Source organism: Protomyctophum bolini (assembly GCF_963924005.1).
Source record: "Protomyctophum bolini genome assembly, chromosome: 8".
NCBI classification, from domain to species: Eukaryota; Metazoa; Chordata; class Actinopteri; order Myctophiformes; family Myctophidae; genus Protomyctophum; species Protomyctophum bolini.
Genome location: NC_137869.1, coordinates 49097883 through 49169971, shown reverse-complemented (window position 1 = coordinate 49169971; position 72089 = coordinate 49097883).

The following is a 72089-nucleotide window of genomic DNA, read 5'->3' as shown; positions in this document are numbered from 1 at the left end:
ATTGAGCAATGCAGGGCCTCGCACCCCATATAGGTCAGCAGAAGCTGGCTAATAGTACTATTACCATCGCTTTTCGTGTTGCTTTGCTTTGTGACACTTGAGTTCATTGTTCATCATCCAGCAGCTAGCTAACATGCTAACAGATACTACATGTCCATAACTAAGCCAAAAATGGACAGAAATGTTCCAAATTAAAATCGATCCCTTATTGGCCCCTGGAGAAAGCCCTGCTGCCTTTAAATATTTTCCAAACACCTTGTACGATTTAATAAAAAAATATCAAATATCCACACATAATATTAAGAACCCATCATCATCATCATCATCCAGCAGCTAGCTAACATGCTAAACAGATACTACATGTCCATAACTAAGCCAAAAATGGACAGAAATGTTCCAAATTAAAATCGATCCCTTATTGGCCCCTGGAGAAAGCCCCGCTGCCTTTAAATATTTTCCAAACACCTTGTACGATTTATTAAAATTATGAATACGTCCATCCACCGCACACTGTAACAAGATGGCCGCCGCCGTGCTGTTTTGGAATTACTGAGAGGTAGGGGCGGGACCATGCCCCCATTGGCTCCTGGGTTGGAACCCCAGGTGGAACCCCAGGTGGAACCAGCCAATGGTAGCCTGCACGATCCGGGCACCGGCCAATCGGTGGCCCGGAAGTTGGAACAATGTTGGAACACTTGGAACAAAAAAAGGACGAAGATGGAACTCGACCAAGCGCATAGAGGATCCGGAACAATCCTCTCCGTTTTACCCCTGCCCTTATTGGCCGCCCAAAAGCATGCAGGCTCCCATTGGCCCGTGAGTTCCAACCTCTCGGCCAACGGGAGATTGCCCCTGTGTTCCAATGGCGTTGCCACGTCTGCTCGTATCAAGCCTGGCTTCGTCCACTGAAAACGTTTTTATTTCGGGAACATTTTTCTGATTTTATTTGACTTGATTATGTTGTTCTTATTTGCTTGTTGTACTGTCACTGTTTTAATTATGATTGATTTTATTGTGTCACTGTACAGCACTTTGTAACATTGTTAAGAAAGGTGCTTTATAAATAAAATGTACTTACTTACTTACACAAGGCAGGTCTCTGGTTTCCATGGCAAAACATGGCAACGACCCAGTGCGTCTCACAATGTTGTGATTTCTCTGCATGCATGCAATTAAAATGAATGACCATTAGGTGTCGTCAATGCACAGCGTCTGATCAATAGTTGAAATGTCAATTTTGATTGATTGATTGAAATATTTATTAACAGTTTGCAGAATTACAGTAGGCCTACATTTCAAGCACAAACTCAATACAAAGACTGTTAACTGTGAGTGGACGACCCAATTAAGCTTTACACTTGTTTACCAAAAGGGCATTGTTCAATTCATCAAAACATTTAGAGACAAACAAATAGACACTTAAATCAAATGTAAAATTCTACAGTGTAAAGACACCAATTTAAATATAAATGTCAATATAGTTGAATATTGTTTTGTATTGCTATTTTTATTTGCTAATTGTAGATTGACCTACTTTTTGTTTCTGGCATTCCGCTGCTTGTTATTTTTTATTTTATTTTCATGTGAAGTACTTTGAGTTGCATTTTATGTATGAAATGTGCTATATAAATAAAGTTTAATATGTGAAGTACTTTGAGTTGTCAAGGATGCAGACAGAGTTGAACCCAGGAGCAAAGTCACAACAAACTAGAGTATAATATTTAACAGGCAGGACATCTGTGATACAGGTTATGAACTGACAATGAGTGTTTGTACTGAGTCCAGTTTTATAGTGAGCAGGTTGATTGGAGAAGTGTTCACTGCTGGGCTGACGAGGTAGTTGACAGGTGTGTAAATGGAACTGGGTGTGCTGGAATGGGATATGGGAGGCCAGTGTGGAGTCACAGACTGAGGGAGAGACAGAATGTGACAGAGTTACATTTTATGTATGAAATGTGCTATATAAATAAAGTTTACACCACTGACTGTCCCTCCATATAAAATAAAGGCGAAAGTCACCATAAAAAATGGATCAGTTACAATTCCAGACTATGAAGAATCATTTAATAAAGGAAGACTTCCAGATTCAGTTAGATTAGCTACAATAATTGTGATGTTAAAAGTTAAATCAAGTAAACCTTCAACTGAATGCTCGTCATATGACATAACAGAGAGGAATGGGCCGGACCCTAAGCGCAAGGGGACAATTTACAATTTAGGCATTTAGCAGACGCTCTTAATCCAGAGCGATTTACATTTTAAATTGATATTGTAATCACAGACTATCTTCTTGGTGTCTTTGAACTATAATTTGACATTTGATTTAAACATACAAAAGGACAAAAGTGTCATCAAAGCAGGTTATTGAGCAATGCAGGGCCTCGCACCCCATATAGGTCAGCAGAAGCTGGCTAATAGTACTATTACCATCGCTTTTCGTGTTGCTTTGCTTTGTGACACTTGAGTTCATTGTTCATCATCCAGCAGCTAGCTAACATGCTAACAGATACTACATGTCCATAACTAAGCCAAAAATGGACAGAAATGTTCCAAATTAAAATCGTTCCCTTATTGGCCCCTGGAGAAAGCCCTGCCGCCTTTAAATATTTTCCAAACGCCTTGTACGATTTAATAAAAAAATATCAAATATTCACACATAATATTAAGAACCCATCATCATCATCATCATCCAGCAGCTAGCTAACATGCTAACAGATACTACATGTCCATAACTAAGCCAAAAATGGACAGAAATGTTCCAAATTAAAATCGATCCCTTATTGGCCCCTGGAGAAAGCCCCGCTGCCTTTAAATATTTTCCAAACACCTTGTACGATTTATTAAAATTATGAATACGTCCATCCACCGCACACTGTAACAAGATGGCCGCCGCCGTGCTGTTTTGGAATTACTGAGAGGTAGGGGCGGGACCATGCCCCCATTGGCTCCTGGGGTGGAACCCCAGGTGGAACCAGCCAATGGTAGCCTGCACGATCCGGGCACCGGCCAATCGGTGGCCCGGAAGTTGAAACAATGTTGGAACACTTGGAAGCGCATAGAGGATCCGGAACAATCCTCTCCGTTTTACCCCTGCCCTTATTGGCCGCCCAAAAGCATGCAGGCTCCCATTGGCCCGTGAGTTCCAACCTCTCGGCCAACGGGAGATTGCCCCTGTGTTCCAATGGCGTTGCCACGTCTGCTCGTATCAAGCCTGGCTTCGTCCACTGAAAACGTTTTTATTTCGGGAACATTTTTCTGATTTTATTTGACTTGATTATGTTGTTCTTATTTGCTTGTTGTACTGTCACTGTTTTAATTATGATTGATTTTATTGTGTCACTGTACAGCACTTTGTAACATTGTTAAGAAAGGTGCTTTATAAATAAAATGTACTTACTTACTTACACAAGGCAGGTCTCTGGTTTCCATGGCAAAACATGGCAACGACCCAGTGCGTCTCACAATGTTGTGATTTCTCTGCATGCATGCAATTAAAATGAATGACCATTAGGTGTCGTCAATGCACAGCGTCTGATCAATAGTTGAAATGTCAATTTTGATTGATTGATTGAAATATTTATTAACAGTTTGCAGAATTACAGTAGGCCTACATTTCAAGCACAAACTCAATACAAAGACTGTTAACTGTGAGTGGACGACCCAATTAAGCTTTACACTTGTTTACCAAAAGGGCATTGTTCAATTCATCAAAACATTTAGAGACAAACAAATAGACACTTAAATCAAATGTAAAATTCTACAGTGTAAAGACACCAATTTAAATATAAATGTCAATATAGTTGAATATTGTTTTGTATTGCTATTTTTATTTGCTAATTGTAGATTGACCTACTTTTTGTTTCTGGCATTCCGCTGCTTGTTATTTTTTATTTTATTTTCATGTGAAGTACTTTGAGTTGCATTTTATGTATGAAATGTGCTATATAAATAAAGTTTAATATGTGAAGTACTTTGAGTTGTCAAGGATGCAGACAGAGTTGAACCCAGGAGCAAAGTCACAACAAACTAGAGTATAATATTTAACAGGCAGGACATCTGTGATACAGGTTATGAACTGACAATGAGTGTTTGTACTGAGTCCAGTTTTATAGTGAGCAGGTTGATTGGAGAAGTGTTCACTGCTGGGCTGACGAGGTAGTTGACAGGTGTGTAAATGGAACTGGGTGTGCTGGAATGGGATATGGGAGGCCAGTGTGGAGTCACAGACTGAGGGAGAGACAGAATGTGACAGAGTTACATTTTATGTATGAAATGTGCTATATAAATAAAGTTTACACCACTGACTGTCCCTCCATATAAAATAAAGGCGAAAGTCACCATAAAAAATGGATCAGTTACAATTCCAGACTATGAAGAATCATTTAATAAAGGAAGACTTCCAGATTCAGTTAGATTAGCTACAATAATTGTGATGTTAAAAGTTAAATCAAGTAAACCTTCAACTGAATGCTCGTCATATGACATAACAGAGAGGAATGGGCCGGACCCTGCTTAGAGGATCCGGAACAATCCTCTCTGTTTTACCCCTGCCCTTATTGGCCGCCCAAAAGCATGCAAGCTCCCATTGGACCGTGAGTTCCAACTTCTCGGCCAACGGGAGATTGCCCCTGTGTTTCGATGGCGTTGCCACGTCTGCTCGTATCAAGCCTGGCTTCGTCCACTGAAAACGTTTTTATTTCGGGAACATTTTTCTGATTTTATTTGACTTGATTATGTTGTTCTTATTTGCTTGTTGTACTGTCACTGTTTTAATTATGATTGATTTGATTGTGTCACTGTACAGCACTTTGTAACATTGTTAAGAAAGGTGCTTTATAAATAAAATTTACTTACTTACTTACACAAGGCAGGTCGCTGGTTTCCGTGGCAAAACATGGCAACGACCCAGTGCGTCTCACAATGTTGTGATTTCTCTGCATGCATGCAATTAAAATGAATGACCTGTAGGTGTCGTCAATGCACAGCGTCTGATCAATAGTTGAAATGTCAATTTTGATTGATTTAAATATTTATTAACAGTTTGCAGAATTACAGTAGGCCTACATTTCAAAAACAAACTCAATACAAAGACTGTTAACTGTGAGTGGACGACCCAATTAAGCCTTACACTTGTTTACCAAAAGGGCATTGTTCAATTCATCAAAACATTTAGAGACAAACAAATAGACACTTAAATCAAATGTAAAATTCTACAGTGTAAAGACACCAATTTAATTATAAATGTCAATAAAGTTGAATATCTAAGAATATCAATTTAAAATGTATTATCCAATACAAATTTCCTTACCATTTTTAATGTTTTTAGTTTTGTATTGCTATTTTTATTTGCTAATTGTAGATTGACCTACTTTTTGTTTCTGGCATTCCGCTGCTTGTTATTTTTTATTTTATTTTCATGTGAAGTACTTTGAGTTGCATTTTATGTATGAAATGTGCTATATAAATAAAGTTTACACCACTGACTGTCCCTCCATATAAAATAAAGGCGAAAGTCACAAAAGAAAATTGATCAGTTACAATTCCAGACTATGAAGAATCATTTAATAATGGAATACTTCCAGATTCAGTTAAAGATTAGCTACAATAATTGTGATATTAAAAGTTAAATGCTCGTAATATGACATAACAGAGAGGAATGGGCCGGACCCTGCGCGCAGGATCCGGAACAATCCTCTCTGTTTTACCCCTGCCCTTATTGGCCGCCCAAAAGCATGCAAGCTCCCATTGGACCGTGCGTTCCAACTTCTCGGCCAACGGGAGATTGCCCCTGTGTTTCGATGGCGTTGCCACGTCTGCTCGTATCAAGCCTGGCTTCGTCCACTGAAAACGTTTTTATTTCGGGAACATTTTTCTGATTTTATTTGACTTGATTATGTTGTTCTTATTTGCTTGTTGTACTGTCACTGTTTTAATTATGATTGATTTGATTGTGTCACTGTACAGCACTTTGTAACATTGTTAAGAAAGGTGCTTTATAAATAAAATTTACTTACTTACTTACACAAGGCAGGTCGCTGGTTTCCGTGGCAAAACATGGCAACGACCCAGTGCGTCTCACAATGTTGTGATTTCTCTGCATGCATGCAATTAAAATGAATGACCTGTAGGTGTCGTCAATGCACAGCGTCTGATCAATAGTTGAAATGTCAATTTTGATTGATTTAAATATTTATTAACAGTTTGCAGAATTACAGTAGGCCTACATTTCAAAAACAAACTCAATACAAAGACTGTTAACTGTGAGTGGACGACCCAATTAAGCCTTACACTTGTTTACCAAAAGGGCATTGTTCAATTCATCAAAACATTTAGAGACAAACAAATAGACACTTAAATCAAATGTAAAATTCTACAGTGTAAAGACACCAATTTAATTATAAATGTCAATAAAGTTGAATATCTAAGAATATCAATTTAAAATGTATTATCCAATACAAATTTCCTTACCATTTTTAATGTTTTTAGTTTTGTATTGCTATTTTTATTTGCTAATTGTAGATTGACCTACTTTTTGTTTCTGGCATTCCGCTGCTTGTTATTTTTTATTTTATTTTCATGTGAAGTACTTTGAGTTGCATTTTATGTATGAAATGTGCTATATAAATAAAGTTTACACCACTGACTGTCCCTCCATATAAAATAAAGGCGAAAGTCACAAAAGAAAATTGATCAGTTACAATTCCAGACTATGAAGAATCATTTAATAATGGAATACTTCCAGATTCAGTTAAAGATTAGCTACAATAATTGTGATATTAAAAGTTAAATGCTCGTAATATGACATAACAGAGAGGAATGGGCCGGACCCTAAGCGCAAGGGGACAATTTACAATTTAGGCATTTAGCAGACGCTCTTAATCCAGAGCGATTTACATTTTAAATTGATATTGTAATCACAGACTATCTTCTTGGTGTCTTTGAACTATAATTTGACATTTGATTTAAACATACAAAAGGACAAAAGTGTCATCAAAGCAGGTTATTGAGCAATGCAGGGCCTCGCACCCCATATAGGTCAGCAGAAGCTGGCTAATAGTACTATTACCATCGCTTTTCGTGTTGCTTTGCTTTGTGACACTTGAGTTCATTGTTCATCATCCAGCAGCTAGCTAACATGCTAACAGATACTACATGTCCATAACTAAGCCAAAAATGGACAGAAATGTTCCAAATTAAAATCGATCCCTTATTGGCCCCTGGAGAAAGCCCTGCTGCCTTTAAATATTTTCCAAACACCTTGTACGATTTAATAAAAAAATATCAAATATCCACACATAATATTAAGAACCCATCATCATCATCATCATCCAGCAGCTAGCTAACATGCTAAACAGATACTACATGTCCATAACTAAGCCAAAAATGGACAGAAATGTTCCAAATTAAAATCGATCCCTTATTGGCCCCTGGAGAAAGCCCCGCTGCCTTTAAATATTTTCCAAACACCTTGTACGATTTATTAAAATTATGAATACGTCCATCCACCGCACACTGTAACAAGATGGCCGCCGCCGTGCTGTTTTGGAATTACTGAGAGGTAGGGGCGGGACCATGCCCCCATTGGCTCCTGGGTTGGAACCCCAGGTGGAACCCCAGGTGGAACCAGCCAATGGTAGCCTGCACGATCCGGGCACCGGCCAATCGGTGGCCCGGAAGTTGGAACAATGTTGGAACACTTGGAACAAAAAAAGGACGAAGATGGAACTCGACCAAGCGCATAGAGGATCCGGAACAATCCTCTCCGTTTTACCCCTGCCCTTATTGGCCGCCCAAAAGCATGCAGGCTCCCATTGGCCCGTGAGTTCCAACCTCTCGGCCAACGGGAGATTGCCCCTGTGTTCCAATGGCGTTGCCACGTCTGCTCGTATCAAGCCTGGCTTCGTCCACTGAAAACGTTTTTATTTCGGGAACATTTTTCTGATTTTATTTGACTTGATTATGTTGTTCTTATTTGCTTGTTGTACTGTCACTGTTTTAATTATGATTGATTTTATTGTGTCACTGTACAGCACTTTGTAACATTGTTAAGAAAGGTGCTTTATAAATAAAATGTACTTACTTACTTACACAAGGCAGGTCTCTGGTTTCCATGGCAAAACATGGCAACGACCCAGTGCGTCTCACAATGTTGTGATTTCTCTGCATGCATGCAATTAAAATGAATGACCATTAGGTGTCGTCAATGCACAGCGTCTGATCAATAGTTGAAATGTCAATTTTGATTGATTGATTGAAATATTTATTAACAGTTTGCAGAATTACAGTAGGCCTACATTTCAAGCACAAACTCAATACAAAGACTGTTAACTGTGAGTGGACGACCCAATTAAGCTTTACACTTGTTTACCAAAAGGGCATTGTTCAATTCATCAAAACATTTAGAGACAAACAAATAGACACTTAAATCAAATGTAAAATTCTACAGTGTAAAGACACCAATTTAAATATAAATGTCAATATAGTTGAATATTGTTTTGTATTGCTATTTTTATTTGCTAATTGTAGATTGACCTACTTTTTGTTTCTGGCATTCCGCTGCTTGTTATTTTTTATTTTATTTTCATGTGAAGTACTTTGAGTTGCATTTTATGTATGAAATGTGCTATATAAATAAAGTTTAATATGTGAAGTACTTTGAGTTGTCAAGGATGCAGACAGAGTTGAACCCAGGAGCAAAGTCACAACAAACTAGAGTATAATATTTAACAGGCAGGACATCTGTGATACAGGTTATGAACTGACAATGAGTGTTTGTACTGAGTCCAGTTTTATAGTGAGCAGGTTGATTGGAGAAGTGTTCACTGCTGGGCTGACGAGGTAGTTGACAGGTGTGTAAATGGAACTGGGTGTGCTGGAATGGGATATGGGAGGCCAGTGTGGAGTCACAGACTGAGGGAGAGACAGAATGTGACAGAGTTACATTTTATGTATGAAATGTGCTATATAAATAAAGTTTACACCACTGACTGTCCCTCCATATAAAATAAAGGCGAAAGTCACCATAAAAAATGGATCAGTTACAATTCCAGACTATGAAGAATCATTTAATAAAGGAAGACTTCCAGATTCAGTTAGATTAGCTACAATAATTGTGATGTTAAAAGTTAAATCAAGTAAACCTTCAACTGAATGCTCGTCATATGACATAACAGAGAGGAATGGGCCGGACCCTAAGCGCAAGGGGACAATTTACAATTTAGGCATTTAGCAGACGCTCTTAATCCAGAGCGATTTACATTTTAAATTGATATTGTAATCACAGACTATCTTCTTGGTGTCTTTGAACTATAATTTGACATTTGATTTAAACATACAAAAGGACAAAAGTGTCATCAAAGCAGGTTATTGAGCAATGCAGGGCCTCGCACCCCATATAGGTCAGCAGAAGCTGGCTAATAGTACTATTACCATCGCTTTTCGTGTTGCTTTGCTTTGTGACACTTGAGTTCATTGTTCATCATCCAGCAGCTAGCTAACATGCTAACAGATACTACATGTCCATAACTAAGCCAAAAATGGACAGAAATGTTCCAAATTAAAATCGTTCCCTTATTGGCCCCTGGAGAAAGCCCTGCCTTCTTTAAATATTTTCCAAACGCCTTGTACGATTTAATAAAAAAATATCAAATATTCACACATAATATTAAGAACCCATCATCATCATCATCATCCAGCAGCTAGCTAACATGCTAACAGATACTACATGTCCATAACTAAGCCAAAAATGGACAGAAATGTTCCAAATTAAAATCGATCCCTTATTGGCCCCTGGAGAAAGCCCCGCTGCCTTTAAATATTTTCCAAACACCTTGTACGATTTATTAAAATTATGAATACGTCCATCCACCGCACACTGTAACAAGATGGCCGCCGCCGTGCTGTTTTGGAATTACTGAGAGGTAGGGGCGGGACCATGCCCCCATTGGCTCCTGGGGTGGAACCCCAGGTGGAACCAGCCAATGGTAGCCTGCACGATCCGGGCACCGGCCAATCGGTGGCCCGGAAGTTGAAACAATGTTGGAACACTTGGAACAAAAAAAGGACGAAGATGGAACTCGACCAAGCTTAGCTTCCGAGATCGGACGAGATCGGGCGTGTTCAGGGTGGTATGGCCGTAAGCAACAGAAGTAGGGCCCGTCGGTATTTTATAGCTGACAGCGGCCCCGCGCCGCGCACACAAGGAAGGGAGAATTACAATGCCCTGCTGTGGTGTTTATTCTAGTTGGGCTAGCCTGCTAAAGGTTAGAAGTGGCATTTGTCAGCAGTACCCAAGTTAGTGCTGCACCTATTAACATTGTAAAAAAATAAAAAAATAAAAAACACACTTTTGTATTGAAATGCATTGATTGATTGATTTATTTAATAATGTAACTTATGTGGATATATGTAATTCTGCATGAATTGTAAACCTAAAAAGCAAAGGAAAAAGCTTACAGCACCTGGTATTCCCAGGCGGTCTCCAATCCAAGTACTAACCAGGCCCGACCCTGCTTAGCTTCCGAGATCGGACGAGATCGGGCGTGTTCAGGGTGGTATGGCCGTAAGCAACAGAAGTAGGGCCCGTCGGTCTTTTATAGCTGACAGCGGCCCCGCGCCGCGCACACAAGGAAGGGAGAATTACAATGCCCTGCTGTGGTGTTTATTCTAGTTGGGCTAGACTGCTAAAGGTTAGAAGTGGCATTTGTCAGCAGTACCCAAGTTAGTGCTGCACACGATCTAGTAATATTGTATCATGGCCAAAAATGGCAGTTTCTCATTTAGTGTGGCAAAGGAAAAAGCTTACAGCACCTGGTATTCCCAGGCGGTCTCCCATCCAAGTACTAACCAGGCCCGACCCTGCTTAGCTTCCGAGATCGGACGAGATCGGGCGTGTTCAGGGTGGTATGGCCGTAAGCAACAGAAGTAGGGTCCGTCGGTCTTTTATAGCTGACAGCGGCCTCGCGCCGCGCACACAAGGAAGGGAGAATTACAATGCCCTGCTGTGGTGTTTATTCTAGTTGGGCTAGCCTGCTAAAGGTTAGAAGTGGCATTTGTCAGCAGTACCCAAGTTAGTGCTGCACCTATTAACATTGTAAAAAAATAAAAAAATAAAAAACACACTTTTGTATTGAAATGCATTGATTGATTGATTTATTTAATAATGTAACTTATGTGGATATATGTAATTCTGCATGAATTGTAAACCTAAAAAGCAAAGGAAAAAGCTTACAGCACCTGGTATTCCCAGGCGGTCTCCCATCCAAGTACTAACCAGGCCCGACCCTGCTTAGCTTCCGAGATCGGACGAGATCGGGCGTGTTCAGGGTGGTATGGCCGTAAGCAACAGAAGTAGGGCCCGTCGGTCTTTTATAGCTGACAGCGGCCCCGCGCCGCGCACAAGGAAGGGAGAATTACAATGCCCTGCTGTGGTGTTTATTCTAGTTGGGCTAGCCTGCTAAAGGTTAGAAGTGGCATTTGTCAGCAGTACCCAAGTTAGTGCTGCACACGATCTAGTAATATTGTATCATGGCCAAAAATGGCAGTTTCTCATTTAGTGTGGCAAAGGAAAAAGCTTACAGCACCTGGTATTCCCAGGCGGTCTCCCATCCAAGTACTAACCAGGCCCGACCCTGCTTAGCTTCCGAGATCGGGCGTGTTCAGGGTGGTATGGCCGTAAGCAACAGAAGTAGGGCCCGTCGGTCTTTTATAGCTGACAGCGGCCTCGCGCCGCGCACACAAGGAAGGGAGAATTACAATGCCCTGCTGTGGTGTTTATTCTAGTTGGGCTAGCCTGCTAAAGGTTAGAAGTGGCATTTGTCAGCAGTACCCAAGTTAGTGCTGCACCTATTAACATTGTAAAAAAATAAAAAAATAAAAAACACACTTTTGTATTGAAATGCATTGATTGATTGATTTATTTAATAATGTAACTTATGTGGATATATGTAATTCTGCATGAATTGTAAACCTAAAAAGCAAAGGAAAAAGCTTACAGCACCTGGTATTCCCAGGCGGTCTCCCATCCAAGTACTAACCAGGCCCGACCCTGCTTAGCTTCCGAGATCGGACGAGATCGGGCGTGTTCAGGGTGGTATGGCCGTAAGCAACAGAAGTAGGGCCCGTCGGTCTTTTATAGCTGACAGCGGCCCCGCGCCGCGCACACAAGGAAGGGAGAATTACAATGCCCTGCTGTGGTGTTTTTTCTAGTTGGGCTAGACTGCTAAAGGCTAGAAGTGGCATTTGTCAGCAGTACCCAAGTTAGTGCTGCACACGATCTAGTAATATTGTATCATGGCCAAAAATGGCAGTTTCTCATTTAGTGTGGCAAAGGAAAAAGCTTACAGCACCTGGTATTCCCAGGCGGTCTCCCATCCAAGTACTAACCAGGCCCGACCCTGCTTAGCTTCCGAGATCGGACGAGATCGGGCGTGTTCAGGGTGGTATGGCCGTAAGCAACAGAAGTAGGGCCCGTCGGTCTTTTATAGCTGACAGCGGCCCCGCGCCGCGCACACAAGGAAGGGAGAATTACAATGCCCTGCTGTGGTGTTTATTCTAGTTGGGCTAGCCTGCTAAAGGTTAGAAGTGGCATTTGTCAGCAGTACCCAAGTTAGTGCTGCACCTATTAACATTGTAAAAAAATAAAAAAATAAAAAACACACTTTTGTATTGAAATGCATTGATTGATTGATTCATTTAATAATGTAACTTATGTGGATATATGTAATTCTGCATGAATTGTAAACCTAAAAAGCAAAGGAAAAAACTTACAGCACCTGGTATTCCCAGGCGGTCTCCCATCCAAGTACTAACCAGGCCCGACCCTGCTTAGCTTCCGAGATCGGACGAGATCGGGCGTGTTCAGGGTGGTATGGCCGTAAGCAACAGAAGTAGGGCCCGTCGGTCTTTTATAGCTGACAGCGGCCCCGCGCCGCGCACAAGGAAGGGAGAATTACAATGCCCTGCTGTGGTGTTTATTCTAGTTGGGCTAGACTGCTAAAGGCTAGAAGTGGCATTTGTCAGCAGTACCCAAGTTAGTGCTGCACCTATTAACATTGTAAAAAAATAAAAAAATAAAAAACACACTTTTGTATTGAAATGCATTGATTGATTGATTTATTTAATAATGTAACTTATGTGGATATATGTAATTCTGCATGAATTGTAAACCTAAAAAGCAAAGGAAAAAGCTTACAGCACCTGGTATTCCCAGGCGGTCTCCCATCCAAGTACTAACCAGGCCCGACCCTGCTTAGCTTCCGAGATCGGACGAGATCGGGCGTGTTCAGGGTGGTATGGCCGTAAGCAACAGAAGTAGGGCCCGTCGGTCTTTTATAGCTGACAGCGGCCCCGCGCCGCGCACAAGGAAGGGAGAAATACAATGCCCTGCTGTGGTGTTTATTCTAGTTGGGCTAGACTGCTAAAGGCTAGAAGTGGCATTTGTCAGCAGTACCCAAGTTAGTGCTGCACACGATCTAGTAATATTGTATCATGGCCAAAAATGGCAGTTTCTCATTTAGTGTGGCAAAGGAAAAAGCTTACAGCACCTGGTATTCCCAGGCGGTCTCCCATCCAAGTACTAACCAGGCCCGAACCTGCTTAGCTTCCGAGATCGGACGAGATCGGGCGTGTTCAGGGTGGTATGGCCGTAAGCAACAGAAGTAGGGCCCGTCGGTCTTTTATAGCTGACAGCGGCCCCGCGCCGCGCACACAAGGAAGGGAGAATTACAATGCCCTGCTGTGGTGTTTATTCTAGTTGGGCTAGCCTGCTAAAGGTTAGAAGTGGCATTTGTCAGCAGTACCCAAGTTAGTGCTGCACCTATTAACATTGTAAAAAAATAAAAAAAATAAAAAACACACTTTTGTATTGAAATGCATTGATTGATTGATTTATTTAATAATGTAACTTATGTGGATATATGTAATTCTGCATGAATTGTAAACCTAAAAAGCAAAGGAAAAAGCTTACAGCACCTGGTATTCCCAGGCGGTCTCCCATCCAAGTACTAACCAGGCCCGACCCTGCTTAGCTTCCGAGATCGGACGAGATCGGGCGTGTTCAGGGTGGTATGGCCGTAAGCAACAGAAGTAGGGCCCGTCGGTCTTTTATAGCTGACAGCGGCCCCGCGCCGCGCACAAGGAAGGGAGAATTACAATGCCCTGCTGTGGTGTTTATTCTAGTTGGGCTAGCCTGCTAAAGGTTAGAAGTGGCATTTGTCAGCAGTACCCAAGTTAGTGCTGCACACGATCTAGTAATATTGTATCATGGCCACAAATGGCAGTTTCTCATTTAGTGTGGCAAAGGAAAAAGCTTACAGCACCTGGTATTCCCAGGCGGTCTCCCATCCAAGTACTAACCAGGCCCGACCCTGCTTAGCTTCCGAGATCGGACGAGATCGGGCGTGTTCAGGGTGGTATGGCCGTAAGCAACAGAAGTAGGGCCCGTCGGTCTTTTATAGCTGACAGCGGCCCCGCGCCGCGCACACAAGGAAGGGAGAATTACAATGCCCTGCTGTGGTGTTTATTCTAGTTGGGCTAGCCTGCTAAAGGTTAGAAGTGGCATTTGTCAGCAGTACCCAAGTTAGTGCTGCACCTATTAACATTGTAAAAAAATAAAAAAATAAAAAACACACTTTTGTATTGAAATGCATTGATTGATTGATTTATTTAATAATGTAACTTATGTGGATATATGTAATTCTGCATGAATTGTAAACCTAAAAAGCAAAGGAAAAAGCTTACAGCACCTGGTATTCCCAGGCGGTCTCCCATCCAAGTACTAACCAGGCCCGACCCTGCTTAGCTTCCGAGATCGGACGAGATCGGGCGTGTTCAGGGTGGTATGGCCGTAAGCAACAGAAGTAGGGCCCGTCGGTCTTTTATAGCTGACAGCGGCCCCGCGCCGCGCACAAGGAAGGGAGAATTACAATGCCCTGCTGTGGTGTTTATTCTAGTTGGGCTAGACTGCTAAAGGCTAGAAGTGGCATTTGTCAGCAGTACCCAAGTTAGTGCTGCACCTATTAACATTGTAAAAAAATAAAAAAATAAAAAACACACTTTTGTATTGAAATGCATTGATTGATTGATTTATTTAATAATGTAACTTATGTGGATATATGTAATTCTGCATGAATTGTAAACCTAAAAAGCAAAGGAAAAAGCTTACAGCACCTGGTATTCCCAGGCGGTCTCCCATCCAAGTACTAACCAGGCCCGACCCTGCTTAGCTTCCGAGATCGGACGAGATCGGGCGTGTTCAGGGTGGTATGGCCGTAAGCAACAGAAGTAGGGCCCGTCGGTCTTTTATAGCTGACAGCGGCCCCGCGCCGCGCACAAGGAAGGGAGAATTACAATGCCCTGCTGTGGTGTTTATTCTAGTTGGGCTAGACTGCTAAAGGCTAGAAGTGGCATTTGTCAGCAGTACCCAAGTTAGTGCTGCACACGATCTAGTAATATTGTATCATGGCCAAAAATGGCAGTTTCTCATTTAGTGTGGCAAAAGAAAAAGCTTACAGCACCTGGTATTCCCAGGCGGTCTCCCATCCAAGTACTAACCAGGCCCGACCCTGCTTAGCTTCCGAGATCGGACGAGATCGGGCGTGTTCAGGGTGGTATGGCCGTAAGCAACAGAAGTAGGGCCCGTCGGTCTTTTATAGCTGACAGCGGCCCCGCGCCGCGCACACAAGGAAGGGAGAATTACAATGCCCTGCTGTGGTGTTTATTCTAGTTGGGCTAGCCTGCTAAAGGTTAGAAGTGGCATTTGTCAGCAGTACCCAAGTTAGTGCTGCACCTATTAACATTGTAAAAAAATAAAAAAATAAAAAACACACTTTTGTATTGAAATGCATTGATTGATTGATTTATTTAATAATGTAACTTATGTGGATATATGTAATTCTGCATGAATTGTAAACCTAAAAAGCAAAGGAAAAAGCTTACAGCACCTGGTATTCCCAGGCGGTCTCCCATCCAAGTACTAACCAGGCCCGACCCTGCTTAGCTTCCGAGATCGGACGAGATCGGGCGTGTTCAGGGTGGTATGGCCGTAAGCAACAGAAGTAGGGCCCGTCGGTCTTTTATAGCTGACAGCGGCCCCGCGCCGCGCACGGAAGGGAGAATTACAATGCCCTGCTGTGGTGTTTATTCTAGTTGGGCTAGCCTGCTAAAGGTTAGAAGTGGCATTTGTCAGCAGTACCCAAGTTAGTGCTGCACACGATCTAGTAATATTGTATCATGGCCAAAAATGGCAGTTTCTCATTTAGTGTGGCAAAGGAAAAAGCTTACAGCACCTGGTATTCCCAGGCGGTCTCCCATCCAAGTACTAACCAGGCCCGACCCTGCTTAGCTTCCGAGATCGGACGAGATCGGGCGTGTTCAGGGTGGTATGGCCGTAAGCAACAGAAGTAGGGCCCGTCGGTCTTTTATAGCTGACAGCGGCCCCGCGCCGCGCACACAAGGAAGGGAGAATTACAATGCCCTGCTGTGGTGTTTATTCTAGTTGGGCTAGCCTGCTAAAGGTTAGAAGTGGCATTTGTCAGCAGTACCCAAGTTAGTGCTGCACCTATTAACATTGTAAAAAAATAAAAAAATAAAAAACACACTTTTGTATTGAAATGCATTGATTGATTGATTTATTTAATAATGTAACTTATGTGGATATATGTAATTCTGCATGAATTGTAAACCTAAAAAGCAAAGGAAAAAGCTTACAGCACCTGGTATTCCCAGGCTGTCTCCCATCCAAGTACTAACCAGGCCCGACCCTGCTTAGCTTCCGAGATCGGACGAGATCGGGCGTGTTCAGGGTGGTATGGCCGTAAGCAACAGAAGTAGGGCCCGTCGGTCTTTTATAGCTGACAGCGGCCCCGCGCCGCGCACAAGGAAGGGAGAAATACAATGCCCTGCTGTGGTGTTTATTCTAGTTGGGCTAGCCTGCTAAAGGTTAGAAGTGGCATTTGTCAGCAGTACCCAAGTTAGTGCTGCACACGATCTAGTAATATTGTATCATGGCCAAAAATGGCAGTTTCTCATTTAGTGTGGCAAAGGAAAAAGCTTACAGCACCTGGTATTCCCAGGCGGTCTCCCATCCAAGTACTAACCAGGCCCGACCCTGCTTAGCTTCCGAGATCGGACGAGATCGGGCGTGTTCAGGGTGGTATGGCCGTAAGCAACAGAAGTAGGGCCCGTCGGTCTTTTATAGCTGACAGCGGCCCCGCGCCGCGCACACAAGGAAGGGAGAATTACAATGCCCTGCTGTGGTGTTTATTCTAGTTGGGCTAGCCTGCTAAAGGTTAGAAGTGGCATTTGTCAGCAGTACCCAAGTTAGTGCTGCACCTATTAACATTGTAAAAAAATAAAAAAATAAAAAACACACTTTTGTATTGAAATGCATTGATTGATTGATTTATTTAATAATGTAACTTATGTGGATATATGTAATTCTGCATGAATTGTAAACCTAAAAAGCAAAGGAAAAAGCTTACAGCACCTGGTATTCCCAGGCGGTCTCCCATCCAAGTACTAACCAGGCCCGACCCTGCTTAGCTTCCGAGATCGGACGAGATCGGGCGTGTTCAGGGTGGTATGGCCGTAAGCAACAGAAGTAGGGCCCGTCGGTCTTTTATAGCTGACAGCGGCCCCGCGCCGCGCACAAGGAAGGGAGAAATACAATGCCCTGCTGTGGTGTTTATTCTAGTTGGGCTAGCCTGCTAAAGGTTAGAAGTGGCATTTGTCAGCAGTACCCAAGTTAGTGCTGCACACGATCTAGTAATATTGTATCATGGCCAAAAATGGCAGTTTCTCATTTAGTGTGGCAAAGGAAAAAGCTTACAGCACCTGGTATTCCCAGGCGGTCTCCCATCCAAGTACTAACCAGGCCCGACCCTGCTTAGCTTCCGAGATCGGACGAGATCGGGCGTGTTCAGGGTGGTATGGCCGTAAGCAACAGAAGTAGGGCCCGTCGGTCTTTTATAGCTGACAGCGGCCCCGCGTCGCGCACAAGGAAGGGAGAATTACAATGCCCTGCTGTGGTGTTTATTCTAGTTGGGCTAGCCTGCTAAAGGTTAGAAGTGGCATTTGTCAGCAGTACCCAAGTTAGTGCTGCACCTATTAACATTGTAAAAAAAAAAAAAAAAAAAAAAACACACTTTTGTATTGAAATGCATTGATTGATTGATTTATTTATTTAATAATGTAACTTATGTGGATATATGTAATTCTGCATGAATTGTAAACCTAAAAAGCAAAGGAAAAAGCTTACAGCACCTGGTATTCCCAGGCGGTCTCCCATCCAAGTACTAACCAGGCCCGACCCTGCTTAGCTTCCGAGATCGGACGAGATCGGGCGTGTTCAGGGTGGTATGGCCGTAAGCAACAGAAGTAGGGCCCGTCGGTCTTTTATAGCTGACAGCGGCCCCGCGCCGCGCACAAGGAAGGGAGAATTACAATGCCCTGCTGTGGTGTTTATTCTAGTTGGGCTAGCCTGCTAAAGGTTAGAAGTGGCATTTGTCAGCAGTACCCAAGTTAGTGCTGCACCTATTAACATTGTAAAAAAATAAAAAAAATAAAAAACACACTTTTGTATTGAAATGCATTGATTGATTGATTTTTTTAATAATGTAACTTATGTGGATATATGTAATTCTGCATGAATTGTAAACCTAAAAAGCAAAGGAAAAAGCTTACAGCACCTGGTATTCCCAGGCGGTCTCCCATCCAAGTACTAACCAGGCCCGACCCTGCTTAGCTTCCGAGATCGGACGAGATCGGGCGTGTTCAGGGTGGTATGGCCGTAAGCAACAGAAGTAGGGCCCGTCGGTCTTTTATAGCTGACAGCGGCCCCGCGCCGCGCACGGAAGGGAGAATTACAATGCCCTGCTGTGGTGTTTATTCTAGTTGGGCTAGCCTGCTAAAGGTTAGAAGTGGCATTTGTCAGCAGTACCCAAGTTAGTGCTGCACACGATCTAGTAATATTGTATCATGGCCAAAAATGGCAGTTTCTCATTTAGTGTGGCAAAGGAAAAAGCTTACAGCACCTGGTATTCCCAGGCGGTCTCCCATCCAAGTACTAACCAGGCCCGACCCTGCTTAGCTTCCGAGATCGGACGAGATCGGGCGTGTTCAGGGTGGTATGGCCGTAAGCAACAGAAGTAGGGCCCGTCGGTCTTTTATAGCTGACAGCGGCCCCGCGCCGCGCACACAAGGAAGGGAGAATTACAATGCCCTGCTGTGGTGTTTATTCTAGTTGGGCTAGACTGCTAAAGGTTAGAAGTGGCATTTGTCAGCAGTACCCAAGTTAGTGCTGCACCTATTAACATTGTAAAAAAATAAAAAAATAAAAAACACACTTTTGTATTGAAATGCATTGATTGATTGATTCATTTAATAATGTAACTTATGTGGATATATGTAATTCTGCATGAATTGTAAACCTAAAAAGCAAAGGAAAAAGCTTACAGCACCTGGTATTCCCAGGCGGTCTCCCATCCAAGTACTAACCAGGCCCGACCCTGCTTAGCTTCCGAGATCGGACGAGATCGGGCGTGTTCAGGGTGGTATGGCCGTAAGCAACAGAAGTAGGGCCCGTCGGTCTTTTATAGCTGACAGCGGCCCCGCGCCGCGCACACAAGGAAGGGAGAATTACAATGCCCTGCTGTGGTGTTTATTCTAGTTGGGCTAGACTGCTAAAGGTTAGAAGTGGCATTTGTCAGCAGTACCCAAGTTAGTGCTGCACCTATTAACATTGTAAAAAAATAAAAAAATAAAAAACACACTTTTGTATTGAAATGCATTGATTGATTGATTCATTTAATAATGTAACTTATGTGGATATATGTAATTCTGCATGAATTGTAAACCTAAAAAGCAAAGGAAAAAGCTTACAGCACCTGGTATTCCCAGGCGGTCTCCCATCCAAGTACTAACCAGGCCAGACCCTGCTTAGCTTCCGAGATCGGACGAGATCGGGCGTGTTCAGGGTGGTATGGCCGTAAGCAACAGAAGTAGGGCCCGTCGGTCTTTTATAGCTGACAGCGGCCCCGCGCCGCGCACAAGGAAGGGAGAATTACAATGCCCTGCTGTGGTGTTTATTCTAGTTGGGCTAGACTGCTAAAGGCTAGAAGTGGCATTTGTCAGCAGTACCCAAGTTAGTGCTGCACCTATTAACATTGTAAAAAAATAAAAAAATAAAAAACACACTTTTGTATTGAAATGCATTGATTGATTGATTTATTTAATAATGTAACTTATGTGGATATATGTAATTCTGCATGAATTGTAAACCTAAAAAGCAAAGGAAAAAGCTTACAGCACCTGGTATTCCCAGGCGGTCTCCCATCCAAGTACTAACCAGGCCCGACCCTGCTTAGCTTCCGAGATCGGACGAGATCGGGCGTGTTCAGGGTGGTATGGCCGTAAGCAACAGAAGTAGGGCCCGTCGGTCTTTTATAGCTGACAGCGGCCCCGCGCCGCGCACAAGGAAGGGAGAATTACAATGCCCTGCTGTGGTGTTTATTCTAGTTGGGCTAGACTGCTAAAGGCTAGAAGTGGCATTTGTCAGCAGTACCCAAGTTAGTGCTGCACACGATCTAGTAATATTGTATCATGGCCAAAAATGGCAGTTTCTCATTTAGTGTGGCAAAGGAAAAAGCTTACAGCACCTGGTATTCCCAGGCGGTCTCCCATCCAAGTACTAACCAGGCCCGACCCTGCTTAGCTTCCGAGATCGGACGAGATCGGGCGTGTTCAGGGTGGTATGGCCGTAAGCAACAGAAGTAGGGCCCGTCGGTCTTTTATAGCTGACAGCGGCCCCGCGCCGCGCACGGAAGGGAGAATTACAATGCCCTGCTGTGGTGTTTATTCTAGTTGGGCTAGCCTGCTAAAGGTTAGAAGTGGCATTTGTCAGCAGTACCCAAGTTAGTGCTGCACCTATTAACATTGTAAAAAAATAAAAAAATAAAAAACACACTTTTGTATTGAAATGCATTGATTGATTGATTTATTTAATAATGTAACTTATGTGGATATATGTAATTCTGCATGAATTGTAAACCTAAAAAGCAAAGGAAAAAGCTTACAGCACCTGGTATTCCCAGGCGGTCTCCCATCCAAGTACTAACCAGGCCCGACCCTGCTTAGCTTCCGAGATCGGACGAGATCGGGCGTGTTCAGGGTGGTATGGCCGTAAGCAACAGAAGTAGGGCCCGTCGGTCTTTTATAGCTGACAGCGGCCCCGCGCCGCGCACAAGGAAGGGAGAATTACAATGCCCTGCTGTGGTGTTTATTCTAGTTGGGCTAGACTGCTAAAGGCTAGAAGTGGCATTTGTCAGCAGTACCCAAGTTAGTGCTGCACCTATTAACATTGTAAAAAAATAAAAAAATAAAAAACACACTTTTGTATTGAAATGCATTGATTGATTGATTTATTTAATAATGTAACTTATGTGGATATATGTAATTCTGCATGAATTGTAAACCTAAAAAGCAAAGGAAAAAGCTTACAGCACCTGGTATTCCCAGGCGGTCTCCCATCCAAGTACTAACCAGGCCCGACCCTGCTTAGCTTCCGAGATCGGGCGTGTTCAGGGTGGTATGGCCGTAAGCAACAGAAGTAGGGCCCGTCGGTCTTTTATAGCTGACAGCGGCCCCGCGCCGCGCACAAGGAAGGGAGAATTACAATGCCCTGCTGTGGTGTTTATTCTAGTTGGGCTAGACTGCTAAAGGCTAGAAGTGGCATTTGTCAGCAGTACCCAAGTTAGTGCTGCACACGATCTAGTAATATTGTATCATGGCCAAAAATGGCAGTTTCTCATTTAGTGTGGCAAAGGAAAAAGCTTACAGCACCTGGTATTCCCAGGCGGTCTCCCATCCAAGTACTAACCAGGCCCGACCCTGCTTAGCTTCCGAGATCGGACGAGATCGGGCGTGTTCAGGGTGGTATGGCCGTAAGCAACAGAAGTAGGGCCCGTCGGTCTTTTATAGCTGACAGCGGCCCCGCGCCGCGCACAAGGAAGGGAGAATTACAATGCCCTGCTGTGGTGTTTATTCTAGTTGGGCTAGCCTGCTAAAGGTTAGAAGTGGCATTGTCAGCAGTACCCAAGTTAGTGCTGCACCTATTAACATTGTAAAAAAATAAAAAAATAAAAAACACACTTTTGTATTGAAATGCATTGATTGATTGATTCATTTAATAATGTAACTTATGTGGATATATGTAATTCTGCATGAATTGTAAACCTAAAAAGCAAAGGAAAAAGCTTACAGCACCTGGTATTCCCAGGCGGTCTCCCATCCAAGTACTAACCAGGCCCGACCCTGCTTAGCTTCCGAGATCGGACGAGATCGGGCGTGTTCAGGGTGGTATGGCCGTAAGCAACAGAAGTAGGGCCCGTCGGTCTTTTATAGCTGACAGCGGCCCCGCGCCGCGCACACAAGGAAGGGAGAATTACAATGCCCTGCTGTGGTGTTTATTCTAGTTGGGCTAGACTGCTAAAGGTTAGAAGTGGCATTTGTCAGCAGTACCCAAGTTAGTGCTGCACCTATTAACATTGTAAAAAAATAAAAAAATAAAAAACACACTTTTGTATTGAAATGCATTGATTGATTGATTCATTTAATAATGTAACTTATGTGGATATATGTAATTCTGCATGAATTGTAAACCTAAAAAGCAAAGGAAAAAGCTTACAGCACCTGGTATTCCCAGGCGGTCTCCCATCCAAGTACTAACCAGGCCAGACCCTGCTTAGCTTCCGAGATCGGACGAGATCGGGCGTGTTCAGGGTGGTATGGCCGTAAGCAACAGAAGTAGGGCCCGTCGGTCTTTTATAGCTGACAGCGGCCCCGCGCCGCGCACAAGGAAGGGAGAATTACAATGCCCTGCTGTGGTGTTTATTCTAGTTGGGCTAGACTGCTAAAGGCTAGAAGTGGCATTTGTCAGCAGTACCCAAGTTAGTGCTGCACCTATTAACATTGTAAAAAAATAAAAAAATAAAAAACACACTTTTGTATTGAAATGCATTGATTGATTGATTTATTTAATAATGTAACTTATGTGGATATATGTAATTCTGCATGAATTGTAAACCTAAAAAGCAAAGGAAAAAGCTTACAGCACCTGGTATTCCCAGGCGGTCTCCCATCCAAGTACTAACCAGGCCCGACCCTGCTTAGCTTCCGAGATCGGACGAGATCGGGCGTGTTCAGGGTGGTATGGCCGTAAGCAACAGAAGTAGGGCCCGTCGGTCTTTTATAGCTGACAGCGGCCCCGCGCCGCGCACAAGGAAGGGAGAATTACAATGCCCTGCTGTGGTGTTTATTCTAGTTGGGCTAGACTGCTAAAGGCTAGAAGTGGCATTTGTCAGCAGTACCCAAGTTAGTGCTGCACACGATCTAGTAATATTGTATCATGGCCAAAAATGGCAGTTTCTCATTTAGTGTGGCAAAGGAAAAAGCTTACAGCACCTGGTATTCCCAGGCGGTCTCCCATCCAAGTACTAACCAGGCCCGACCCTGCTTAGCTTCCGAGATCGGACGAGATCGGGCGTGTTCAGGGTGGTATGGCCGTAAGCAACAGAAGTAGGGCCCGTCGGTCTTTTATAGCTGACAGCGGCCCCGCGCCGCGCACGGAAGGGAGAATTACAATGCCCTGCTGTGGTGTTTATTCTAGTTGGGCTAGCCTGCTAAAGGTTAGAAGTGGCATTTGTCAGCAGTACCCAAGTTAGTGCTGCACCTATTAACATTGTAAAAAAATAAAAAAATAAAAAACACACTTTTGTATTGAAATGCATTGATTGATTGATTTATTTAATAATGTAACTTATGTGGATATATGTAATTCTGCATGAATTGTAAACCTAAAAAGCAAAGGAAAAAGCTTACAGCACCTGGTATTCCCAGGCGGTCTCCCATCCAAGTACTAACCAGGCCCGACCCTGCTTAGCTTCCGAGATCGGACGAGATCGGGCGTGTTCAGGGTGGTATGGCCGTAAGCAACAGAAGTAGGGCCCGTCGGTCTTTTATAGCTGACAGCGGCCCCGCGCCGCGCACAAGGAAGGGAGAATTACAATGCCCTGCTGTGGTGTTTATTCTAGTTGGGCTAGACTGCTAAAGGCTAGAAGTGGCATTTGTCAGCAGTACCCAAGTTAGTGCTGCACCTATTAACATTGTAAAAAAATAAAAAAATAAAAAACACACTTTTGTATTGAAATGCATTGATTGATTGATTTATTTAATAATGTAACTTATGTGGATATATGTAATTCTGCATGAATTGTAAACCTAAAAAGCAAAGGAAAAAGCTTACAGCACCTGGTATTCCCAGGCGGTCTCCCATCCAAGTACTAACCAGGCCCGACCCTGCTTAGCTTCCGAGATCGGGCGTGTTCAGGGTGGTATGGCCGTAAGCAACAGAAGTAGGGCCCGTCGGTCTTTTATAGCTGACAGCGGCCCCGCGCCGCGCACAAGGAAGGGAGAATTACAATGCCCTGCTGTGGTGTTTATTCTAGTTGGGCTAGACTGCTAAAGGCTAGAAGTGGCATTTGTCAGCAGTACCCAAGTTAGTGCTGCACACGATCTAGTAATATTGTATCATGGCCAAAAATGGCAGTTTCTCATTTAGTGTGGCAAAGGAAAAAGCTTACAGCACCTGGTATTCCCAGGCGGTCTCCCATCCAAGTACTAACCAGGCCCGACCCTGCTTAGCTTCCGAGATCGGACGAGATCGGGCGTGTTCAGGGTGGTATGGCCGTAAGCAACAGAAGTAGGGCCCGTCGGTCTTTTATAGCTGACAGCGGCCCCGCGCCGCGCACAAGGAAGGGAGAATTACAATGCCCTGCTGTGGTGTTTATTCTAGTTGGGCTAGCCTGCTAAAGGTTAGAAGTGGCATTGTCAGCAGTACCCAAGTTAGTGCTGCACCTATTAACATTGTAAAAAAATAAAAAAATAAAAAACACACTTTTGTATTGAAATGCATTGATTGATTGATTTATTTAATAATGTAACTTATGTGGATATATGTAATTCTGCATGAATTGTAAACCTAAAAAGCAAAGGAAAAAGCTTACAGCACCTGGTATTCCCAGGCGGTCTCCCATCCAAGTACTAACCAGGCCCGACCCTGCTTAGCTTCCGAGATCGGACGAGATCGGGCGTGTTCAGGGTGGTATGGCCGTAAGCAACAGAAGTAGGGCCCGTCGGTCTTTTATAGCTGACAGCGGCCCCGCGCCGCGCACAAGGAAGGGAGAATTACAATGCCCTGCTGTGGTGTTTATTCTAGTTGGGCTAGCCTGCTAAAGGTTAGAAGTGGCATTTGTCAGCAGTACCCAAGTTAGTGCTGCACACGATCTAGTAATATTGTATCATGGCCAAAAATGGCAGTTTCTCATTTAGTGTGGCAAAGGAAAAAGCTTACAGCACCTGGTATTCCCAGGCGGTCTCCCATCCAAGTACTAACCAGGCCCGACCCTGCTTAGCTTCCGAGATCGGACGAGATCGGGCGTGTTCAGGGTGGTATGGCCGTAAGCAACAGAAGTAGGGCCCGTCGGTCTTTTATAGCTGACAGCGGCCCCGCGCCGCGCACACAAGGAAGGGAGAATTACAATGCCCTGCTGTGGTGTTTATTCTAGTTGGGCTAGCCTGCTAAAGGTTAGAAGTGGCATTTGTCAGCAGTACCCAAGTTAGTGCTGCACCTATTAACATTGTAAAAAAATAAAAAAATAAAAAACACACTTTTGTATTGAAATGCATTGATTGATTGATTTATTTAATAATGTAACTTATGTGGATATATGTAATTCTGCATGAATTGTAAACCTAAAAAGCAAAGGAAAAAGCTTACAGCACCTGGTATTCCCAGGCGGTCTCCCATCCAAGTACTAACCAGGCCCGACCCTGCTTAGCTTCCGAGATCGGACGAGATCGGGCGTGTTCAGGGTGGTATGGCCGTAAGCAACAGAAGTAGGGCCCGTCGGTCTTTTATAGCTGACAGCGGCCCCGCGCCGCGCACAAGGAAGGGAGAAATACAATGCCCTGCTGTGGTGTTTATTCTAGTTGGGCTAGCCTGCTAAAGGTTAGAAGTGGCATTTGTCAGCAGTACCCAAGTTAGTGCTGCACACGATCTAGTAATATTGTATCATGGCCAAAAATGGCAGTTTCTCATTTAGTGTGGCAAAGGAAAAAGCTTACGGCACCTGGTATTCCCAGGCGGTCTCCCATCCAAGTACTAACCAGGCCCGACCCTGCTTAGCTTCCGAGATCGGACGAGATCGGGCGTGTTCAGGGTGGTATGGCCGTAAGCAACAGAAGTAGGGCCCGTCGGTCTTTTATAGCTGACAGCGGCCCCGCGTCGCGCACACAAGGAAGGGAGAATTACAATGCCCTGCTGTGGTGTTTATTCTAGTTGGGCTAGCCTGCTAAAGGTTAGAAGTGGCATTTGTCAGCAGTACCCAAGTTAGTGCTGCACCTATTAACATTGTAAAAAAATAAAAAAATAAAAAACACACTTTTGTATTGAAATGCATTGATTGATTGATTTATTTAATAATGTAACTTATGTGGATATATGTAATTCTGCATGAATTGTAAACCTAAAAAGCAAAGGAAAAAGCTTACAGCACCTGGTATTCCCAGGCGGTCTCCCATCCAAGTACTAACCAGGCCCGACCCTGCTTAGCTTCCGAGATCGGACGAGATCGGGCGTGTTCAGGGTGGTATGGCCGTAAGCAACAGAAGTAGGGCCCGTCGGTCTTTTATAGCTGACAGCGGCCCCGCGCCGCGCACAAGGAAGGGAGAATTACAATGCCCTGCTGTGGTGTTTATTCTAGTTGGGCTAGACTGCTAAAGGCTAGAAGTGGCATTTGTCAGCAGTACCCAAGTTAGTGCTGCACCTATTAACATTGTAAAAAAATAAAAAAATAAAAAACACACTTTTGTATTGAAATGCATTGATTGATTGATTTATTTAATAATGTAACTTATGTGGATATATGTAATTCTGCATGAATTGTAAACCTAAAAAGCAAAGGAAAAAGCTTACAGCACCTGGTATTCCCAGGCGGTCTCCCATCCAAGTACTAACCAGGCCCGACCCTGCTTAGCTTCCGAGATCGGACGAGATCGGGCGTGTTCAGGGTGGTATGGCCGTAAGCAACAGAAGTAGGGCCCGTCGGTCTTTTATAGCTGACAGCGGCCCCGCGCCGCGCACAAGGAAGGGAGAATTACAATGCCCTGCTGTGGTGTTTATTCTAGTTGGGCTAGACTGCTAAAGGCTAGAAGTGGCATTTGTCAGCAGTACCCAAGTTAGTGCTGCACACGATCTAGTAATATTGTATCATGGCCAAAAATGGCAGTTTCTCATTTAGTGTGGCAAAAGAAAAAGCTTACAGCACCTGGTATTCCCAGGCGGTCTCCCATCCAAGTACTAACCAGGCCCGACCCTGCTTAGCTTCCGAGATCGGACGAGATCGGGCGTGTTCAGGGTGGTATGGCCGTAAGCAACAGAAGTAGGGCCCGTCGGTCTTTTATAGCTGACAGCGGCCCCGCGCCGCGCACACAAGGAAGGGAGAATTACAATGCCCTGCTGTGGTGTTTATTCTAGTTGGGCTAGCCTGCTAAAGGTTAGAAGTGGCATTTGTCAGCAGTACCCAAGTTAGTGCTGCACCTATTAACATTGTAAAAAAATAAAAAAATAAAAAACACACTTTTGTATTGAAATGCATTGATTGATTGATTTATTTAATAATGTAACTTATGTGGATATATGTAATTCTGCATGAATTGTAAACCTAAAAAGCAAAGGAAAAAGCTTACAGCACCTGGTATTCCCAGGCGGTCTCCCATCCAAGTACTAACCAGGCCCGACCCTGCTTAGCTTCCGAGATCGGACGAGATCGGGCGTGTTCAGGGTGGTATGGCCGTAAGCAACAGAAGTAGGGCCCGTCGGTCTTTTATAGCTGACAGCGGCCCCGCGCCGCGCACGGAAGGGAGAATTACAATGCCCTGCTGTGGTGTTTATTCTAGTTGGGCTAGCCTGCTAAAGGTTAGAAGTGGCATTTGTCAGCAGTACCCAAGTTAGTGCTGCACACGATCTAGTAATATTGTATCATGGCCAAAAATGGCAGTTTCTCATTTAGTGTGGCAAAGGAAAAAGCTTACAGCACCTGGTATTCCCAGGCGGTCTCCCATCCAAGTACTAACCAGGCCCGACCCTGCTTAGCTTCCGAGATCGGACGAGATCGGGCGTGTTCAGGGTGGTATGGCCGTAAGCAACAGAAGTAGGGCCCGTCGGTCTTTTATAGCTGACAGCGGCCCCGCGCCGCGCACACAAGGAAGGGAGAATTACAATGCCCTGCTGTGGTGTTTATTCTAGTTGGGCTAGCCTGCTAAAGGTTAGAAGTGGCATTTGTCAGCAGTACCCAAGTTAGTGCTGCACCTATTAACATTGTAAAAAAATAAAAAAATAAAAAACACACTTTTGTATTGAAATGCATTGATTGATTGATTTATTTAATAATGTAACTTATGTGGATATATGTAATTCTGCATGAATTGTAAACCTAAAAAGCAAAAGAAAAAGCTTACAGCACCTGGTATTCCCAGGCGGTCTCCCATCCAAGTACTAACCAGGCCCGACCCTGCTTAGCTTCCGAGATCGGACGAGATCGGGCGTGTTCAGGGTGGTATGGCCGTAAGCAACAGAAGTAGGGCCCGTCGGTCTTTTATAGCTGACAGCGGCCCCGCGCCGCGCACAAGGAAGGGAGAAATACAATGCCCTGCTGTGGTGTTTATTCTAGTTGGGCTAGCCTGCTAAAGGTTAGAAGTGGCATTTGTCAGCAGTACCCAAGTTAGTGCTGCACACGATCTAGTAATATTGTATCATGGCCAAAAATGGCAGTTTCTCATTTAGTGTGGCAAAGGAAAAAGCTTACAGCACCTGGTATTCCCAGGCGGTCTCCCATCCAAGTACTAACCAGGCCCGACCCTGCTTAGCTTCCGAGATCGGACGAGATCGGGCGTGTTCAGGGTGGTATGGCCGTAAGCAACAGAAGTAGGGCCCGTCGGTCTTTTATAGCTGACAGCGGCCCCGCGCCGCGCACACAAGGAAGGGAGAATTACAATGCCCTGCTGTGGTGTTTATTCTAGTTGGGCTAGCCTGCTAAAGGTTAGAAGTGGCATTTGTCAGCAGTACCCAAGTTAGTGCTGCACCTATTAACATTGTAAAAAAATAAAAAAATAAAAAACACACTTTTGTATTGAAATGCATTGATTGATTGATTTATTTAATAATGTAACTTATGTGGATATATGTAATTCTGCATGAATTGTAAACCTAAAAAGCAAAGGAAAAAGCTTACAGCACCTGGTATTCCCAGGCGGTCTCCCATCCAAGTACTAACCAGGCCCGACCCTGCTTAGCTTCCGAGATCGGACGAGATCGGGCGTGTTCAGGGTGGTATGGCCGTAAGCAACAGAAGTAGGGCCCGTCGGTCTTTTATAGCTGACAGCGGCCCCGCGCCGCGCACAAGGAAGGGAGAAATACAATGCCCTGCTGTGGTGTTTATTCTAGTTGGGCTAGCCTGCTAAAGGTTAGAAGTGGCATTTGTCAGCAGTACCCAAGTTAGTGCTGCACACGATCTAGTAATATTGTATCATGGCCAAAAATGGCAGTTTCTCATTTAGTGTGGCAAAGGAAAAAGCTTACAGCACCTGGTATTCCCAGGCGGTCTCCCATCCAAGTACTAACCAGGCCCGACCCTGCTTAGCTTCCGAGATCGGACGAGATCGGGCGTGTTCAGGGTGGTATGGCCGTAAGCAACAGAAGTAGGGCCCGTCGGTCTTTTATAGCTGACAGCGGCCCCGCGTCGCGCACAAGGAAGGGAGAATTACAATGCCCTGCTGTGGTGTTTATTCTAGTTGGGCTAGCCTGCTAAAGGTTAGAAGTGGCATTTGTCAGCAGTACCCAAGTTAGTGCTGCACCTATTAACATTGTAAAAAAAAAATAAAAAAAAAAACACACTTTTGTATTGAAATGCATTGATTGATTGATTTATTTATTTAATAATGTAACTTATGTGGATATATGTAATTCTGCATGAATTGTAAACCTAAAAAGCAAAGGAAAAAGCTTACAGCACCTGGTATTCCCAGGCGGTCTCCCATCCAAGTACTAACCAGGCCCGACCCTGCTTAGCTTCCGAGATCGGACGAGATCGGGCGTGTTCAGGGTGGTATGGCCGTAAGCAACAGAAGTAGGGCCCGTCGGTCTTTTATAGCTGACAGCGGCCCCGCGCCGCGCACAAGGAAGGGAGAATTACAATGCCCTGCTGTGGTGTTTATTCTAGTTGGGCTAGCCTGCTAAAGGTTAGAAGTGGCATTTGTCAGCAGTACCCAAGTTAGTGCTGCACCTATTAACATTGTAAAAAAATAAAAAAATAAAAAACACACTTTTGTATTGAAATGCATTGATTGATTGATTTTTTTAATAATGTAACTTATGTGGATATATGTAATTCTGCATGAATTGTAAACCTAAAAAGCAAAGGAAAAAGCTTACAGCACCTGGTATTCCCAGGCGGTCTCCCATCCAAGTACTAACCAGGCCCGACCCTGCTTAGCTTCCGAGATCGGACGAGATCGGGCGTGTTCAGGGTGGTATGGCCGTAAGCAACAGAAGTAGGGCCCGTCGGTCTTTTATAGCTGACAGCGGCCCCGCGCCGCGCACGGAAGGGAGAATTACAATGCCCTGCTGTGGTGTTTATTCTAGTTGGGCTAGCCTGCTAAAGGTTAGAAGTGGCATTTGTCAGCAGTACCCAAGTTAGTGCTGCACACGATCTAGTAATATTGTATCATGGCCAAAAATGGCAGTTTCTCATTTAGTGTGGCAAAGGAAAAAGCTTACAGCACCTGGTATTCCCAGGCGGTCTCCCATCCAAGTACTAACCAGGCCCGACCCTGCTTAGCTTCCGAGATCGGACGAGATCGGGCGTGTTCAGGGTGGTATGGCCGTAAGCAACAGAAGTAGGGCCCGTCGGTCTTTTATAGCTGACAGCGGCCCCGCGCCGCGCACACAAGGAAGGGAGAATTACAATGCCCTGCTGTGGTGTTTATTCTAGTTGGGCTAGACTGCTAAAGGTTAGAAGTGGCATTTGTCAGCAGTACCCAAGTTAGTGCTGCACCTATTAACATTGTAAAAAAATAAAAAAATAAAAAACACACTTTTGTATTGAAATGCATTGATTGATTGATTCATTTAATAATGTAACTTATGTGGATATATGTAATTCTGCATGAATTGTAAACCTAAAAAGCAAAGGAAAAAGCTTACAGCACCTGGTATTCCCAGGCGGTCTCCCATCCAAGTACTAACCAGGCCCGACCCTGCTTAGCTTCCGAGATCGGACGAGATCGGGCGTGTTCAGGGTGGTATGGCCGTAAGCAACAGAAGTAGGGCCCGTCGGTCTTTTATAGCTGACAGCGGCCCCGCGCCGCGCACACAAGGAAGGGAGAATTACAATGCCCTGCTGTGGTGTTTATTCTAGTTGGGCTAGACTGCTAAAGGTTAGAAGTGGCATTTGTCAGCAGTACCCAAGTTAGTGCTGCACCTATTAACATTGTAAAAAAATAAAAAAATAAAAAACACACTTTTGTATTGAAATGCATTGATTGATTGATTCATTTAATAATGTAACTTATGTGGATATATGTAATTCTGCATGAATTGTAAACCTAAAAAGCAAAGGAAAAAGCTTACAGCACCTGGTATTCCCAGGCGGTCTCCCATCCAAGTACTAACCAGGCCAGACCCTGCTTAGCTTCCGAGATCGGACGAGATCGGGCGTGTTCAGGGTGGTATGGCCGTAAGCAACAGAAGTAGGGCCCGTCGGTCTTTTATAGCTGACAGCGGCCCCGCGCCGCGCACAAGGAAGGGAGAATTACAATGCCCTGCTGTGGTGTTTATTCTAGTTGGGCTAGACTGCTAAAGGCTAGAAGTGGCATTTGTCAGCAGTACCCAAGTTAGTGCTGCACCTATTAACATTGTAAAAAAATAAAAAAATAAAAAACACACTTTTGTATTGAAATGCATTGATTGATTGATTTATTTAATAATGTAACTTATGTGGATATATGTAATTCTGCATGAATTGTAAACCTAAAAAGCAAAGGAAAAAGCTTACAGCACCTGGTATTCCCAGGCGGTCTCCCATCCAAGTACTAACCAGGCCCGACCCTGCTTAGCTTCCGAGATCGGACGAGATCGGGCGTGTTCAGGGTGGTATGGCCGTAAGCAACAGAAGTAGGGCCCGTCGGTCTTTTATAGCTGACAGCGGCCCCGCGCCGCGCACAAGGAAGGGAGAATTACAATGCCCTGCTGTGGTGTTTATTCTAGTTGGGCTAGACTGCTAAAGGCTAGAAGTGGCATTTGTCAGCAGTACCCAAGTTAGTGCTGCACACGATCTAGTAATATTGTATCATGGCCAAAAATGGCAGTTTCTCATTTAGTGTGGCAAAGGAAAAAGCTTACAGCACCTGGTATTCCCAGGCGGTCTCCCATCCAAGTACTAACCAGGCCCGACCCTGCTTAGCTTCCGAGATCGGACGAGATCGGGCGTGTTCAGGGTGGTATGGCCGTAAGCAACAGAAGTAGGGCCCGTCGGTCTTTTATAGCTGACAGCGGCCCCGCGCCGCGCACGGAAGGGAGAATTACAATGCCCTGCTGTGGTGTTTATTCTAGTTGGGCTAGCCTGCTAAAGGTTAGAAGTGGCATTTGTCAGCAGTACCCAAGTTAGTGCTGCACCTATTAACATTGTAAAAAAATAAAAAAATAAAAAACACACTTTTGTATTGAAATGCATTGATTGATTGATTTATTTAATAATGTAACTTATGTGGATATATGTAATTCTGCATGAATTGTAAACCTAAAAAGCAAAGGAAAAAGCTTACAGCACCTGGTATTCCCAGGCGGTCTCCCATCCAAGTACTAACCAGGCCCGACCCTGCTTAGCTTCCGAGATCGGACGAGATCGGGCGTGTTCAGGGTGGTATGGCCGTAAGCAACAGAAGTAGGGCCCGTCGGTCTTTTATAGCTGACAGCGGCCCCGCGCCGCGCACAAGGAAGGGAGAATTACAATGCCCTGCTGTGGTGTTTATTCTAGTTGGGCTAGACTGCTAAAGGCTAGAAGTGGCATTTGTCAGCAGTACCCAAGTTAGTGCTGCACCTATTAACATTGTAAAAAAATAAAAAAATAAAAAACACACTTTTGTATTGAAATGCATTGATTGATTGATTTATTTAATAATGTAACTTATGTGGATATATGTAATTCTGCATGAATTGTAAACCTAAAAAGCAAAGGAAAAAGCTTACAGCACCTGGTATTCCCAGGCGGTCTCCCATCCAAGTACTAACCAGGCCCGACCCTGCTTAGCTTCCGAGATCGGGCGTGTTCAGGGTGGTATGGCCGTAAGCAACAGAAGTAGGGCCCGTCGGTCTTTTATAGCTGACAGCGGCCCCGCGCCGCGCACAAGGAAGGGAGAATTACAATGCCCTGCTGTGGTGTTTATTCTAGTTGGGCTAGACTGCTAAAGGCTAGAAGTGGCATTTGTCAGCAGTACCCAAGTTAGTGCTGCACACGATCTAGTAATATTGTATCATGGCCAAAAATGGCAGTTTCTCATTTAGTGTGGCAAAGGAAAAAGCTTACAGCACCTGGTATTCCCAGGCGGTCTCCCATCCAAGTACTAACCAGGCCCGACCCTGCTTAGCTTCCGAGATCGGACGAGATCGGGCGTGTTCAGGGTGGTATGGCCGTAAGCAACAGAAGTAGGGCCCGTCGGTCTTTTATAGCTGACAGCGGCCCCGCGCCGCGCACAAGGAAGGGAGAATTACAATGCCCTGCTGTGGTGTTTATTCTAGTTGGGCTAGCCTGCTAAAGGTTAGAAGTGGCATTGTCAGCAGTACCCAAGTTAGTGCTGCACCTATTAACATTGTAAAAAAATAAAAAAATAAAAAACACACTTTTGTATTGAAATGCATTGATTGATTGATTTATTTAATAATGTAACTTATGTGGATATATGTAATTCTGCATGAATTGTAAACCTAAAAAGCAAAGGAAAAAGCTTACAGCACCTGGTATTCCCAGGCGGTCTCCCATCCAAGTACTAACCAGGCCCGACCCTGCTTAGCTTCCGAGATCGGACGAGATCGGGCGTGTTCAGGGTGGTATGGCCGTAAGCAACAGAAGTAGGGCCCGTCGGTCTTTTATAGCTGACAGCGGCCCCGCGCCGCGCACAAGGAAGGGAGAATTACAATGCCCTGCTGTGGTGTTTATTCTAGTTGGGCTAGCCTGCTAAAGGTTAGAAGTGGCATTTGTCAGCAGTACCCAAGTTAGTGCTGCACACGATCTAGTAATATTGTATCATGGCCAAAAATGGCAGTTTCTCATTTAGTGTGGCAAAGGAAAAAGCTTACAGCACCTGGTATTCCCAGGCGGTCTCCCATCCAAGTACTAACCAGGCCCGACCCTGCTTAGCTTCCGAGATCGGACGAGATCGGGCGTGTTCAGGGTGGTATGGCCGTAAGCAACAGAAGTAGGGCCCGTCGGTCTTTTATAGCTGACAGCGGCCCCGCGCCGCGCACACAAGGAAGGGAGAATTACAATGCCCTGCTGTGGTGTTTATTCTAGTTGGGCTAGCCTGCTAAAGGTTAGAAGTGGCATTTGTCAGCAGTACCCAAGTTAGTGCTGCACCTATTAACATTGTAAAAAAATAAAAAAATAAAAAACACACTTTTGTATTGAAATGCATTGATTGATTGATTTATTTAATAATGTAACTTATGTGGATATATGTAATTCTGCATGAATTGTAAACCTAAAAAGCAAAGGAAAAAGCTTACAGCACCTGGTATTCCCAGGCGGTCTCCCATCCAAGTACTAACCAGGCCCGACCCTGCTTAGCTTCCGAGATCGGACGAGATCGGGCGTGTTCAGGGTGGTATGGCCGTAAGCAACAGAAGTAGGGCCCGTCGGTCTTTTATAGCTGACAGCGGCCCCGCGCCGCGCACAAGGAAGGGAGAAATACAATGCCCTGCTGTGGTGTTTATTCTAGTTGGGCTAGCCTGCTAAAGGTTAGAAGTGGCATTTGTCAGCAGTACCCAAGTTAGTGCTGCACACGATCTAGTAATATTGTATCATGGCCAAAAATGGCAGTTTCTCATTTAGTGTGGCAAAGGAAAAAGCTTACGGCACCTGGTATTCCCAGGCGGTCTCCCATCCAAGTACTAACCAGGCCCGACCCTGCTTAGCTTCCGAGATCGGACGAGATCGGGCGTGTTCAGGGTGGTATGGCCGTAAGCAACAGAAGTAGGGCCCGTCGGTCTTTTATAGCTGACAGCGGCCCCGCGTCGCGCACACAAGGAAGGGAGAATTACAATGCCCTGCTGTGGTGTTTATTCTAGTTGGGCTAGCCTGCTAAAGGTTAGAAGTGGCATTTGTCAGCAGTACCCAAGTTAGTGCTGCACCTATTAACATTGTAAAAAAATAAAAAAATAAAAAACACACTTTTGTATTGAAATGCATTGATTGATTGATTTATTTAATAATGTAACTTATGTGGATATATGTAATTCTGCATGAATTGTAAACCTAAAAAGCAAAGGAAAAAGCTTACAGCACCTGGTATTCCCAGGCGGTCTCCCATCCAAGTACTAACCAGGCCCGACCCTGCTTAGCTTCCGAGATCGGACGAGATCGGGCGTGTTCAGGGTGGTATGGCCGTAAGCAACAGAAGTAGGGCCCGTCGGTCTTTTATAGCTGACAGCGGCCCCGCGCCGCGCACAAGGAAGGGAGAATTACAATGCCCTGCTGTGGTGTTTATTCTAGTTGGGCTAGACTGCTAAAGGCTAGAAGTGGCATTTGTCAGCAGTACCCAAGTTAGTGCTGCACCTATTAACATTGTAAAAAAATAAAAAAATAAAAAACACACTTTTGTATTGAAATGCATTGATTGATTGATTTATTTAATAATGTAACTTATGTGGATATATGTAATTCTGCATGAATTGTAAACCTAAAAAGCAAAGGAAAAAGCTTACAGCACCTGGTATTCCCAGGCGGTCTCCCATCCAAGTACTAACCAGGCCCGACCCTGCTTAGCTTCCGAGATCGGACGAGATCGGGCGTGTTCAGGGTGGTATGGCCGTAAGCAACAGAAGTAGGGCCCGTCGGTCTTTTATAGCTGACAGCGGCCCCGCGCCGCGCACAAGGAAGGGAGAATTACAATGCCCTGCTGTGGTGTTTATTCTAGTTGGGCTAGACTGCTAAAGGCTAGAAGTGGCATTTGTCAGCAGTACCCAAGTTAGTGCTGCACACGATCTAGTAATATTGTATCATGGCCAAAAATGGCAGTTTCTCATTTAGTGTGGCAAAAGAAAAAGCTTACAGCACCTGGTATTCCCAGGCGGTCTCCCATCCAAGTACTAACCAGGCCCGACCCTGCTTAGCTTCCGAGATCGGACGAGATCGGGCGTGTTCAGGGTGGTATGGCCGTAAGCAACAGAAGTAGGGCCCGTCGGTCTTTTATAGCTGACAGCGGCCCCGCGCCGCGCACACAAGGAAGGGAGAATTACAATGCCCTGCTGTGGTGTTTATTCTAGTTGGGCTAGCCTGCTAAAGGTTAGAAGTGGCATTTGTCAGCAGTACCCAAGTTAGTGCTGCACCTATTAACATTGTAAAAAAATAAAAAAATAAAAAACACACTTTTGTATTGAAATGCATTGATTGATTGATTTATTTAATAATGTAACTTATGTGGATATATGTAATTCTGCATGAATTGTAAACCTAAAAAGCAAAGGAAAAAGCTTACAGCACCTGGTATTCCCAGGCGGTCTCCCATCCAAGTACTAACCAGGCCCGACCCTGCTTAGCTTCCGAGATCGGACGAGATCGGGCGTGTTCAGGGTGGTATGGCCGTAAGCAACAGAAGTAGGGCCCGTCGGTCTTTTATAGCTGACAGCGGCCCCGCGCCGCGCACGGAAGGGAGAATTACAATGCCCTGCTGTGGTGTTTATTCTAGTTGGGCTAGCCTGCTAAAGGTTAGAAGTGGCATTTGTCAGCAGTACCCAAGTTAGTGCTGCACACGATCTAGTAATATTGTATCATGGCCAAAAATGGCAGTTTCTCATTTAGTGTGGCAAAGGAAAAAGCTTACAGCACCTGGTATTCCCAGGCGGTCTCCCATCCAAGTACTAACCAGGCCCGACCCTGCTTAGCTTCCGAGATCGGACGAGATCGGGCGTGTTCAGGGTGGTATGGCCGTAAGCAACAGAAGTAGGGCCCGTCGGTCTTTTATAGCTGACAGCGGCCCCGCGCCGCGCACACAAGGAAGGGAGAATTACAATGCCCTGCTGTGGTGTTTATTCTAGTTGGGCTAGCCTGCTAAAGGTTAGAAGTGGCATTTGTCAGCAGTACCCAAGTTAGTGCTGCACCTATTAACATTGTAAAAAAATAAAAAAATAAAAAACACACTTTTGTATTGAAATGCATTGATTGATTGATTTATTTAATAATGTAACTTATGTGGATATATGTAATTCTGCATGAATTGTAAACCTAAAAAGCAAAGGAAAAAGCTTACAGCACCTGGTATTCCCAGGCGGTCTCCCATCCAAGTACTAACCAGGCCCGACCCTGCTTAGCTTCCGAGATCGGACGAGATCGGGCGTGTTCAGGGTGGTATGGCCGTAAGCAACAGAAGTAGGGCCCGTCGGTCTTTTATAGCTGACAGCGGCCCCGCGCCGCGCACAAGGAAGGGAGAAATACAATGCCCTGCTGTGGTGTTTATTCTAGTTGGGCTAGCCTGCTAAAGGTTAGAAGTGGCATTTGTCAGCAGTACCCAAGTTAGTGCTGCACACGATCTAGTAATATTGTATCATGGCCAAAAATGGCAGTTTCTCATTTAGTGTGGCAAAGGAAAAAGCGTACAGCACCTGGTATTCCCAGGCGGTCTCCCATCCAAGTACTAACCAGGCCCGACCCTGCTTAGCTTCCGAGATCGGACGAGATCGGGCGTGTTCAGGGTGGTATGGCCGTAAGCAACAGAAGTAGGGCCCGTCGGTCTTTTATAGCTGACAGCGGCCCCGCGCCGCGCACACAAGGAAGGGAGAATTACAATGCCCTGCTGTGGTGTTTATTCTAGTTGGGCTAGCCTGCTAAAGGTTAGAAGTGGCATTTGTCAGCAGTACCCAAGTTAGTGCTGCACCTATTAACATTGTAAAAAAATAAAAAAATAAAAAACACACTTTTGTATTGAAATGCATTGATTGATTGATTTATTTAATAATGTAACTTATGTGGATATATGTAATTCTGCATGAATTGTAAACCTAAAAAGCAAAGGAAAAAGCTTACAGCACCTGGTATTCCCAGGCGGTCTCCCATCCAAGTACTAACCAGGCCCGACCCTGCTTAGCTTCCGAGATCGGACGAGATCGGGCGTGTTCAGGGTGGTATGGCCGTAAGCAACAGAAGTAGGGCCCGTCGGTCTTTTATAGCTGACAGCGGCCCCGCGCCGCGCACAAGGAAGGGAGAAATACAATGCCCTGCTGTGGTGTTTATTCTAGTTGGGCTAGCCTGCTAAAGGTTAGAAGTGGCATTTGTCAGCAGTACCCAAGTTAGTGCTGCACACGATCTAGTAATATTGTATCATGGCCAAAAATGGCAGTTTCTCATTTAGTGTGGCAAAGGAAAAAGCTTACAGCACCTGGTATTCCCAGGCGGTCTCCCATCCAAGTACTAACCAGGCCCGACCCTGCTTAGCTTCCGAGATCGGACGAGATCGGGCGTGTTCAGGGTGGTATGGCCGTAAGCAACAGAAGTAGGGCCCGTCGGTCTTTTATAGCTGACAGCGGCCCCGCGTCGCGCACAAGGAAGGGAGAATTACAATGCCCTGCTGTGGTGTTTATTCTAGTTGGGCTAGCCTGCTAAAGGTTAGAAGTGGCATTTGTCAGCAGTACCCAAGTTAGTGCTGCACCTATTAACATTGTAAAAAATAAATAAAAAAAAAAACACACTTTTGTATTGAAATGCATTGATTGATTGATTTATTTATTTAATAATGTAACTTATGTGGATATATGTAATTCTGCATGAATTGTAAACCTAAAAAGCAAAGGAAAAAGCTTACAGCACCTGGTATTCCCAGGCGGTCTCCCATCCAAGTACTAACCAGGCCCGACCCTGCTTAGCTTCCGAGATCGGACGAGATCGGGCGTGTTCAGGGTGGTATGGCCGTAAGCAACAGAAGTAGGGCCCGTCGGTCTTTTATAGCTGACAGCGGCCCCGCGCCGCGCACAAGGAAGGGAGAATTACAATGCCCTGCTGTGGTGTTTATTCTAGTTGGGCTAGCCTGCTAAAGGTTAGAAGTGGCATTTGTCAGCAGTACCCAAGTTAGTGCTGCACCTATTAACATTGTAAAAAAATAAAAAAATAAAAAACACACTTTTGTATTGAAATGCATTGATTGATTGATTTTTTTAATAATGTAACTTATGTGGATATATGTAATTCTGCATGAATTGTAAACCTAAAAAGCAAAGGAAAAAGCTTACAGCACCTGGTATTCCCAGGCGGTCTCCCATCCAAGTACTAACCAGGCCCGACCCTGCTTAGCTTCCGAGATCGGACGAGATCGGGCGTGTTCAGGGTGGTATGGCCGTAAGCAACAGAAGTAGGGCCCGTCGGTCTTTTATAGCTGACAGCGGCCCCGCGCCGCGCACGGAAGGGAGAATTACAATGCCCTGCTGTGGTGTTTATTCTAGTTGGGCTAGCCTGCTAAAGGTTAGAAGTGGCATTTGTCAGCAGTACCCAAGTTAGTGCTGCACACGATCTAGTAATATTGTATCATGGCCAAAAATGGCAGTTTCTCATTTAGTGTGGCAAAGGAAAAAGCTTACAGCACCTGGTATTCCCAGGCGGTCTCCCATCCAAGTACTAACCAGGCCCGACCCTGCTTAGCTTCCGAGATCGGACGAGATCGGGCGTGTTCAGGGTGGTATGGCCGTAAGCAACAGAAGTAGGGCCCGTCGGTCTTTTATAGCTGACAGCGGCCCCGCGCCGCGCACACAAGGAAGGGAGAATTACAATGCCCTGCTGTGGTGTTTATTCTAGTTGGGCTAGACTGCTAAAGGTTAGAAGTGGCATTTGTCAGCAGTACCCAAGTTAGTGCTGCACCTATTAACATTGTAAAAAAATAAAAAAATAAAAAACACACTTTTGTATTGAAATGCATTGATTGATTGATTCATTTAATAATGTAACTTATGTGGATATATGTAATTCTGCATGAATTGTAAACCTAAAAAGCAAAGGAAAAAGCTTACAGCACCTGGTATTCCCAGGCGGTCTCCCATCCAAGTACTAACCAGGCCCGACCCTGCTTAGCTTCCGAGATCGGACGAGATCGGGCGTGTTCAGGGTGGTATGGCCGTAAGCAACAGAAGTAGGGCCCGTCGGTCTTTTATAGCTGACAGCGGCCCCGCGCCGCGCACACAAGGAAGGGAGAATTACAATGCCCTGCTGTGGTGTTTATTCTAGTTGGGCTAGACTGCTAAAGGTTAGAAGTGGCATTTGTCAGCAGTACCCAAGTTAGTGCTGCACCTATTAACATTGTAAAAAAATAAAAAAATAAAAAACACACTTTTGTATTGAAATGCATTGATTGATTGATTCATTTAATAATGTAACTTATGTGGATATATGTAATTCTGCATGAATTGTAAACCTAAAAAGCAAAGGAAAAAGCTTACAGCACCTGGTATTCCCAGGCGGTCTCCCATCCAAGTACTAACCAGGCCCGACCCTGCTTAGCTTCCGAGATCGGACGAGATCGGGCGTGTTCAGGGTGGTATGGCCGTAAGCAACAGAAGTAGGGCCCGTCGGTCTTTTATAGCTGACAGCGGCCCCGCGCCGCGCACACAAGGAAGGGAGAATTACAATGCCCTGCTGTGGTGTTTATTCTAGTTGGGCTAGACTGCTAAAGGTTAGAAGTGGCATTTGTCAGCAGTACCCAAGTTAGTGCTGCACCTATTAACATTGTAAAAAAATAAAAAAATAAAAAACACACTTTTGTATTGAAATGCATTGATTGATTGATTCATTTAATAATGTAACTTATGTGGATATATGTAATTCTGCATGAATTGTAAACCTAAAAAGCAAAGGAAAAAGCTTACAGCACCTGGTATTCCCAGGCGGTCTCCCATCCAAGTACTAACCAGGCCAGACCCTGCTTAGCTTCCGAGATCGGACGAGATCGGGCGTGTTCAGGGTGGTATGGCCGTAAGCAACAGAAGTAGGGCCCGTCGGTCTTTTATAGCTGACAGCGGCCCCGCGCCGCGCACAAGGAAGGGAGAATTACAATGCCCTGCTGTGGTGTTTATTCTAGTTGGGCTAGACTGCTAAAGGCTAGAAGTGGCATTTGTCAGCAGTACCCAAGTTAGTGCTGCACCTATTAACATTGTAAAAAAATAAAAAAATAAAAAACACACTTTTGTATTGAAATGCATTGATTGATTGATTTATTTAATAATGTAACTTATGTGGATATATGTAATTCTGCATGAATTGTAAACCTAAAAAGCAAAGGAAAAAGCTTACAGCACCTGGTATTCCCAGGCGGTCTCCCATCCAAGTACTAACCAGGCCCGACCCTGCTTAGCTTCCGAGATCGGACGAGATCGGGCGTGTTCAGGGTGGTATGGCCGTAAGCAACAGAAGTAGGGCCCGTCGGTCTTTTATAGCTGACAGCGGCCCCGCGCCGCGCACAAGGAAGGGAGAATTACAATGCCCTGCTGTGGTGTTTATTCTAGTTGGGCTAGACTGCTAAAGGCTAGAAGTGGCATTTGTCAGCAGTACCCAAGTTAGTGCTGCACACGATCTAGTAATATTGTATCATGGCCAAAAATGGCAGTTTCTCATTTAGTGTGGCAAAGGAAAAAGCTTACAGCACCTGGTATTCCCAGGCGGTCTCCCATCCAAGTACTAACCAGGCCCGACCCTGCTTAGCTTCCGAGATCGGACGAGATCGGGCGTGTTCAGGGTGGTATGGCCGTAAGCAACAGAAGTAGGGCCCGTCGGTCTTTTATAGCTGACAGCGGCCCCGCGCCGCGCACGGAAGGGAGAATTACAATGCCCTGCTGTGGTGTTTATTCTAGTTGGGCTAGCCTGCTAAAGGTTAGAAGTGGCATTTGTCAGCAGTACCCAAGTTAGTGCTGCACCTATTAACATTGTAAAAAAATAAAAAAATAAAAAACACACTTTTGTATTGAAATGCATTGATTGATTGATTTATTTAATAATGTAACTTATGTGGATATATGTAATTCTGCATGAATTGTAAACCTAAAAAGCAAAGGAAAAAGCTTACAGCACCTGGTATTCCCAGGCGGTCTCCCATCCAAGTACTAACCAGGCCCGACCCTGCTTAGCTTCCGAGATCGGACGAGATCGGGCGTGTTCAGGGTGGTATGGCCGTAAGCAACAGAAGTAGGGCCCGTCGGTCTTTTATAGCTGACAGCGGCCCCGCGCCGCGCACAAGGAAGGGAGAATTACAATGCCCTGCTGTGGTGTTTATTCTAGTTGGGCTAGACTGCTAAAGGCTAGAAGTGGCATTTGTCAGCAGTACCCAAGTTAGTGCTGCACCTATTAACATTGTAAAAAAATAAAAAAATAAAAAACACACTTTTGTATTGAAATGCATTGATTGATTGATTTATTTAATAATGTAACTTATGTGGATATATGTAATTCTGCATGAATTGTAAACCTAAAAAGCAAAGGAAAAAGCTTACAGCACCTGGTATTCCCAGGCGGTCTCCCATCCAAGTACTAACCAGGCCCGACCCTGCTTAGCTTCCGAGATCGGGCGTGTTCAGGGTGGTATGGCCGTAAGCAACAGAAGTAGGGCCCGTCGGTCTTTTATAGCTGACAGCGGCCCCGCGCCGCGCACAAGGAAGGGAGAATTACAATGCCCTGCTGTGGTGTTTATTCTAGTTGGGCTAGACTGCTAAAGGCTAGAAGTGGCATTTGTCAGCAGTACCCAAGTTAGTGCTGCACACGATCTAGTAATATTGTATCATGGCCAAAAATGGCAGTTTCTCATTTAGTGTGGCAAAGGAAAAAGCTTACAGCACCTGGTATTCCCAGGCGGTCTCCCATCCAAGTACTAACCAGGCCCGACCCTGCTTAGCTTCCGAGATCGGACGAGATCGGGCGTGTTCAGGGTGGTATGGCCGTAAGCAACAGAAGTAGGGCCCGTCGGTCTTTTATAGCTGACAGCGGCCCCGCGCCGCGCACAAGGAAGGGAGAATTACAATGCCCTGCTGTGGTGTTTATTCTAGTTGGGCTAGCCTGCTAAAGGTTAGAAGTGGCATTGTCAGCAGTACCCAAGTTAGTGCTGCACCTATTAACATTGTAAAAAAATAAAAAAATAAAAAACACACTTTTGTATTGAAATGCATTGATTGATTGATTTATTTAATAATGTAACTTATGTGGATATATGTAATTCTGCATGAATTGTAAACCTAAAAAGCAAAGGAAAAAGCTTACAGCACCTGGTATTCCCAGGCGGTCTCCCATCCAAGTACTAACCAGGCCCGACCCTGCTTAGCTTCCGAGATCGGACGAGATCGGGCGTGTTCAGGGTGGTATGGCCGTAAGCAACAGAAGTAGGGCCCGTCGGTCTTTTATAGCTGACAGCGGCCCCGCGCCGCGCACAAGGAAGGGAGAATTACAATGCCCTGCTGTGGTGTTTATTCTAGTTGGGCTAGCCTGCTAAAGGTTAGAAGTGGCATTTGTCAGCAGTACCCAAGTTAGTGCTGCACACGATCTAGTAATATTGTATCATGGCCAAAAATGGCAGTTTCTCATTTAGTGTGGCAAAGGAAAAAGCTTACAGCACCTGGTATTCCCAGGCGGTCTCCCATCCAAGTACTAACCAGGCCCGACCCTGCTTAGCTTCCGAGATCGGACGAGATCGGGCGTGTTCAGGGTGGTATGGCCGTAAGCAACAGAAGTAGGGCCCGTCGGTCTTTTATAGCTGACAGCGGCCCCGCGCCGCGCACACAAGGAAGGGAGAATTACAATGCCCTGCTGTGGTGTTTATTCTAGTTGGGCTAGCCTGCTAAAGGTTAGAAGTGGCATTTGTCAGCAGTACCCAAGTTAGTGCTGCACCTATTAACATTGTAAAAAAATAAAAAAATAAAAAACACACTTTTGTATTGAAATGCATTGATTGATTGATTTATTTAATAATGTAACTTATGTGGATATATGTAATTCTGCATGAATTGTAAACCTAAAAAGCAAAGGAAAAAGCTTACAGCACCTGGTATTCCCAGGCGGTCTCCCATCCAAGTACTAACCAGGCCCGACCCTGCTTAGCTTCCGAGATCGGACGAGATCGGGCGTGTTCAGGGTGGTATGGCCGTAAGCAACAGAAGTAGGGCCCGTCGGTCTTTTATAGCTGACAGCGGCCCCGCGCCGCGCACAAGGAAGGGAGAAATACAATGCCCTGCTGTGGTGTTTATTCTAGTTGGGCTAGCCTGCTAAAGGTTAGAAGTGGCATTTGTCAGCAGTACCCAAGTTAGTGCTGCACACGATCTAGTAATATTGTATCATGGCCAAAAATGGCAGTTTCTCATTTAGTGTGGCAAAGGAAAAAGCTTACGGCACCTGGTATTCCCAGGCGGTCTCCCATCCAAGTACTAACCAGGCCCGACCCTGCTTAGCTTCCGAGATCGGACGAGATCGGGCGTGTTCAGGGTGGTATGGCCGTAAGCAACAGAAGTAGGGCCCGTCGGTCTTTTATAGCTGACAGCGGCCCCGCGTCGCGCACACAAGGAAGGGAGAATTACAATGCCCTGCTGTGGTGTTTATTCTAGTTGGGCTAGCCTGCTAAAGGTTAGAAGTGGCATTTGTCAGCAGTACCCAAGTTAGTGCTGCACCTATTAACATTGTAAAAAAATAAAAAAATAAAAAACACACTTTTGTATTGAAATGCATTGATTGATTGATTTATTTAATAATGTAACTTATGTGGATATATGTAATTCTGCATGAATTGTAAACCTAAAAAGCAAAGGAAAAAGCTTACAGCACCTGGTATTCCCAGGCGGTCTCCCATCCAAGTACTAACCAGGCCCGACCCTGCTTAGCTTCCGAGATCGGACGAGATCGGGCGTGTTCAGGGTGGTATGGCCGTAAGCAACAGAAGTAGGGCCCGTCGGTCTTTTATAGCTGACAGCGGCCCCGCGCCGCGCACAAGGAAGGGAGAATTACAATGCCCTGCTGTGGTGTTTATTCTAGTTGGGCTAGACTGCTAAAGGCTAGAAGTGGCATTTGTCAGCAGTACCCAAGTTAGTGCTGCACCTATTAACATTGTAAAAAAATAAAAAAATAAAAAACACACTTTTGTATTGAAATGCATTGATTGATTGATTTATTTAATAATGTAACTTATGTGGATATATGTAATTCTGCATGAATTGTAAACCTAAAAAGCAAAGGAAAAAGCTTACAGCACCTGGTATTCCCAGGCGGTCTCCCATCCAAGTACTAACCAGGCCCGACCCTGCTTAGCTTCCGAGATCGGACGAGATCGGGCGTGTTCAGGGTGGTATGGCCGTAAGCAACAGAAGTAGGGCCCGTCGGTCTTTTATAGCTGACAGCGGCCCCGCGCCGCGCACAAGGAAGGGAGAATTACAATGCCCTGCTGTGGTGTTTATTCTAGTTGGGCTAGACTGCTAAAGGCTAGAAGTGGCATTTGTCAGCAGTACCCAAGTTAGTGCTGCACACGATCTAGTAATATTGTATCATGGCCAAAAATGGCAGTTTCTCATTTAGTGTGGCAAAGGAAAAAGCTTACAGCACCTGGTATTCCCAGGCGGTCTCCCATCCAAGTACTAACCAGGCCCGACCCTGCTTAGCTTCCGAGATCGGACGAGATCGGGCGTGTTCAGGGTGGTATGGCCGTAAGCAACAGAAGTAGGGCCCGTCGGTCTTTTATAGCTGACAGCGGCCCCGCGCCGCGCACACAAGGAAGGGAGAATTACAATGCCCTGCTGTGGTGTTTATTCTAGTTGGGCTAGCCTGCTAAAGGTTAGAAGTGGCATTTGTCAGCAGTACCCAAGTTAGTGCTGCACCTATTAACATTGTAAAAAAATAAAAAAAATAAAAAACACACTTTTGTATTGAAATGCATTGATTGATTGATTTATTTAATAATGTAACTTATGTGGATATATGTAATTCTGCATGAATTGTAAACCTAAAAAGCAAAGGAAAAAGCTTACAGCACCTGGTATTCCCAGGCGGTCTCCCATCCAAGTACTAACCAGGCCCGACCCTGCTTAGCTTCCGAGATCGGACGAGATCGGGCGTGTTCAGGGTGGTATGGCCGTAAGCAACAGAAGTAGGGCCCGTCGGTCTTTTATAGCTGACAGCGGCCCCGCGCCGCGCACAAGGAAGGGAGAATTACAATGCCCTGCTGTGGTGTTTATTCTAGTTGGGCTAGCCTGCTAAAGGTTAGAAGTGGCATTTGTCAGCAGTACCCAAGTTAGTGCTGCACACGATCTAGTAATATTGTATCATGGCCAAAAATGGCAGTTTCTCATTTAGTGTGGCAAAGGAAAAAGCTTACAGCACCTGGTATTCCCAGGCGGTCTCCCATCCAAGTACTAACCAGGCCCGACCCTGCTTAGCTTCCGAGATCAGACGAGATCGGGCGTGTTCAGGGTGGTATGGCCGTAAGCAACAGAAGTAGGGCCCGTCGGTCTTTTATAGCTGACAGCGGCCCCGCGCCGCGCACACAAGGAAGGGAGAATTACAATGCCCTGCTGTGGTGTTTATTCTAGTTGGGCTAGCCTGCTAAAGGTTAGAAGTGGCATTTGTCAGCAGTACCCAAGTTAGTGCTGCACCTATTAACATTGTAAAAAAATAAAAAAATAAAAAACACACTTTTGTATTGAAATGCATTGATTGATTGATTTATTTAATAATGTAACTTATGTGGATATATGTAATTCTGCATGAATTGTAAACCTAAAAAGCAAAGGAAAAAGCTTACAGCACCTGGTATTCCCAGGCGGTCTCCCATCCAAGTACTAACCAGGCCCGACCCTGCTTAGCTTCCGAGATCGGACGAGATCGGGCGTGTTCAGGGTGGTATGGCCGTAAGCAACAGAAGTAGGGCCCGTCGGTCTTTTATAGCTGACAGCGGCCCCGCGCCGCGCACAAGGAAGGGAGAAATACAATGCCCTGCTGTGGTGTTTATTCTAGTTGGGCTAGCCTGCTAAAGGTTAGAAGTGGCATTTGTCAGCAGTACCCAAGTTAGTGCTGCACACGATCTAGTAATATTGTATCATGGCCAAAAATGGCAGTTTCTCATTTAGTGTGGCAAAGGAAAAAGCTTACAGCACCTGGTATTCCCAGGCGGTCTCCCATCCAAGTACTAACCAGGCCCGACCCTGCTTAGCTTCCGAGATCGGACGAGATCGGGCGTGTTCAGGGTGGTATGGCCGTAAGCAACAGAAGTAGGGCCCGTCGGTCTTTTATAGCTGACAGCGGCCCCGCGTCGCGCACACAAGGAAGGGAGAATTACAATGCCCTGCTGTGGTGTTTATTCTAGTTGGGCTAGCCTGCTAAAGGTTAGAAGTGGCATTTGTCAGCAGTACCCAAGTTAGTGCTGCACCTATTAACATTGTAAAAAAAATAAAAAAATAAAAAACACACTTTTGTATTGAAATGCATTGATTGATTGATTTATTTAATAATGTAACTTATGTGGATATATGTAATTCTGCATGAATTGTAAACCTAAAAAGCAAAGGAAAAAGCTTACAGCACCTGGTATTCCCAGGCGGTCTCCCATCCAAGTACTAACCAGGCCCGACCCTGCTTAGCTTCCGAGATCGGACGAGATCGGGCGTGTTCAGGGTGGTATGGCCGTAAGCAACAGAAGTAGGGCCCGTCGGTCTTTTATAGCTGACAGCGGCCCCGCGCCGCGCACAAGGAAGGGAGAATTACAATGCCCTGCTGTGGTGTTTATTCTAGTTGGGCTAGCCTGCTAAAGGTTAGAAGTGGCATTTGTCAGCAGTACCCAAGTTAGTGCTGCACACGATCTAGTAATATTGTATCATGGCCAAAAATGGCAGTTTCTCATTTAGTGTGGCAAAGGAAAAAGCTTACAGCACCTGGTATTCCCAGGCGGTCTCCCATCCAAGTACTAACCAGGCCCGACCCTGCTTAGCTTCCGAGATCGGACGAGATCGGGCGTGTTCAGGGTGGTATGGCCGTAAGCAACAGAAGTAGGGCCCGTCGGTCTTTTATAGCTGACAGCGGCCCCGCGCCGCGCACACAAGGAAGGGAGAATTACAATGCCCTGCTGTGGTGTTTATTCTAGTTGGGCTAGCCTGCTAAAGGTTAGAAGTGGCATTTGTCAGCAGTACCCAAGTTAGTGCTGCACCTATTAACATTGTAAAAAAAAAAAAAAAAAAAAAACACACTTTTGTATTGAAATGCATTGATTGATTGATTTATTTATTTAATAATGTAACTTATGTGGATATATGTAATTCTGCATGAATTGTAAACCTAAAAAGCAAAGGAAAAAGCTTACAGCACCTGGTATTCCCAGGCGGTCTCCCATCCAAGTACTAACCAGGCCCGACCCTGCTTAGCTTCCGAGATCGGACGAGATCGGGCGTGTTCAGGGTGGTATGGCCGTAAGCAACAGAAGTAGGGCCCGTCGGTCTTTTATAGCTGACAGCGGCCCCGCGCCGCGCACAAGGAAGGGAGAATTACAATGCCCTGCTGTGGTGTTTATTCTAGTTGGGCTAGCCTGCTAAAGGTTAGAAGTGGCATTTGTCAGCAGTACCCAAGTTAGTGCTGCACCTATTAACATTGTAAAAAAATAAAAAAATAAAAAACACACTTTTGTATTGAAATGCATTGATTGATTGATTTATTTAATAATGTAACTTATGTGGATATATGTAATTCTGCATGAATTGTAAACCTAAAAAGCAAAGGAAAAAGCTTACAGCACCTGGTATTCCCAGGCGGTCTCCCATCCAAGTACTAACCAGGCCCGACCCTGCTTAGCTTCCGAGATCGGACGAGATCGGGCGTGTTCAGGGTGGTATGGCCGTAAGCAACAGAAGTAGGGCCCGTCGGTCTTTTATAGCTGACAGCGGCCCCGCGCCGCGCACAAGGAAGGGAGAATTACAATGCCCTGCTGTGGTGTTTATTCTAGTTGGGCTAGCCTGCTAAAGGTTAGAAGTGGCATTTGTCAGCAGTACCCAAGTTAGTGCTGCACACGATCTAGTAATATTGTATCATGGCCAAAAATGGCAGTTTCTCATTTAGTGTGGCAAAGGAAAAAGCTTACAGCACCTGGTATTCCCAGGCGGTCTCCCATCCAAGTACTAACCAGGCCCGACCCTGCTTAGCTTCCGAGATCGGACGAGATCGGGCGTGTTCAGGGTTGTATGGCCGTAAGCAACAGAAGTAGGGCCCGTCGGTCTTTTATAGCTGACAGCGGCCCCGCGCCGCGCACAAGGAAGGGAGAATTACAATGCCCTGCTGTGGTGTTTATTCTAGTTGGGCTAGCCTGCTAAAGGTTAGAAGTGGCATTTGTCAGCAGTACCCAAGTTAGTGCTGCACACGATCTAGTAATATTGTATCATGGCCAAAAATGGCAGTTTCTCATTTAGTGTGGCAAAGGAAAAAGCTTACAGCACCTGGTATTCCCAGGCGGTCTCCCATCCAAGTACTAACCAGGCCCGACCCTGCTTAGCTTCCGAGATCGGACGAGATCGGGCGTGTTCAGGGTGGTATGGCCGTAAGCAACAGAAGTAGGGCCCGTCGGTCTTTTATAGCTGACAGCGGCCCCGCGCCGCGCACACAAGGAAGGGAGAATTACAATGCCCTGCTGTGGTGTTTATTCTAGTTGGGCTAGCCTGCTAAAGGTTAGAAGTGGCATTTGTCAGCAGTACCCAAGTTAGTGCTGCACCTATTAACATTGTAAAAAAATAAAAAAATAAAAAACACACTTTTGTATTGAAATGCATTGATTGATTGATTTATTTAATAATGTAACTTATGTGGATATATGTAATTCTGCATGAATTGTAAACCTAAAAAGCAAAGGAAAAAGCTTACAGCACCTGGTATTCCCAGGCGGTCTCCCATCCAAGTACTAACCAGGCCCGACCCTGCTTAGCTTCCGAGATCGGACGAGATCGGGCGTGTTCAGGGTGGTATGGCCGTAAGCAACAGAAGTAGGGCCCGTCGGTCTTTTATAGCTGACAGCGGCCCCGCGCCGCGCACACAAGGAAGGGAGAATTACAATGCCCTGCTGTGGTGTTTATTCTAGTTGGGCTAGACTGCTAAAGGCTAGAAGTGGCATTTGTCAGCAGTACCCAAGTTAGTGCTGCACACGATCTAGTAATATTGTATCATGGCCAAAAATGGCAGTTTCTCATTTAGTGTGGCAAAGGAAAAAGCTTACAGCACCTGGTATTCCCAGGCGGTCTCCCATCCAAGTACTAACCAGGCCCGACCCTGCTTAGCTTCCGAGATCGGACGAGATCGGGCGTGTTCAGGGTGGTATGGCCGTAAGCAACAGAAGTAGGGCCCGTCGGTCTTTTATAGCTGACAGCGGCCCCGCGCCGCGCACACAAGGAAGGGAGAATTACAATGCCCTGCTGTGGTGTTTATTCTAGTTGGGCTAGCCTGCTAAAGCTTAGAAGTGGCATTTGTCAGCAGTAGGGGAGAGCCGCCTTGGATGTAACGCGTCACGGTTGTAACATGGACGTTATCTCTTGATTGGTCAACGCCACCATGACGCCATCGCGTCAGTATGTGTACAGCAACGTACTCTACGTGCCCAGGAAGTTTGAAGTGTTTACCTTCATCCTGCGGGGAGCTATTGGCGAAAAACTGACTTTTTTCAAAATGCGTATAATTTTACACCTGGAGTATTTGTGTGCTACAAGTTTTTTCTTTGGTGTTGGTGAATAAAAATCCACATGGATGTCTTCATGCTTATGTTCTTCATTAGTTTGCATCGTGTTTAGACGGAATTCACGTTCATTCTGGTCTGTAAGCAACGGCAAAGAAAACTTCGGAGGGAGGGTCAATTGTAACATGTGTTACAAATGGTCCGCTTCCATTCAATGCCATTATAAGTAATATTTACATATTTGACATATTGGCCAATATTATATGTTCTAAAATTGTATTGTATTGTGTAGTGTATTCTAAAATTAGTTTAGGGTTGTATAACATTGTACAACTCAATCAATCAAACGTTTGTTTAATCAATGTATTTCCCCATTGAACTGAAAAAAAAAGCCCAAACTGCACACCCGATACTATTTAATATTTCCCAATATGTTTGATACATTTTCTTATCACATCCATGGTATGAAAACAATGCTAAGGAGTTGCTTCAATGAAATATAATTGCTTTAAGCTGAAAACGATATGTTTAATGGTGTTTTTTAGCGTTGTTACATTTATACTCCATGCTGTTACAATTAATCCGATATGCGCAGCAAATGTAACACTGAAACAGCGTCCACGTTCGGTTTAATAACTCCCGACCTGTTTTATCAAAAAAATAACTTGAAGTGGTTTATGGTAGCTGACATGTGTAGGTCCGTTGCCTGAAAATATTACATGTGTAGCTAAACGGATCTCCGAGTAAAAAAATGAAACGTGCAAAATGTTACATCTGTGGCGGCTCTCCCCTACCCAAGTTAGTGCTGCACCTATTAACATTGTAAAAAAATAAAAAAATAAAAAACACACTTTTGTATTGAAATGCATTGATTGATTGATTTATTTAATAATGTAACTTATGTGGATATATGTAATTCTGCATGAATTGTAAACCTAAAAAGCAAAGGAAAAAGCTTACAGCACCTGGTATTCCCAGGCGGTCTCCCATCCAAGTACTAACCAGGCCCGACCCTGCTTAGCTTCCGAGATCGGACGAGATCGGGCGTGTTCAGGGTGGTATGGCCGTAAGCAACAGAAGTAGGGCCCGTCGGTCTTTTATAGCTGACAGCGGCCCCGCGCCGCGCACACAAGGAAGGGAGAATTACAATGCCCTGCTGTGGTGTTTATTCTAGTTGGGCTAGCCTGCTAAAGGTTAGAAGTGGCATTTGTCAGCAGTACCCAAGTTAGTGCTGCACCTATTAACATTGTAAAAAAATAAAAAAATAAAAAACACACTTTTGTATTGAAATGCATTGATTGATTGATTTATTTAATAATGTAACTTATGTGGATATATGTAATTCTGCATGAATTGTAAACCTAAAAAGCAAAGGAAAAAGCTTACAGCACCTGGTATTCCCAGGCGGTCTCCCATCCAAGTACTAACCAGGCCCGACCCTGCTTAGCTTCCGAGATCGGACGAGATCGGGCGTGTTCAGGGTGGTATGGCCGTAAGCAACAGAAGTAGGGCCCGTCGGTCTTTTATAGCTGACAGCGGCCCCGCGCCGCGCACACAAGGAAGGGAGAATTACAATGCCCTGCTGTGGTGTTTATTCTAGTTGGGCTAGACTGCTAAAGGTTAGAAGTGGCATTTGTCAGCAGTACCCAAGTTAGTGCTGCACACGATCTAGTAATATTGTATCATGGCCAAAAATGGCAGTTTCTCATTTAGTGTGGCAAAGGAAAAAGCTTACAGCACCTGGTATTCCCAGGCGGTCTCCCATCCAAGTACTAACCAGGCCCAACCCTGCTTAGCTTCCGAGATCGGACGAGATCGGGCGTGTTTTTTTTTTTTTTCTCTTTTTATTATAAAAATATTCAAAGTAAAACATTTTTTACATCTTCCAACATGATTGTAACATTACATTGCTCACACACAGTTTGTTACATCACCTTTTCTCAAACAAAAAATAAACATTTAGACAATATATCAATGCATTCCCTTTTTTTTTTGGTTTTTTTTTTTTGGTTTTTTTTAGAAGTTGAAATCCAGTTTATCACTCCCATTTCTTGAGATAAACCCACTCCCTTTCACAAAATATTTATCAAAGGAAACTCTATCCATATGTTTGTGCACCAAAAGAATACTTTTCCTCATAATTGATTCAAAATATGCCCAGACCTTCACTTTCTTCCCCTCAAAATGAGCCATGTTCCTCCTAAGCCAAACTGCTAACCTGGCATGACTCATAGCATAATTTAACAGATTCACATTGTCCACTTTGCTTTTTTTACATGTTCCGAAAAGTAATGACATTTTCCAATCCTGTGAATCTACTAATTCACTTTTCCAGTTTTTTTGTAAGAACCCTTTAAGTCTCATTTGAAACACTTTCAGCTCTTTACATCCCACAAACATATGCATTAAACTTTCTGGTTCTAAACCGCATACATCACATTCTCTTTTTATATTCCTGTTAATCTGATGCAAAACCACATTGTTGTAGATCCTGTTATGCCTCAGTTTAAAGTCCAGATCTTCACATTCAATACTGTTATACTTCACGTTCAGGTTCTGCCATATTACTTTCACATCTATACCTGTAATCAGTTTAGGCCATACATTTTCAGAAGCAGGGGCTTTGATTTCTTTTTCTAGAAACTTTCTATAAATCGTTTTAGCTACAACCGTTGCTACACCTCTCTTGTGTTCACCTTCTCCAAAAAACAGAACAGGGAATGTAACCAGCGTTTCGCCAATACTCTTACTTCGTATCATTTCACTCCAGCATTCTGGTAGGCTGCCTTTGATTCTGTCATATATGTTAATCACAGTTCTTGGCCTGATTTCATCGTTCCATTCCAACAGGCAGTCAACTATTCCTTGATCAGGTAGGAAACCTGGTACATATTCATAAACCACATCTTTCACCTGTCTTACCCCTGCACCCATAAAGGTCTTCTCATACAAAGTTCTACCATCCCACTTGATTTTGTGGTTTAGAAACAATGGTTGCTGCATAATAACATCTATGGTTTTACATTCATAATTCACATGAGGCAAAAATTCACCCCAGGCACTGAATACTTCCTTGTAGAAGTCGGGCACACGTTCATACATTTTTTTTTTCAAAGACATAAGCAAACCATTCTCCCCACATCCGCTACTCTGATTTACATATTCTCTGAAGAAGTGTTTCCACCCATAGTCCACTTCCCCATACAAGTACTTTTTCACCGTTTTTACTCGAATAGCTTTCCTTTTCATATTCAGATCGACCAATTTTAACCCACCTTCCTCACAATTACCTATCAAGGTCTTGCTGGATATTCTAACTCCTCTACCACTCCATAGAAAATCAGTTATAATACAGTTTATCTCATTTAACACCCAATCAGGGAGATCAATGGCACCCAAAATATAATTACATTTTGACAAAATTAGAGCATTTATAATCACCACCTTCCCCTTCAGTTTCAGGAACCTTTGTTTCCAGAAATTCATCACCTGTTTTATTTTATTTAACACCCCAGTCCATGTGAGGTCCCTTGCTTCCTTCTCTTTTACACCCAGATTTACACCTAGTATTTTAATATAGTCCTTTGCTACTCTGAAGGGAATATCACAACCCCGTGTTTCTACTTGCCCAACATACATTATTTCTGATTTCTCTATATTGATCTTTGCCCCTGAGGCCTTCCCATAAACATCTAGGTGACCCATAATTATTTTGATACTGTCCATATTTCTGACTGTAAATGATGTGTCATCCGCATACTGTTGGATTACACTTTGACCATTCCCTGGAATTCCCACACATTTAATGCCTGTATCACTTTTTATCAGGGTTGCTAAGGGTTCTGTGGAAACACTATACAGAATGGCCGACAGGGGGCAGCCTTGTCTCACTGACCTTTCCAAAGGAAAAGTGTCAGTCAGCACTCCATTACATTTTACACAGCTCTTGGCATTACTATACAGGAGCTGAATCCATTTAATGAGCCTAGGCCCAAAACCATATCTCTCCATTGTTTTGAATAGGAAATTATGCTGAACTCTATCAAAAGCTTTATTCAAGTCTATATTTAAGACAATACCACCTTCTCCATCATTATTCATGTGGTGAATCACATCTCGCATGGTGCATATTATGTCTGCAATATCTCTACCTGGCACACTGTATGCCTGCGTAGAAGATATAATGCTACCCAAAACCTTTTTAATTCTATTTGCCAAAATCTTTGCAATAATTTTGTAGTCATTATTCAAGAGACTGATTGGTCTGTAGTTCTCTAATTTCAGTTTACTTCCCTTATTTTTATACAAAATTACGATTACACCAGTCGACATGGATTTTGAAACCTGCTGTTCTCCCTCCATCTGCCTGTAGACCCTTAAAAGTATAGGTGCCAGCACATCTGAAAAAGTTTTATAAAATTCTCCTGTTAGCCCGTCTGAGCCTGGACTCTTGTTAGGCTGAATACAATGTATAGCCTCTTTAACCTCATCAATCAAAATATCCTCTTCACATAGCTGTTTCTCACATTCACTCATTTTGACAGTCACCTTGTTCAGTACATTCTCAACACAATAGTTGTCATCTTCACTTTTCCGGAATAAATCCCTGTAAAAGGATTCCACCGTTACTAGAACGCTTACAAAGTCATTGACCTTTTCACCATTTTTATTTTCTAATTCGTGAATATAGTTCCTCTTTTGCTTCGTTTTTTCAAGCCCTAGGAAGAAGGAGGTACATTTTTCACCCTCTACAGCATACTGTGCCCTGCTCCTCACAATTGCCCCCATACACTTGTTATTCTCAAATTTATCTAACTCAGCTTTGGCTTTCAAGTAGTTTTCAACATTGTAATTCACATTATTGCCAGCATTTTCAATTTCCTTTGACAGTTTTTCTCTCAGTTCATTTTCCTCTAGTTTTTTCCTGAGATGACTTTGTTTTGCATATCTGATGCTTACAGTCTTAATCTTCTTTTTCAGAGCCTCCCACCATGCACTAGCATTGCTATGCATCATTGGATTATCCATCTCAAATTGAATACATTTTTTAATCATTTCCCTATAGATTTCCTCACTCAGTAAACTTGAATTTAGACACCATATACCACCACCTCTCTCTTGTTCCTCTTTCAGGGTAATCTTAAAGGATAGCATGGCATGGTCACTTAGGCTAGTAAACTTGTACTGTATTTGTTTTATATACTTGGCTATATCCCTCTTAACAACACATAAGTCAATTCTGCTCTGTTTAAGTTCTCCCATCACCACTTGCCTTCTGGAGAACCCTCTTGTGTTGGGATTATCCTCTCTCCATTTGTCTAATAGGTCATTTTCCTCCATCATCTTTAGAAAAACATTCCTAGATGAATCATATTTATATTTAGCATTTCTCACAGCATCCATTCTACAACATTTCAAATTAAAGTCTCCAACCAAAATGCAATTCCCTACACTTAGGGGCTTTAACTTTCCAAACAGGTCTTTTCGTTCCAGCTCTACATTAGGAGCATATACATTTATTAATTTGAATATTGTGTTCTGGTATTCAAATTCGACCACCAGAACCCTCCCCTTGTTGTCAGACATGATTTGCGTTACATTATCCACCATCCCTTTTTTGATCAGGATAGCAACACCACAGGACTTCTCACTATAATTGTTGACATATATAAGATCTCTCCACTTTGTTTTTACATTGTCCATTATAGCATCCGTCCAGCATGTTTCTTGCAGGCAGATTATGTCAGAGTTACATGAAAGGAGAACTTGTTCTAACTTCAGTAAGTTCCTCAGACCATTTGCATTAAAGGATGTTATGGAAATCATAAGCAGTATGTAAGAAAAAACCATAAACATGACCCGTTACCTATTTTCTGGCACTTTTCTCATTGGCTCTTCTCCTTTCTTCCATGGCCTTTCTCTTTAGCCTATTCATGGCCTCTGGATTCTGGTCCATTTCATCATCAGAGAGCCCTGGGTCTGCCTCAGGGGCTTTGGGTGGCACCTGCTGCTTCTCTTGGGCCAGTTCTCTTTTCCTCATCTCCTCGCCCGCTCCAGATGCAGGACTAGGGGATATCCCCCCCCTTGTCCTAACTGCACCCCGTGCTCTGCCCCCATCCGTTTTAGGGCTCCCGAAGACAAGGCCAAGGCCACTTCTGGAGTTCTCCACACCAGTGGACTCATCCATGGAGGTACTCACATGGTCACTGGGGGGCGGGGCAGGACCTGCAGAGGGACCCACACCACCCACCCTCTCAATCTTTCCCTCCACAGACAAATCCATCTCCTCCACGACACCATCCATGCTGCTCCCGATGTCAGCAGCAACCCCAGACACGCGGTGAGCCACAGTGCATCGCTGGCTGGCACGCGGCTCCTCTCCTTCTCTCGGAGGCGCATGCTGGTGGCCACCTCCACTCTCCACCTCCTCCCTCTCCACTGCTGACGTCTCCTCCTCTACTTGTCTCTCAGCTGGTTGCCCCTCCTCTCTCTCTGCCAAAGGCGTCTCGTCGACCACCTCCGTCTCAGTTGGCGGTGCCGCTGTTATGTCCTCGCCTTCCTCCTCCTCCTCCTCCTCCAGCCCTTTATCCTCAGGCTCCGAAAAGAACTCGTCACTCTCCTCTCTGGTGGTGCCACATTGTCTCGCGTAATGTCCTTGCTGACGGCATTTGAAGCATACAAATTCCGGACAATCAATCATGATGTGCCCAGGCCGAATACACAGTCTACAGACTTTCACCTGCCTGTCATGGATCACTCTGAAATATTCCGCCCCCTGCAGGGTGTCAAATTTTGTGGAATAAGGCAGGGATACAACCTCTTTAGGGAACCTCACTTTGACAAAGCGGGTGCCCTCTGCAATATCAGTTCCTGGCCACACTCTCCTCTTAATGGGGGAGACAGCAATCACCCCCCATATCCTCAGCTTTGTCAGGATTTCATCGTCTGTGATGTAAGCTGGCAGGGCCATGAATGACACCACCAGCTCATTTTTGCTCAGTTCTTTTGAAACAACAATGTTATCCCCAATCTTCAATCCATCCATCAGCTTTTCCTTACCATTTTCATCTTGCATCGTTAGTTCATATTTCTTTGGCGTCTTGAATCTGCATGCAAGCACCGTTCCACACTCCTCCTTCACCTTCTTCAATAACTGCATCATAGTAACTCTTTCTTCTCCCATTATCTCCGCCTCAACAGTCAGCTCTTTTTCATAAGTCCGGCATGCTTGGTCATTGTTTTCATGTCGATCCTCATTGTGCAGTGCCATTTTATCCGTCCAACTAAAACTAAAACCATAAAAACTTTCCCCCAGACAGCCAAGGCTGTTGGGGGAATACAAAAATAAGAAAGAAAACCAAGAAAAACCTACAAAAACCAGCCAAAAATACCAAACAAATGCTCTTCAAACTTTTCTCTGGCTGTGTCTCTCCCAGCTGCGTGCGATCAGTCAGTGATTCAGGGTGGTATGGCCGTAAGCAACAGAAGTAGGGCCCGTCGGTCTTTTATAGCTGACAGCGGCCCCGCGCCGCGCACACAAGGAAGGGAGAATTACAATGCCCTGCTGTGGTGTTTATTCTAGTTGGGCTAGCCTGCTAAAGGTTAGAAGTGGCATTTGTCAGCAGTACCCAAGTTAGTGCTGCACCTATTAACATTGTAAAAAAATAAAAAAATAAAAAACACACTTTTGTATTGAAATGCATTGATTGATTGATTTATTTAATAATGTAACTTATGTGGATATATGTAATTCTGCATGAATTGTAAACCTAAAAAGCAAAGGAAAAAGCTTACAGCACCTGGTATTCCCAGGCGGTCTCCCATCCAAGTACTAACCAGGCCCGACCCTGCTTAGCTTCCGAGATCGGACGAGATCGGGCGTGTTCAGGGTGGTATGGCCGTAAGCAACAGAAGTAGGGCCCGTCGGTCTTTTATAGCTGACAGCGGCCCCGCGCCGCGCACACAAGGAAGGGAGAATTACAATGCCCTGCTGTGGTGTTTATTCTAGTTGGGCTAGACTGCTAAAGGCTAGAAGTGGCATTTGTCAGCAGTACCCAAGTTAGTGCTGCACACGATCTAGTAATATTGTATCATGGCCAAAAATGGCAGTTTCTCATTTAGTGTGGCAAAGGAAAAAGCTTACAGCACCTGGTATTCCCAGGCGGTCTCCCATCCAAGTACTAACCAGGCCCGACCCTGCTTAGCTTCCGAGATCGGACGAGATCGGGCGTGTTCAGGGTGGTAAGGCCGTAAGCAACAGAAGTAGGGCCCGTCGGTCTTTTATAGCTGACAGCGGCCCCGCGCCGCGCACAAGGAAGGGAGAATTACAATGCCCTGCTGTGGTGTTTATTCTAGTTGGGCTAGCCTGCTAAAGGTTAGAAGTGGCATTTGTCAGCAGTACCCAAGTTAGTGCTGCACACGATCTAGTAATATTGTATCATGGCCAAAAATGGCAGTTTCTCATTTAGTGTGGCAAAGGAAAAAGCTTACAGCACCTGGTATTCCCAGGCGGTCTCCCATCCAAGTACTAACCAGGCCCGACCCTGCTTAGCTTCCGAGATCGGACGAGATCGGGCGTGTTCAGGGTGGTATGGCCGTAAGCAACAGAAGTAGGGCCCGTCGGTCTTTTATAGCTGACAGCGGCCTCGCGCCGCGCACACAAGGAAGGGAGAATTACAATGCCCTGCTGTGGTGTTTATTCTAGTTGGGCTAGCCTGCTAAAGGTTAGAAGTGGCATTTGTCAGCAGTACCCAAGTTAGTGCTGCACCTATTAACATTGTAAAAAAATAAAAAAATAAAAAACACACTTTTGTATTGAAATGCATTGATTGATTGATTTATTTAATAATGTAACTTATGTGGATATATGTAATTCTGCATGAATTGTAAACCTAAAAAGCAAAGGAAAAAGCTTACAGCACCTGGTATTCCCAGGCGGTCTCCCATCCAAGTACTAACCAGGCCCGACCCTGCTTAGCTTCCGAGATCGGACGAGATCGGGCGTGTTCAGGGTGGTATGGCCGTAAGCAACAGAAGTAGGGCCCGTCGGTCTTTTATAGCTGACAGCGGCCCCGCGCCGCGCACACAAGGAAGGGAGAATTACAATGCCCTGCTGTGGTGTTTATTCTAGTTGGGCTAGACTGCTAAAGGCTAGAAGTGGCATTTGTCAGCAGTACCCAAGTTAGTGCTGCACACGATCTAGTAATATTGTATCATGGCCAAAAATGGCAGTTTCTCATTTAGTGTGGCAAAGGAAAAAGCTTACAGCACCTGGTATTCCCAGGCGGTCTCCCATCCAAGTACTAACCAGGCCCGACCCTGCTTAGCTTCCGAGATCGGACGAGATCGGGCGTGTTCAGGGTGGTATGGCCGTAAGCAACAGAAGTAGGGCCCGTCGGTCTTTTATAGCTGACAGCGGCCCCGCGCCGCGCACACAAGGAAGGGAGAATTACAATGCCCTGCTGTGGTGTTTATTCTAGTTGGGCTAGCCTGCTAAAGGTTAGAAGTGGCATTTGTCAGCAGTACCCAAGTTAGTGCTGCACCTATTAACATTGTAAAAAAATAAAAAAATAAAAAACACACTTTTGTATTGAAATGCATTGATTGATTGATTTATTTAATAATGTAACTTATGTGGATAAATGTAATTCTGCATGAATTGTATCATGGCCAAAAATGGCAGTTTCTCATTTAGTGTGGCAAAGGAAAAAGCTTACAGCACCTGGTATTCCCAGGCGGTCTCCCATCCAAGTACTAACCAGGCCCGACCCTGCTTAGCTTCTGAGATCGGACGAGATCGGGCGTGTTCAGGGTGGTATGGCCGTAAGCAACAGAAGTAGGGCCCGTCGGTATTTTATAGCTGACAGCGGCCCCGCGCCGCGCACACAAGGAAGGGAGAATTACAATGCCCTGCTGTGGTGTTTATTCTAGTTGGGCTAGCCTGCTAAAGGTTAGAAGTGGCATTTGTCAGCAGTACCCAAGTTAGTGCTGCACCTATTAACATTGTAAAAAAATAAAAAAATAAAAAACACACTTTTGTATTGAAATGCATTGATTGATTGATTTATTTAATAATGTAACTTATGTGGATATATGTAATTCTGCATGAATTGTAAACCTAAAAAGCAAAGGAAAAAGCTTACAGCACCTGGTATTCCCAGGCGGTCTCCCATCCAAGTACTAACAAGGCCCGACCCTGCTTAGCTTCCGAGATCGGACGAGATCTGGCGTGTTCAGGGTGGTATGGCCGTAAGCAACAGAAGTAGGGCCCGTCGGTCTTTTATAGCTGACAGCGGCCCCGCGCCGCGCACAAGGAAGGGAGAATTACAATGCCCTGCTGTGGTGTTTATTCTAGTTGGGCTAGCCTGCTAAAGGTTAGAAGTGGCATTTGTCAGCAGTACCCAAGTTAGTGCTGCACACGATCTAGTAATATTGTATCATGGCCAAAAATGGCAGTATCTCATTTAGTGTGGCAAAGGAAAAAGCTTACAGCACCTGGTATTCCCAGGCGGTCTCCCATCCAAGTACTAACCAGGCCCGACCCTGCTTAGCTTCCGAGATCGGACGAGATCGGGCGTGTTCAGGGTGGTATGGCCGTAAGCAACAGAAGATGGGCCCGTCGGTCTTTTATAGCTGACAGCGGCCCCGCGCCGCGCACACAAGGAAGGGAGAATTACAATGCCCTGCTGTGGTGTTTATTCTAGTTGGGCTAGCCTGCTAAAGGTTAGAAGTGGCATTTGTCAGCAGTACCCAAGTTAGTGCTGCACCTATTAACATTGTAAAAAAATAAAAAAATAAAAAACACACTTATGTATTGAAATGCATTGATTGATTGATTTATTTAATAATGTAACTTATGTGGATAAATGTAATTCTGCATGAATTGTATCATGGCCAAAAATGGCAGTTTCTCATTTAGTGTGGCAAAGGAAAAAGCTTACAGCACCTGGTATTCCCAGGCGGTCTCCCATCCAAGTACTAACCAGGCCCGACCCTGCTTAGCTTCCGAGATCGGACGAGATCGGGCGTGTTCAGGGTGGTATGGCCGTAAGCAACAGAAGTAGGGCCCGTCGGTATTTTATAGCTGACAGCGGCCCCGCGCCGCGCACACAAGGAAGGGAGAATTACAATGCCCTGCTGTGGTGTTTATTCTAGTTGGGCTAGCCTGCTAAAGGTTAGAAGTGGCATTTGTCAGCAGTACCCAAGTTAGTGCTGCACCTATTAACATTGTAAAAAAATAAAAAAATAAAAAACACACTTTTGTATTGAAATGCATTGATTGATTGATTTATTTAATAATGTAACTTATGTGGATAAATGTAATTCTGCATGAATTGTATCATGGCCAAAAATGGCAGTTTCTCATTTAGTGTGGCAAAGGAAAAAGCTTACAGCACCTGGTATTCCCAGGCGGTCTCCCATCCAAGTACTAACCAGGCCCGACCCTGCTTAGCTTCCGAGATCGGACGAGATCGGGCGTGTTCAGGGTGGTATGGCCGTAAGCAACAGAAGTAGGGCCCGTCGGTAATTTATAGCTGACAGCGGCCCCGCGCCGCGCACAAGGAAGGGAGAATTACAATGCCCTGCTGTGGTGTTTATTCTAGTTGGGCTAGCCTGCTAAAGGTTAGAAGTGGCATTTGTCAGCAGTACCCAAGTTAGTGCTGCACCTATTAACATTGTAAAAAAATAAAAAAATAAAAAACACACTTTTGTATTGAAATGCATTGATTGATTGATTTATTTAATAATGTAACTTATGTGGATATATGTAATTCTGCATGAATTGTAAACCTAAAAAGCAAAGGAAAAAGCTTACAGCACCTGGTATTCCCAGGCGGTCTCCCATCCAAGTACTAACCAGGCCCGACCCTGCTTAGCTTCCGAGATCGGACGAGATCGGGCGTGTTCAGGGTGGTATGGCCGTAAGCAACAGAAGTAGGGCCCGTCGGTCTTTTATAGCTGACAGCGGCCCCGCGCCGCGCACACAAGGAAGGGAGAATTACAATGCCCTGCTGTGGTGTTTATTCTAGTTGGGCTAGACTGCTAAAGGTTAGAAGTGGCATTTGTCAGCAGTACCCAAGTTAGTGCTGCACACGATCTAGTAATATTGTATCATGGCCAAAAATGGCAGTTTCTCATTTAGTGTGGCAAAGGAAAAAGCTTACAGCACCTGGTATTCCCAGGCGGTCTCCCATCCAAGTACTAACCAGGCCCGACCCTGCTTAGCTTCTGAGATCGGACGAGATCGGGCGTGTTCAGGGTGGTATGGCCGTAAGCAACAGAAGTAGGGCCCGTCGGTATTTTATAGCTGACAGCGGCCCCGCGCCGCGCACACAAGGAAGGGAGAATTACAATGCCCTGCTGTGGTGTTTATTCTAGTTGGGCTAGCCTGCTAAAGGTTAGAAGTGGCATTTGTCAGCAGTACCCAAGTTAGTGCTGCACCTATTAACATTGTAAAAAAATAAAAAAATAAAAAACACACTTTTGTATTGAAATGCATTGATTGATTGATTTATTTAATAATGTAACTTATGTGGATATATGTAATTCTGCATGAATTGTAAACCTAAAAAGCAAAGGAAAAAGCTTACAGCACCTGGTATTCCCAGGCGGTCTCCCATCCAAGTACTAACCAGGCCCGACCCTGCTTAGCTTCCGAGATCGGACGAGATCTGGCGTGTTCAGGGTGGTATGGCCGTAAGCAACAGAAGTAGGGCCCGTCGGTCTTTTATAGCTGACAGCGGCCCCGCGCCGCGCACAAGGAAGGGAGAATTACAATGCCCTGCTGTGGTGTTTATTCTAGTTGGGCTAGCCTGCTAAAGGTTAGAAGTGGCATTTGTCAGCAGTACCCAAGTTAGTGCTGCACACGATCTAGTAATATTGTATCATGGCCAAAAATGGCAGTTTCTCATTTAGTGTGGCAAAGGAAAAAGCTTACAGCACCTGGTATTCCCAGGCGGTCTCCCATCCAAGTACTAACCAGGCCCGACCCTGCTTAGCTTCCGAGATCGGACGAGATCGGGCGTGTTCAGGGTGGTATGGCCGTAAGCAACAGAAGATGGGCCCGTCGGTCTTTTATAGCTGACAGCGGCCCCGCGCCGCGCACACAAGGAAGGGAGAATTACAATGCCCTGCTGTGGTGTTTATTCTAGTTGGGCTAGCCTGCTAAAGGTTAGAAGTGGCATTTGTCAGCAGTACCCAAGTTAGTGCTGCACCTATTAACATTGTAAAAAAATAAAAAAATAAAAAACACACTTTTGTATTGAAATGCATTGATTGATTGATTTATTTAATAATGTAACTTATGTGGATAAATGTAATTCTGCATGAATTGTATCATGGCCAAAAATGGCAGTTTCTCATTTAGTGTGGCAAAGGAAAAAGCTTACAGCACCTGGTATTCCCAGGCGGTCTCCCATCCAAGTACTAACCAGGCCCGACCCTGCTTAGCTTCCGAGATCGGACGAGATCGGGCGTGTTCAGGGTGGTATGGCCGTAAGCAACAGAAGTAGGGCCCGTCGGTATTTTATAGCTGACAGCGGCCCCGCGCCGCGCACACAAGGAAGGGAGAATTACAATGCCCTGCTGTGGTGTTTATTCTAGTTGGGCTAGCCTGCTAAAGGTTAGAAGTGGCATTTGTCAGCAGTACCCAAGTTAGTGCTGCACCTATTAACATTGTAAAAAAATAAAAAAATAAAAAACACACTTTTGTATTGAAATGCATTGATTGATTGATTTATTTAATAATGTAACTTATGTGGATATATGTAATTCTGCATGAATTGTAAACCTAAAAAGCAAAGGAAAAAGCTTACAGCACCTGGTATTCCCAGGCGGTCTCCCATCTAAGTACTAACCAGGCCCGACCCTTCTTAGCTTCCAAGATCGGACGAGATCGGGCGTGTTCAGGGTGGTATGGCCGTAAGCAACAGAAGTAGGGCCCGTCGGTCTTTTATAGCTGCAGCGGCCCCGCGCCGCGCACACAAGGAAGGGAGAATTACAATGCCCTGCTGTGGTGTTTATTCTAGTTGGGCTAGACTGCTAAAGGTTAGAAGTGGCATTTGTCAGCAGTACCCAAGTTAGTGCTGCACACGATCTAGTAATATTGTATCATGGCCAAAAATGGCAGTTTCTCATTTAGTGTGGCAAAGGAAAAAGCTTACAGCACCTGGTATTCCCAGGCGGTCTCCCATCCAAGTACTAACCAGGCCCGACCCTGCTTAGCTTCCGAGATCAGACGAGATCGGGCGTGTTCAGGGTGGTATGGCCGTAAGCAACAGAAGTAGGGCCCGTCGGTCTTTTATAGCTGACAGCGGCCCCGCGCCGCGCACACAAGGAAGGGAGAATTACAATGCCCTGCTGTGGTGTTTATTCTAGTTGGGCTAGCCTGCTAAAGGTTAGAAGTGGCATTTGTCAGCAGTACCCAAGTTAGTGCTGCACCTATTAACATTGTAAAAAAATAAAAAAATAAAAAACACACTTTTGTATTGAAATGCATTGATTGATTGATTTATTTAATAATGTAACTTATGTGGATATATGTAATTCTGCATGAATTGTAAACCTAAAAAGCAAAGGAAAAAGCTTACAGCACCTGGTATTCCCAGGCGGTCTCCCATCCAAGTACTAACCAGGCCCGACCCTGCTTAGCTTCCGAGATCGGACGAGATCGGGCGTGTTCAGGGTGGTATGGCCGTAAGCAACAGAAGTAGGGCCCGTCGGTCTTTTATAGCTGACAGCGGCCCCGCGCCGCGCACAAGGAAGGGAGAATTACAATGCCCTGCTGTGGTGTTTATTCTAGTTGGGCTAGCCTGCTAAAGGTTAGAAGTGGCATTTGTCAGCAGTACCCAAGTTAGTGCTGCACACGATCTAGTAATATTGTATCATGGCCAAAAATGGCAGTTTCTCATTTAGTGTGGCAAAGGAAAAAGCTTACAGCACCTGGTATTCCCAGGCGGTCTCCCATCCAAGTACTAACCAGGCCCGACCCTGCTTAGCTTCCGAGATCGGACGAGATCGGGCGTGTTCAGGGTGGTATGGCCGTAAGCAACAGATGTAGGGCCCGTCGGTCTTTTATAGCTGACAGCGGCCTCGCGCCGCGCACACAAGGAAGGGAGAATTACAATGCCCTGCTGTGGTGTTTATTCTAGTTGGGCTAGCCTGCTAAAGGTTAGAAGTGGCATTTGTCAGCAGTACCCAAGTTAGTGCTGCACCTATTAACATTGTAAAAAAATAAAAAAATAAAAAACACACTTTTGTATTGAAATGCATTGATTGATTGATTTATTTAATAATGTAACTTATGTGGATATATGTAATTCTGCATGAATTGTAAACCTAAAAAGCAAAGGAAAAAGCTTACAGCACCTGGTATTCCCAGGCGGTCTCCCATCCAAGTACTAACCAGGCCCGACCCTGCTTAGCTTCCGAGATCGGACGAGATCGGGCGTGTTCAGGGTGGTATGGCCGTAAGCAACAGAAGTAGGGCCCGTCGGTCTTTTATAGCTGACAGCGGCCCCGCGCCGCGCACAAGGAAGGGAGAATTACAATGCCCTGCTGTGGTGTTTATTCTAGTTGGGCTAGCCTGCTAAAGGTTAGAAGTGGCATTTGTCAGCAGTACCCAAGTTAGTGCTGCACACGATCTAGTAATATTGTATCATGGCCAAAAATGGCAGTTTCTCATTTAGTGTGGCAAAGGAAAAAGCTTACAGCACCTGGTATTCCCAGGCGGTCTCCCATCCAAGTACTAACCAGGCCCGACCCTGCTTAGCTTCCGAGATCGGACGAGATCGGGCGTGTTCAGGGTGGTATGGCCGTAAGCAACAGAAGTAGGGCCCGTCGGTCTTTTATAGCTGACAGCGGCCTCGCGCCGCGCACACAAGGAAGGGAGAATTACAATGCCCTGCTGTGGTGTTTATTCTAGTTGGGCTAGCCTGCTAAAGGTTAGAAGTGGCATTTGTCAGCAGTACCCAAGTTAGTGCTGCACCTATTAACATTGTAAAAAAATAAAAAAATAAAAAACACACTTTTGTATTGAAATGCATTGATTGATTGATTTATTTAATAATGTAACTTATGTGGATATATGTAATTCTGCATGAATTGTAAACCTAAAAAGCAAAGGAAAAAGCTTACAGCACCTGGTATTCCCAGGCGGTCTCCCATCCAAGTACTAACCAGGCCCAACCCTGCTTAGCTTCCGAGATCGGACGAGATCGGGCGTGTTCAGGGTGGTATGGCCGTAAGCAACAGAAGTAGGGCCCGTCGGTCTTTTATAGCTGACAGCGGCCCCGCGCCGCGCACACAAGGAAGGGAGAATTACAATGCCCTGCTGTGGTGTTTATTCTAGTTGGGCTAGCCTGCTAAAGGTTAGAAGTGGCATTTGTCAGCAGTACCCAAGTTAGTGCTGCACACGATCTAGTAATATTGTATCATGGCCAAAAATGGCAGTATCTCATTTAGTGTGGCAAAGGAAAAAGCTTACAGCACCTGGTATTCCCAGGCGGTCTCCCATCCAAGTACTAACCAGGCCCGACCCTGCTTAGCTTCCGAGATCGGACGAGATCGGGCGTGTTCAGGGTGGTATGGCCGTAAGCAACAGAAGATGGGCCCGTCGGTCTTTTATAGCTGACAGCGGCCCCGCGCCGCGCACACAAGGAAGGGAGAATTACAATGCCCTGCTGTGGTGTTTATTCTAGTTGGGCTAGCCTGCTAAAGGTTAGAAGTGGCATTTGTCAGCAGTACCCAAGTTAGTGCTGCACCTATTAACATTGTAAAAAAATAAAAAAATAAAAAACACACTTATGTATTGAAATGCATTGATTGATTGATTTATTTAATAATGTAACTTATGTGGATAAATGTAATTCTGCATGAATTGTATCATGGCCAAAAATGGCAGTTTCTCATTTAGTGTGGCAAAGGAAAAAGCTTACAGCACCTGGTATTCCCAGGCGGTCTCCCATCCAAGTACTAACCAGGCCCGACCCTGCTTAGCTTCCGAGATCGGACGAGATCGGGCGTGTTCAGGGTGGTATGGCCGTAAGCAACAGAAGTAGGGCCCGTCGGTATTTTATAGCTGACAGCGGCCCCGCGCCGCGCACACAAGGAAGGGAGAATTACAATGCCCTGCTGTGGTGTTTATTCTAGTTGGGCTAGCCTGCTAAAGGTTAGAAGTGGCATTTGTCAGCAGTACCCAAGTTAGTGCTGCACCTATTAACATTGTAAAAAAATAAAAAAATAAAAAACACACTTTTGTATTGAAATGCATTGATTGATTGATTTATTTAATAATGTAACTTATGTGGATAAATGTAATTCTGCATGAATTGTATCATGGCCAAAAATGGCAGTTTCTCATTTAGTGTGGCAAAGGAAAAAGCTTACAGCACCTGGTATTCCCAGGCGGTCTCCCATCCAAGTACTAACCAGGCCCGACCCTGCTTAGCTTCCGAGATCGGACGAGATCGGGCGTGTTCAGGGTGGTATGGCCGTAAGCAACAGAAGTAGGGCCCGTCGGTAATTTATAGCTGACAGCGGCCCCGCGCCGCGCACAAGGAAGGGAGAATTACAATGCCCTGCTGTGGTGTTTATTCTAGTTGGGCTAGCCTGCTAAAGGTTAGAAGTGGCATTTGTCAGCAGTACCCAAGTTAGTGCTGCACCTATTAACATTGTAAAAAAATAAAAAAATAAAAAACACACTTTTGTATTGAAATGCATTGATTGATTGATTTATTTAATAATGTAACTTATGTGGATATATGTAATTCTGCATGAATTGTAAACCTAAAAAGCAAAGGAAAAAGCTTACAGCACCTGGTATTCCCAGGCGGTCTCCCATCCAAGTACTAACCAGGCCCGACCCTGCTTAGCTTCCGAGATCGGACGAGATCGGGCGTGTTCAGGGTGGTATGGCCGTAAGCAACAGAAGTAGGGCCCGTCGGTCTTTTATAGCTGACAGCGGCCCCGCGCCGCGCACACAAGGAAGGGAGAATTACAATGCCCTGCTGTGGTGTTTATTCTAGTTGGGCTAGACTGCTAAAGGTTAGAAGTGGCATTTGTCAGCAGTACCCAAGTTAGTGCTGCACACGATCTAGTAATATTGTATCATGGCCAAAAATGGCAGTTTCTCATTTAGTGTGGCAAAGGAAAAAGCTTACAGCACCTGGTATTCCCAGGCGGTCTCCCATCCAAGTACTAACCAGGCCCGACCCTGCTTAGCTTCTGAGATCGGACGAGATCGGGCGTGTTCAGGGTGGTATGGCCGTAAGCAACAGAAGTAGGGCCCGTCGGTATTTTATAGCTGACAGCGGCCCCGCGCCGCGCACACAAGGAAGGGAGAATTACAATGCCCTGCTGTGGTGTTTATTCTAGTTGGGCTAGCCTGCTAAAGGTTAGAAGTGGCATTTGTCAGCAGTACCCAAGTTAGTGCTGCACCTATTAACATTGTAAAAAAATAAAAAAATAAAAAACACACTTTTGTATTGAAATGCATTGATTGATTGATTTATTTAATAATGTAACTTATGTGGATATATGTAATTCTGCATGAATTGTAAACCTAAAAAGCAAAGGAAAAAGCTTACAGCACCTGGTATTCCCAGGCGGTCTCCCATCCAAGTACTAACCAGGCCCGACCCTGCTTAGCTTCCGAGATCGGACGAGATCTGGCGTGTTCAGGGTGGTATGGCCGTAAGCAACAGAAGTAGGGCCCGTCGGTCTTTTATAGCTGACAGCGGCCCCGCGCCGCGCACAAGGAAGGGAGAATTACAATGCCCTGCTGTGGTGTTTATTCTAGTTGGGCTAGCCTGCTAAAGGTTAGAAGTGGCATTTGTCAGCAGTACCCAAGTTAGTGCTGCACACGATCTAGTAATATTGTATCATGGCCAAAAATGGCAGTTTCTCATTTAGTGTGGCAAAGGAAAAAGCTTACAGCACCTGGTATTCCCAGGCGGTCTCCCATCCAAGTACTAACCAGGCCCGACCCTGCTTAGCTTCCGAGATCGGACGAGATCGGGCGTGTTCAGGGTGGTATGGCCGTAAGCAACAGAAGATGGGCCCGTCGGTCTTTTATAGCTGACAGCGGCCCCGCGCCGCGCACACAAGGAAGGGAGAATTACAATGCCCTGCTGTGGTGTTTATTCTAGTTGGGCTAGCCTGCTAAAGGTTAGAAGTGGCATTTGTCAGCAGTACCCAAGTTAGTGCTGCACCTATTAACATTGTAAAAAAATAAAAAAATAAAAAACACACTTTTGTATTGAAATGCATTGATTGATTGATTTATTTAATAATGTAACTTATGTGGATAAATGTAATTCTGCATGAATTGTATCATGGCCAAAAATGGCAGTTTCTCATTTAGTGTGGCAAAGGAAAAAGCTTACAGCACCTGGTATTCCCAGGCGGTCTCCCATCCAAGTACTAACCAGGCCCGACCCTGCTTAGCTTCCGAGATCGGACGAGATCGGGCGTGTTCAGGGTGGTATGGCCGTAAGCAACAGAAGTAGGGCCCGTCGGTATTTTATAGCTGACAGCGGCCCCGCGCCGCGCACACAAGGAAGGGAGAATTACAATGCCCTGCTGTGGTGTTTATTCTAGTTGGGCTAGCCTGCTAAAGGTTAGAAGTGGCATTTGTCAGCAGTACCCAAGTTAGTGCTGCACCTATTAACATTGTAAAAAAATAAAAAAATAAAAAACACACTTTTGTATTGAAATGCATTGATTGATTGATTTATTTAATAATGTAACTTATGTGGATATATGTAATTCTGCATGAATTGTAAACCTAAAAAGCAAAGGAAAAAGCTTACAGCACCTGGTATTCCCAGGCGGTCTCCCATCTAAGTACTAACCAGGCCCGACCCTTCTTAGCTTCCAAGATCGGACGAGATCGGGCGTGTTCAGGGTGGTATGGCCGTAAGCAACAGAAGTAGGGCCCGTCGGTCTTTTATAGCTGCAGCGGCCCCGCGCCGCGCACACAAGGAAGGGAGAATTACAATGCCCTGCTGTGGTGTTTATTCTAGTTGGGCTAGACTGCTAAAGGTTAGAAGTGGCATTTGTCAGCAGTACCCAAGTTAGTGCTGCACACGATCTAGTAATATTGTATCATGGCCAAAAATGGCAGTTTCTCATTTAGTGTGGCAAAGGAAAAAGCTTACAGCACCTGGTATTCCCAGGCGGTCTCCCATCCAAGTACTAACCAGGCCCGACCCTGCTTAGCTTCCGAGATCAGACGAGATCGGGCGTGTTCAGGGTGGTATGGCCGTAAGCAACAGAAGTAGGGCCCGTCGGTCTTTTATAGCTGACAGCGGCCCCGCGCCGCGCACACAAGGAAGGGAGAATTACAATGCCCTGCTGTGGTGTTTATTCTAGTTGGGCTAGCCTGCTAAAGGTTAGAAGTGGCATTTGTCAGCAGTACCCAAGTTAGTGCTGCACCTATTAACATTGTAAAAAAATAAAAAAATAAAAAACACACTTTTGTATTGAAATGCATTGATTGATTGATTTATTTAATAATGTAACTTATGTGGATATATGTAATTCTGCATGAATTGTAAACCTAAAAAGCAAAGGAAAAAGCTTACAGCACCTGGTATTCCCAGGCGGTCTCCCATCCAAGTACTAACCAGGCCCGACCCTGCTTAGCTTCCGAGATCGGACGAGATCGGGCGTGTTCAGGGTGGTATGGCCGTAAGCAACAGAAGTAGGGCCCGTCGGTCTTTTATAGCTGACAGCGGCCCCGCGCCGCGCACAAGGAAGGGAGAATTACAATGCCCTGCTGTGGTGTTTATTCTAGTTGGGCTAGCCTGCTAAAGGTTAGAAGTGGCATTTGTCAGCAGTACCCAAGTTAGTGCTGCACACGATCTAGTAATATTGTATCATGGCCAAAAATGGCAGTTTCTCATTTAGTGTGGCAAAGGAAAAAGCTTACAGCACCTGGTATTCCCAGGCGGTCTCCCATCCAAGTACTAACCAGGCCCGACCCTGCTTAGCTTCCGAGATCGGACGAGATCGGGCGTGTTCAGGGTGGTATGGCCGTAAGCAACAGATGTAGGGCCCGTCGGTCTTTTATA